The sequence below is a fragment of the Uloborus diversus genome, chromosome 9, assembly GCF_026930045.1.
Source record: "Uloborus diversus isolate 005 chromosome 9, Udiv.v.3.1, whole genome shotgun sequence".
NCBI classification, from domain to species: Eukaryota; Metazoa; Arthropoda; class Arachnida; order Araneae; family Uloboridae; genus Uloborus; species Uloborus diversus.
Window position 1 is genome coordinate 57,630,592 of NC_072739.1, and position 72,089 is coordinate 57,702,680.

A 72,089-nucleotide genomic window follows, 5' to 3' on the forward strand; every position below is an offset into this window, starting at 1 on the left:
AATAACTATCAGAAATTGGTTCAACCGTTTAAGGACTAAGATGCTACAGACAAACACACATATACACAGACACGGCAAACTTGTGACCCACATCCCCCACCCCCATTTCGGGTCGGTGTTGAAAATGATTAAGTACAGAAACAAGGGCAGATTGTTTTCTTTCCTGCATTGACACTGTGCTGGGAGGGAAACACAATTTACAGAGATTTCGGTTTTAAGTTAAAAATTTACTAAAAAAGGGAAATTTTGAAAGCAGCGCATGGGTCGCTAAAATGCTGGGGAAGAAACAAAAACAAAAATATGAGATTCTCGGTTCTGGAAGATTCTAATCCCGAGACATGCAGTATTCTTTTGAATATTCTAGGTAGAGAGTTGCCACATAGATGACAATAAACATCGATGTTCAAAGTGAAAACATCGATAGTATTGATATATCGACCCAAAATAACTATCGTTTTGAAACATCGCAGTTCTGAAAGCATAGAATTTTAAAATATTATATTCAAGCACATTGAAAGCCAACAGATATTTTTATGGGGAAAGTGAATTTACATCCTGTATTAATTAATTGAACCGTTTATTTCAAAAACCACTCAAGTGACAAACTCTAAAATTTCGAAAAAGCATTACCTTGGTATTAAAATTTTTCTATAAGAGTTACACAATGTTTTAAACTAAAAGGGATATATATTTAGGTATATTTCTTTCAATAAACAACGTTGTAATCTCTCATCTCTCATCATTGAATAATTTAATTCCTAAAATTAGCAATTTTGTCGCTTGACTGATTTTTTAACACTAAGGAAGGGAGTTATAAGTTTGACTTGTTCGTGTATCTGTTTGTAGCTCTTCCAGCACCTAAACGGATGGATTTTGAAAAAAAAAAAAAAAAAAAAAAAGTTCAGAAAAGAGAGTTGATCGAGAGTGTTGTTAGCTATGTTGCGTCTTCGGATGGCATTAATTAACGAAGACATTAATAAAAAACCTCTAAATGGTTTTTCGCGAATTTCGCAGTGAAAATATGTTTTAAAATTTTTAAATTTAGTACCAAAATGAAGAGTATTTTTTTTCTGCGTCTGATAGAATATGTTAGGAACTTCCATGTTATATAGAATTCGAATTATAACGCTTTTACAGCAGATTTTAAACCCGGCTAAGCCTTTTTTTCAGAGATTAGTAACCGAGCTCATTGTTGACCGAGAGGGAAATTAAAAGCAATCATTTAAAAATTTTATCTGTTGCCAGTTTCTATTTGTGAACAAATAAAATACCTGTAATTCATCATGGCCCCACTGAATATGGTTTCATTTGGCTTCATTGTGAAGGCAAGGTACTTCCCAATCACAGTATTACGTTAGAGGAAACCACATCCCTCGTACATCCACGTAACCATCTTCTGCGTCAAAATAAAGTCGTATGTCCCCAACCGGGGAAATATCAACATAGCACACCAGAGGATAAGGGGCAGTGCCCCAGGTTACTCAAGCAACGAACTGATATTTCCGTGGCATTACTGAGACTATTAACGTAACGCTTTCAGGTTAGGTTTGCCCCAACTATAGTGATGATTGCTCAGCGGTCGAAAATCAATAGAAATTTATCATTATTTTAAAGTTTGAACGTCATTGAATTTCTTTTGTCAAAGAATATACTATTATAATATTTTTCTTTTTAATGTTGTCCTATTATTTCTATTTCTCACTGAACATGTTTCTTCTTCCTTAAGTAACTTATAAATATTAACATGTAAAAAAAAATAAGTTTAACTGATCGCATGTGTCATTTATTATTACCCCTGGTTTAGGTCCATAATTGCAGTTGTGGGCAGAATTATAAGAACAGCAGAAAACAGCACAGAGAAAAAAAAATCTGAAAGAATTCATGAAACTTACACAAAATGCCTTTTTGTGTTCGAAATTATTGTGGAATGAAGATCATTTGAAAATACAAAACATAAATGTTTTGCCATGATTGATAAAAGAAAATATCAGTTAAAACTGGACAAAATTATAAGGACAACGAGCGTTTTGCCCTGAAAAATAATATCCCCCCCCCCTTTTTTTCCAATTACTTTTATAAGTTTTCATGTCATGGAATTTGAAGCAGGTTCTAGGAAATTTTTATCCTGGCTTTTTCGATGGGGAAGATCTTTTGGGGCGTAGGGGCCATTCATTAGTTATGTAACGGTCTACAGGGGGAGGGGTGGAAAAATCTCTGCATACCCTAACTAAGGGGGGGGGGGGGTTCAAACCCATTCGTACGTAGTATTTTTTAAAGTCGATATTTTATATTGGAAATCGTGCGATCAAGTGATCATATTTCATTTGCGTAAAGAAAAGAAGAAACGTATTAGGATAAGCTGTTTTTTATTTGTTTAACAAAGAATGAATAGTGTAAAATATAATAAAAAAATCGCACTATGTATGGCATGTTTTATTTTTAACGCATCATATGCAAAAATAAAAAATGTCTAAAAAACATTCAATCTAGATTCAAACTTTTTAGTAAATATTTATTGACACAAAAAAGAGGTTTAATTTAATAGTAGTAAATTTAATAACGACTTCTGTGATGTAGATTTGTTATTTTATTATTTTGAAAAACGAAATTGAATCTGACGTAAGAATACGGAGGGGGGGGGGGGTTGAAAAATCTTACCTACCCTTACAAGGGGGGGGGGGAGGGAGGTCAAAAATTACAAAAACCTTACGCAATTAATGAATGGCCCATTATGTTAAAAAAAAAAAAAGAGAAAAAATTGTGAAACAATTTCCTAGGAAAAAAAATCAGTTTGGATGCTTAAAAAAATATTTCAGGGGGGAGGGGGGACTTCCATGAGTTTTCCAACTTGCTCCAAATGTTCATGCTTTTGAACTTTGCACCTCTCTAGACCCTCATAAGAGCATTAATGGCAAAAATAACACCCTCTTCCTCCAAAATAATTACTATGAAACTGGCGGTATGAAAAAAAAATGGGTTGGCACCCTCTCCAAAAAGTGGCACGAGTAGGCTGAAAAGTGTTCATATTTGGATTTTTAGGGTCATTTTACCTACAAATTAGCAAGAATTATGTCAGAAGCATTTGTAAGATTTTTTTTTTTTTTTTTGCCATGTAGTGTAATTATAAAAAACCTTGCTTAAATGCTGAAATTCATCTGAAATTGAGTTCTGTTTTTGACAATGTTTTTTAAAAAATTATGCCAAGAATATCAATGATTTTGAAAAACTAACCATCCTCAAAACTTTGACACAAGAATATTTGCCATATAGACAACGCCATTTCAAAACGTAGGCTTTGAACTATAAAATTTTTTCACCATAAAAACCACCCAAGAATCTGATAATTCAAAATTTTTATCAATCAACAACTCCAAGTTGCAAGAAAATATCTCATTTTGTTCTGCAGAAATTTAAAGAATTTGGATTCTTCAAAAGCGCACCATTTTGAACGCTTCGATATGTCAATTATGAATGATGCAGGGTTACCAGGCAGGTGTTCAGGTGGGATTTCATAATGCTTTTCAGGTTTTCTTCACCATTGTCTACATCGTCAAGAAATGTCAAATAATTCATTTCTGTTCGATGGTCACAGTGTTTTCTTTTTCTACATCTTCTTTTAATCCAACCTTTTAAATCTATTCACTGGTTCCCGAGCTTTTTTGTCTCATGGCAACTTTGAAGAATTAGCATTTCCTGAGGGCATCCTGGTTAGGGTTTTCAATTCCGCATGATATTTAGCGGGATTTCCAATCCTGAAAAGAGGTTCCATGCAAACGTTTCCCAAATTTTTTTTTTCCTTTAATAAAACATATTCTTTAAAGTATCATCTGAAGTTTTAATCACCTTCCTTGTATTTCTGCAAGAAAAGCAAGAACAACTTTGTATCTCGTATGATGAACAGAAGATTTACCATTTAAGAAAACAATAAAAATAGAGTATTTTTCTGAGAATGAATTGGCATTTTCATTCGAGGTTTCAGTGTTCAAATGTTCAGCAATTGCGAAAATGCGTAAAAATTAAAAGCCTTTTCAAAAACCATCACTAAGTATTGAAACTAAGAAAAGTGGGCTTTAGAAGAAATTGAGAAAGTGTATTATAAAGGGCAAAATCTGCTGGAGTAGCCTGAATGCAATGTTGGAATATTTCTGTAAACTTAAGGAATGCGCTTAAAACTTTTAACCTACTAAAAGTGCACAATATTTTTTTCCGCAGAAGAAAGCAATGAAAAACCTTACATTTTTTTATTTATGCTCTTTAACCAGTAAAAAGTGCCTGTCAATGCCTTTGTCACCATAAAGCTAATAATATAAATGTGGGTAGAACCTTGTAAAAGTTATGTTGGATGAATTAGCTGAGAAATCTGCAATATTTGGCCCAATTCTAAAAGAGGTGACAGAAACTTGGATGAAACACTAGATGACTCGCATGACAGCGCAGTACGTTAAGCTGCTCAATGTCCCTTTAAAGTGAGAGGTAAAATTAGTGAAATTATTCAAAAACTTTTCCTGAGACTGTAACCAAATCAGCACTTACCCTCCTGGCTGTAACAAATCAAATGCACTGATGCAATAACCAACGTTCATGAAGCAACAAGGCAAGTTAAATTGTATAGAGTAATACACAAATCAAACACACATAGTTTTTGTTCAAAATTTGAAGTTCATGCGCAAAAACCTCTAACATGATCCAGAAAAGAAAAATCTATATTAGAAGGTGGCGAAGCTTATAGAGATCTTTTGCTAAATGTCCACAATTATTTAATCTCACTAAAACCAATTGCAGTGGAGCTATATCACGCGTTTTCATCAAGCCCAATATGTTTTGCGCAAAAATTTTCCCCCATCCAATACGAGTGTTGCTTTGTTAAGACACATTGGACTTTCTCTAAATACACTTTTGCGTACCAAAAGATAGTCACTAATTGAGATGTGACTTTGCAATACTCCACAATTGGTGCACGAAATTAGAGATAAAGACTAATTCATGTAACAAAAGCAGTCCATCCTAAAAGTACAACTTTTTTACATGACATAAAAATTTAGCTTTTAAAAAAATAAAATCATTCCCGCGAGATCCTGGGATCGGCACCTTACAATCCCAAAATCCCGGGGGATTGAGATTAGCAAGGGAATGGAAACTCTAATTATAATCCATCTCTATTATTTTAGATTAATCTGCCAAATAAGATCAACCTAAGGTTCATAAGGGAATATCAAGCTGACTTATGATTGATGTGGCTCTAGCTTTTGCAAATTCATTAGAAGATCCACAAAAATTTAGAAAAAAAAAGTGAATATTTAAGTTTTAATAATGTTTTTAGCAATTTAAACAAAGAAAGGAGATTTGGCTTTGTTAGGAACATGGGTCTCTAATAAGGTCAAGGGGTAACTATGCTCAAGGATTACTTCACACAGAGTTCAAGATAGAAAAGTGCAGAGTTCAAGACAGAAAAACGCCAAAAAGTACTATAAAAAAAGGAAAAAAAAAAGAGAGTAAGAGAGAAAACTTTTTATCAATATAAATTAGAAACATAATAAACCAACCTTAATAATAACAAAAACAAAACCAAAAACTCGATATGTGCTTCCATGGAAAAGAGCAAGATCAATCGTCACATTTGGGACAGCATATAACTCGTTATTTTATGGGTTTTTTTTCACTCCTACTCACTCTTTGTGCACATTTGTGCAGGGTACGCAGAACAGGATCATGTACTCTGGTGTCATATTACAAGGACACAGAAATGTTAACAAGGTGAACCACGGCCTTATTAGGCGACAATCTTTTCGAGGTTATCAAACTATGGGAAAAAGTGTGGATAAACACCAATATTTTTCTTTTTTAATTCATCAGCTGCAAAAATTGGGCTTCCAAGAACAACAAACAACTTTTTTTATACTAGTAAACTACAGTGAACCAATAAAACTTATAGTAAAAAATCAGGTTTCAGGTATCTTTGACATTAGTCTTCTATAATTACTGTTGCCTGGTAATTAAATAAAACTTGTTTTTAATGCTTTATCATCAGGTAGGTTTTGAGGATGAAGACACGTTCTTGAAAATTTTTGTAATGCTACACTAAAAGTGGGGAAGATGGCCTTATTTGACGCACCCACCTTACACGTACAGTGGCTCCCAAAAGTCTTCGTACACCTACGACTTTCAACGAAATAGTCCCCAATCCATTGGTTAGAATTAATATTTCGGAATAGGTATTTAATTATGAAATCTATGATGAATTTTTAACAAAACTACATGAAAAGTTTTTAAAAAATATTAAAACTTAATTTTTTAAAAATCAAAAACCAAAAAGTGCCGGAAATTTTATCTCACAAAAGTCTTCGTACACTTTATAAAATGTCTATATATTATTGAATAATCTAACTTTTGATTAAGTTATTAATTAGTAGAATATCATACAGTATTCATAACACCTTTTAAACGTCTGGGAATAGATTTCATTCTTTTTCTTTCTTTTTTTTTGCGTAATTTCTGAGTAAGTGTTCAACCACACTTCGAGTCTCACTGTTTCTAGCTCTATTTTCGTCTTAAAGCCCTATTTTCGTAATCTAGCCTCCAGATATCTCTAAATACGTTACATTAAGTTAAAATCTGGAGATTGAGGGAGTATTTTCTAAACTTAAGGACAATTTTCGAGGCACGAGACGCAAACGTTGAAAACCGTGTGCTTCTTATCGTTATCTTGATAAAAAACAAAGTTGTTTCCAATAACCAAATTTTTGGCTAAGAGTTCAAAATTGGTTTTTAAAATATTTAAAGGAACAGCATGATTCATTATTTCATCAAAAAATTACAAACTACCAAGTCCTGATGCTGATATGCACCCTCACACTAGAACATCTCCACCGTCTTGATAAACTGATCCAAATAAGCTCTTAAGATTAAGTTCCTAATTTTTTCTTCTACTTACAGTTATACAACAATTTAACCAAAAATGTTAAATTAATGTTTATCTGTAAATAAGACATGATTCTAAAACGAATTTAGCTTATTTATCATTGATTTTGCGACGAAAAGCGTAAGCTTTCTGTTTTACGCACGACCAAGAAAATTTCTGCGGGAAGAGGTCCCATTTATTCCAGCTAATCAGAGAACTTGGCGAACAATTTTAGGTGAAAATTAAATGTAAAATGTTTCATTTAACTCTGCAGAAACTTTTACAACACTCAAAGGTGTATTTTTCATAATTTTTTTAACTTTAAATCTCCGATCACGTTTTGTCAACTTTGCCGGTTGACCTTTTCTTACCTTGTTTTCGGTCCGATTCCTTTCTTTAAAGCATTTTATCGAGCACTTTACTATACAAACAAATAAATTAACTAATTTAGAGACATTTCAAACCAATTTACCACTACTGTGGGGAAAAAATTCAAATTTTGAATGGTGTTAGCTGTTTTTTACGAATACCAGCCTTTTTACAGTAAAAAGCACAATATTAAGGAATAAATAAACAAAAAATGAAAGCCAAATGACTTATAAGGGTCAACACAATGCAAAAATATTAATAAAACGACATATGATAATTTTAATCATGAATTTATTCGAAAATATTTGAGTGTACGATGACTTTTGTGGCGTGTTATTTCTCTGTCTCTTCGTTTTCTGACCCATTTCGGAAAAAAGATCCGTCAATATTTTGAAAAAACCAATGGGTTGTATTTAGAATGATATAGGAATGATGTGAAAAAATATTGGACTTCATATTCGAATTCAGTTTCGAGTTATTTTGGTTTTACTAAAAAATTTCAAAGTGTACGAACACTTTTGGGAGCCACTGTATATACTTTTCCTGGGGGAACCCCATCTGGTTTGTCACTGAAGTGTAGGAACGGGGTGGGGGGGGGATGTATAATGATACCATGGATGACACTTTGCGGCACCTCCCTCCCCTCTTCCCACGGCACCACCCAGTTTGGAAACCCCCTGCGCTATGAAGCACAGTAAAACCCCCCGAGTTTAAAATGCTTGTTACATTACAAAAGACAATATTTGTAAAACAATTTTTTTTTAAATGTGCAAAAAAAAAAAAACTTTTTAAATTTTTAAAATTAATTTGAATTCTGAAATTTTTAATTCAAATTATGTTTTTTGCAATCACGAGTTGCGACAGCGCCCTACTCATTGGGGGCTATTGTTTCTAGAAACAGCCCCTGTCCCCCCCCCCAAGCCTACTCCTCCTCCTAGGCGGTTACGTGTGTATAGTTGTGTGTGCTTGCAGGCGTGTGTGTATATGTAGGCACGCGTGCGTGCATGTGTAGGCTTGTGTGTGTGCGTAGACCTGTGTGTATGCACGTAGACGTGTGTGTATGTGTGTAAAGGCTTGTGTGTATGAGCGTGTGTGTGTGTGTATGAGCGCGCATGTGTGTAGGACATGGACGCCTCCGACCAGGAGAAGCGTATAGCTCAGGACCGGAGCAGCCGCGCCGAGCCGCCTGCAGAGGCTGGTGTCCCTGGTCCAAGCTGAAAAAGGAACCAGAAGCCAAGGACGGTCAAATGAAAGCAATAAGCAATCGTGATTGCTCAAAAAAAAAAAAAAAAAAAACCCATAAATTAAAGGAAGGAAAAAAAAACTAACAATAAATAAATAAATAAACAAAGTAAAAATGATTTCATATCTACTGTAAGCTAAAAGAGTTCTGGATCAAATAAACAGAATATTTAAGGTTTTGAATAAAAAAACCAGAATGTTGTTTCACTTCTATTGTTTGAATCATATCATTTTTGCTAAGCCAAATGATTAGGTGTCGCTATTTTTGTTTTTATAATGCCTAATACAGCGGCTGCGGTTTATTTGTCGATGTGAATTGTATAAATAATTAAAGGATTAACTTAAAATTCACTTACTCGCAGTTAGTAAACCACACAACACTAGATATTTAATCATTAGTTTTTTTTTATGATGAATAATTTTTTGAATGAATGAAAGACCTCCAAAGGTAAACTGAAAATTATGCAGAATTACAACTCTTCAAAACAATAATAACCTAGTTGCAATTCTTTATTGCAAAAAACTTAATTTGTCAGAAATTATGTTTGTTTTTTAAGAAATGTCTTGAATTTTATTGGAGCATTAAAGACAATTCAGGCTCCATCAAATTTTATAATAAACTCCTCATATATCGTTTACACAGAAAAATGAAATAAGTAAATTAAGTTAGTATCCCTTCAATAGAGGCAAATACACTGAGAACCCTATTCAAAGGGACTGGGACAAGAGAAAATGTGCCTTAAAGGAAGTACTACTGAGTAATTTTGGAGAAAGTATCAATTTTATTTCTTTACAAAAATTAAGAGTACAAAGTCAAAAGGTAGCAAAAGAAAGTTGGAACAACTGTTTTTCATTCCCTTCTTTCTCCCTTTAATTATTTATTTTTATTTTACCATCTCTCTCAGAAGCACAAATTTCAACTTTGCTATCTTATACTTATGAGCATAGAAAATTGAAAGCAAAAAAAGCAACTTTTTACATATTATTTTAGAAACTGTTAAAAAATTTGAAAACGTTTTCATCCCAAAACATTTCCTTACAACTAAGACAGAGGATTACAAAGGAGGGGCGATAGGGGCGACCCCCTCTCTCTTAAAGGGGCCAAATTGAAGTTCTATAACGTAAATGTAGGCCCTCTTTGAAGACATTAAGGAAAGAAATGGGGTTTGAATCTCCCTACTGGATGCTTTTTGAAATTGAAGTTTCAAAAATTCAATTTTAGACGATCTTTGGTGATGTTAGGAAAAGGAGGAGTTTGGAAGCCTTCCTCAGAGTATTTTTGAAATTTAATTCTTAAAGTCCAATTGTATACATCTCAGGTAGTGTTATTAGGGGAAGGAATGGGTTTAGTGAATTTCCTCTGGTAATTTTTCAAAACTAAAGTTTCAAATAAGCCCAATTTTAGATGACCTTTCATCATGTTAGGGGGTCGAAACATTCCCCAGAATAACATAGAAATTGAAGCTCTAAAACGTAATTTTAGAACATCCTTTTCAATGGTTAAAGAAATCAAAAGGTTCTTAAACCTCCTAGGATAAATCTACATTTTAGTTGTATTAAATAAGAATGACGTGGCACCCGCCACCCTCAAGCATGTGTAAATCAGATACGTAATAAAAGATAGGTTGAAAAATAAACCGCCCCCTCCTTGAACAATTTCTGGATCCGCCCTTGAACTAAGAAGAAATAAAACTGCTTGTAAGTTTTCCTCTATACTTTGTCTCAATATATTCATTACTTGTGTTATTTACGATGTTTGAAATGGTATTGTAAATCTAATACTTAAGCTTTAGAAGGAAAAGAAATCTTTAGAGAAAAAAATCAACCTACCCCCTTTTGCTGAGGGGGGCGGTAATGACTCCCAAACCTACTGTCAAGAGTTTCAAGATTTTTAACTGTAATAATGCAAGCAAATCATGATTTTGCCAGACTAGGAAAATGTTGAAAGAGCTTTTGCTTCTATGAGAATTTACACAAGGGATTATATTTTCCTTTTTATGCAAGTACTTATCTTTTATCGTGTTGTTTTAGATACGTGTAAAACAAGTCTTTGTGAGACATTAAAATACTGAAAAACTTAAACTAATATAAAATAGTTAAAATGGTGTCATTATCATCAGCTGTTGCATTAGCAGATTTTATAATTTCATTTCATTGAAAAATTAGTTTAAAGTGATGTAATGGTTGTTAAAAGAATGAAAAGTAGACACTTTAAAGTAGATAAGGACAACAATTTTTACTTTCCTAAAAAGTATTCAATATAATGCACAATTAGAAAATTTATAATCGAGCTCATATTTAGTTTATGTGAATATACAGCATAGAAGATCTGTTTTAAAATATGAATCAAAATTAAATGAATAAAAATAATTTCATCTCAAACTTTACACTTTACTTCTGCTGTTAAGAAACCTAGTAATTTTCAATTTCAATACTTTTACTAGAAATAAATATTCATTGTGAACTTGTGCCGTTTGAATGCTTACTTCTATTGAGTAATACATCACAAAAAATTCAATTGTTTCAAAATCTTTCATATTGTTAAATTTTTATAACTACTATCTTGTTTATACAAAAGCATCTTGGAAAAATAAATAAAATTAAAATCATGTATATATAATTTTTAATAGAATAATAATAATAAAAAAAAACAATATATATTACATAATTTCAATAATAAATATAAAAATCTTTAAGTTGTAGGATTAAGAGATAATAATCCCAGCATTCCTTGCACAGATTTCACTTGTGAATCATCACATAACTGGTCCTAGAAAAGAGAATAAAAAGAATTGATGACAACAATTGATGATTTGAATGAAAAAACAATTTTACATCAAATTTTGAGACAGAAAATTACTGAAGTATCAATGCTTTAGAGAAAAATCACTCCCCCCCCCCCTTTTTGCAAATAAAAAAAATTACAACGCTTATTTGATTTTGATAGGAGACTCCATCTGGTGGGAAACTGGGCATCAAAATTCTCTGCCACTGGCATCTGCAATTTAATGGTGGCACATGAAAGATTGGAGGCCATATCAGGGGATTGCAATAAATCTGCAAAAAGAGAGCCCCTAACATAGCCCTATTATTAAAAAATAAGATTCAGTTTAAAATATGAGGTATGATCCTCGAGTAATTGGTTTGAAACTATTAGAAGATCAAATTTTACCCCCTTTTTCTGATTTCTTCCCACTTTCATAAGCAAGAGTAGACTGACGTGTGTTCTTCCTTTCCTTACCTCTCTTTTGGATAACTCTAACTGAAAATTCCTCCATTAAATTAGCTCATTAAGGCAGTATCTTGATGTTAGTGGGAAAAGTTAACCAAATACTTTAATGTCTTTTGTACACTTCAAGTCAAATAATTCACTTTTTAAGGTTGCGATCAGATACCAAATGACCTGTTTTTAATCGCCATTTCTTTCATTTAGTCACCCTGTGGTTGGTGGTGACCACTAATTTTGCCCTTCAGTCTGGAGGACAATCTACATTTCAAGATGATCAAGTACAATTGCACACACACACACACACAAGCTAAAACAGCTTAAACATTAAATATGTTACATGAAATTTTCTTTGACATACCTGGTATCTTGTGCTAATTTTAAGTCCAGCCCAAGCAGCAAATTTCAAGTTTTCTTTTTTCTTAAGTGCAGAACACTTTGGGGATGCTGCCACATTACTTGCCGACTAAAAAGAAAATATATAAACAACATGTTAAAGGGGAAAAATCAATTTATTACACCAACTACATGAAATACATAGCAAAATAAAAATAGATTTCACAGTAAATTTGATATAAGTTTCAAGGAAACAAATGAATTGCTTTTCTAATGATTTATTGCATGAAATATTTACCAGGGATTTTAACCAAACAAAATATTTGCTTTGAATGAAGTTTTTAACAACATTCATCAATGTAGGCTTTAAAAATGTGTCATATTTAGTAGCAAGATTAATTATTAAAAAAAAATGCATATTTTAACCCGTAACATGGGAGGTGAGGAAGTAGAACACAACAGGGGACGTAAGGTCTCACAACTGCTCCATTTTCAAATTTTTTAAAAATCGTGAAATTTAGAAACATTCCTGTAATTTTTTGTAGATGTTCTTGGGACTTTTATTAGCTGGGGAAAGAAATTTTTTGAATTTTTAACTGAAATATGCCTTTTCTGAGAAAAGTTTACTAGACCCCTAAGATTTTTTGAAAAAAATCATATGCTCAAGGGTGCCTAAATGCAAAATTGTTAGGAGAAGGGGGGTTCAGATACTTTCCCCATGGTTTAGCTGGATATTTTCCCAATGGAAATCGATTTCAGGACAGATTAGTCTTAAAATTAGAAATTTTTAATAACTTATTCATTAACGACTGGAGAAGAAATGTTTTTACATTTTTGATAAAAGTACTAAAGGCAAGGATGTTTTAATTTCTAAGGGGGGGGGGGCTTGAGCCTCCCTTGCCCCCCTATATGTGCACCCTTGTATATGCTACAGTAGATAATTAACTACTTGTAATAAAAACAAATCGTTTATTTATTAATGATTTTATTTTAGTTATTTAATGTATACAAAGCATTTTAATACCAGAAAATTGGTCATATCACATTACGGGAAATTTTTGGCCGCACCTCAACTATTGGTATATAATGCCATATTTCCAGCAATAATTCAGCCCTCATTGTCCCTAGAAAATTCATTATGTAACTTTTGCAAATACTTCAAGTGACTTTCAAACTCATCTAGAATACTTTGCATCTCTTCCGCATAACGCGGATAAGATAAACAAATGCATCTCCGTGGTCCTAACGCTCAGAACCATGTCTACTACTGCCAAAAATTGTAACACTGAAGGGGAGATGAGATCTCACAGACTGCTCCTAAAGAATGCAATGAAATTTAACCAGATGCACTTCTCAAAAGATACTGATAAGCAAGGGAGGTGTTCCAAGGTCACAAAACAATAAGCTATAGCATAGCTGCCAACCTCAAGATAAAAAAAATAGGAACACTTAAGGGAAAAAATAGGAGCAATGAGGGTTAAAATAGGAGCACCAAATCGTGGCCTGTGCTAAACCTTCCTTCTGTATCGTAAGCTTCTACTAGTTCTAAGCACCATTACAATGCGTTTCTGAATTTTCATGTTAGATTTTCAACAAAACTACAACCAAGTATAAGATAAAAATATTTTACATTAAAAAAGCATCATTACGTAGGTACATATTGAAAATTAAAAAAAACATGATTATTGTTTGATTTAATAAAACTGCAACCTTTTTTAAAAATATTCCTTTATACATATCCTACATGTATTGAAAATGCATAGCATAAGAACATATTGAAGATTTAAAAAAAAAACACGATTACTTCTTATACTTGGAAGTAAAGCAACTTCATAGTAAAGGTCAAGACTTGGAAATCTTCTAAGTGGCCAGTGACCACTAGACTCCAAAAACTTAGTGGCCACCACTGTCACCAAGTTTTGAAACACAAACTGGAGGGGAGATGGGGCAGTTTTTACAACTTTCATGAAAAAAATAGATGAATAGGACTTCACATTTTAAAATAGAGTCATTCAATACTTTTTTTGTACATGGAAAATTCAAGTTAAAATAGATTTCTGATTTAGTAAAAAAAATAAATAAATAAATGAGAAGTCAGCAGGAACCTTCATTTTAGATGAAATGGTTTCAGCTTATAGCAAAGCCTCCGAGGCAATAAGGATCAAATACAGATAAAATTTCTCTTTCAAAAAAATAATTTAAAAAAAAAACATAACTTTTTGCCTTACGTTATTTTTAATAGTTTGCATTGAGACAAACAACCAATTCTGTTTTCGGAAACTTAGGCTATTAATAGTCTTGTCTACTTCCATGTTGCAAATGACCAAACATGGCAACAATGCAAAAAATTTAAGATGATAGATTTTTGAATTTGTTGCATTAAAAGTAATTATTAATAATTAATAAACCTTAAAAAAACTAAAATTTAGATGAAATACAGTTTTGAGCACATTAACATCCAAACCAATCAGGATAACATAATATTCTGAAGAAAATTTTTTTTCATTTTTCAAGAAAAAAATCAAGAATTTTCCGAAAAAAAAAAAAAAAAAGAAGCCCATTTTGCACTATTTTCAATAGTTTGCATTGCAATAAACATCTAATTCCGGTTTTGAAAACTTGGCCACTTTAAGAGTTTTGTGTACTTAAATCTCGCAAATGACCAAATAGGGTGACTAAGTCAAAAATTCAGATATAAAATTTTGAATTTGTTGCATGAAAATAATTTGAAAATAAAAAATCCCCATGAAACTACAATTTAATTGAGAATCTTTAGCACATTCGTGTCCAAAGCAATAGGGATAAGATGAAATTTTAAATAGTATACTTGTTTTCATTTCTCAATAAAATTATTTAAAATAACCAAAAAAAAAAAAAAACATTTTGTAGCACATTTTGCTGATTTTCATTAGTTTGCAGTTAAAAGAAACCCCCAATTCTGCTTTGTCTTTGAAAACGAAAGCACTTAAGCATCGTCTACTTCCATCTTCTGAATGACCAAACATGGCGGCCACGTTCTGCACGTAGCTGAAATGCTCAATGAAAAAACGATGTTCTCCGATCGATTAGCGCTCCCACTCAGTGTTTATCTTGACACTAATGCTTCCAGGGCATAAAATTGCCTCCTCTTTTGTTGAGTTTGTGCACAATTCCTACCTTCCAGGATAGGGAAATTTCTTCTTTTTCCTCAGAAATCGAAAATTGTACAAGCAAAGTCAAAAAACGGAGTTTTTTGGAATAAATCGGATTTTCGGAGTACGCAATAAAAATCGGAGAAACTCCGGGAAAAAACGGAGCACTTGGCAGCTATGCTATAGGGAAAAACCATTCAATCGGACTAAAAATGAAATAGGGGTGGTGGGATAAATTTTTGAGTGGTCTGTGAGACCGCACGTCCCGTTACAGAGTTAATACATATATTTTTTTGTTGTTATTGCAGATTGAAATACTCATTTTTAGCTTACAAAGAGAATTTCAGGTGAATTGTAACTTAAAAATCACGTTTGTATGATTATTTTAGCAGGAGTAATTCAACAGAATTAAAAAGGATCACATGACTGGTTTCTACCAATCAAACACAATAAAAATAGAGATATCAGGCTACAATGCAAAGTGAGATGATTAAGAAATCTTCTTGATTGACCAATTTCTGCAAGAATCCCTAATTTCAAACATTCCGAGAAAATTTTATTAATTTTTGATCTTATGCGCTACATAAGTACATAATTGTACCTCTAATTTTATTGTTCTTTGCTAAAAGATATTTGCCAAGGTGTTAACTTTTATAACCATCAGTGTGTATTTTTTAAATTTTATTTTCAATTTTTGTAAAACTGTTGAAACTGAAGAAGACACGAAGGTAAGTGTAAAGCAGGCCGGAAAAATTCTGACTAGATAATATTACTAATTACTACTCATGTTTTCAAATTAATTCGAGTATTATTATCACTATCCTCATTCATAAAAAAAATCTCTTTGTTATGTTTACTCCATACTGAAATCATTGTTATAATAAAAAACAAAACATAAGACTTGATTACGTACCAAAAAGAAGCCATACAAAGATCTCATGTTCCGTGGATTCAATTTGATCGACTGGGCAAAATAAGCTCTTGCTAATTCCATATTTTCAAATCCACCAATAGTAAACTGGATCTAGAAAACACAAAAGAATATTGAACCTTATAACAGCAATAACTAAGAAATAGGTAATACAATTCCCCAACAATTTTAAATTTAAAAAAAAAAAAGAGAGAGAGAGAAGAAAGAAAGAAAATTTGAATTTTTGACATCTTAAATTTCAAATTATGTTGTTTTGCTATGTGTGTGTATGTAGGCATGTGTGTGTGTGTAGGCATGTGTGTGCATAGGGAATAGACGCCCAGGAGTGGCTGGAAAACGCTCTAACCTCAGGAAGGCTGGAAAACAGTGGAGTTTTCAGAGTTTAGTTTTATGCTTATGTTAAACCTAGAATGAACTCAAAACTATTTGTAAGCATGGCGACGAAAATGTGTACTTTAAATAAATATTAAAACAACGAACTATATTTATTCTTGTTGTCATGGTAATTTGAAAAATCAGAGCAGAATCAACTTTGGTCAATTCCTAGTTGCTCAAAATAGAGCAGAACTCTTAAAATAGCATCCACTTTCACAATAATTTTTAACATGCACAAGATATACTAATTAGAACAATCATAGTCTGATAATGAAATGAACAATGTGAATGTATTTTGTTTTTAAAAGTGTGTAGGGGAAAGGAGGGCAGATGTGAACATTTTTTTTCATTTCTTTATTTTTCCAAAATACATGATCAATTTGTGAGTTTAAAAATGCTCCCAAGATTGAATAGTCTTTTCTTTGTGTCATGGAATTTTTTGAGAGTTTTTAAAAATATATTTTTTTACTTTATGGATTTTTTAAAAAATGTCTTCAGTTGTTCATATGTGCCCCTACAGGGAGGGGAAAAATGTGAACAGGCGTGAGACAATATAAACACTATTAGAATATGGGTGCTCAGAAATGCAAGGCTGCGAATAGGATTTCATTTTACAACAGCAGAGCTACTGATCCCAAAATTTATTAACAAATTCTGAATGATTAAAAAAATATCAGAAAAACTAATTAATAGTAATAATTAAAAGAAGAGAACATGCTCTGACAAACGCATACTCTATCTCAGGACATGCATCATATTTCAAAGAAAAACTCTTTAATATAAAACAGATATGAATATGCCAACTGCATTGAAAAGTGTGCAACACTGACACTGTGCATATTCAAATCGTGCAGCAATTTTAATTATTGACAGTGTGATACCATTTAGAAAGAAAGAAAAATATCAAAAAAAAAAAAAAAAAAGAAATGTAAGGAAAACATAAGAAGCACAAGATTTCAAGATATTTATACACATAAACAGGTTAGTATCACATTAAAGTCTTTGCATTAGGTTATGAGTTTAACAAGAAGCTTTTAAGACAAAACTATTTCCTTACTTCAGCATATTTTTGATGATACAAATGATTGTGAGGATTATAAAGAATAAGTTCTTCTACACAGAATGCAGCTTTGTTATAATCTTGCTCTTTCAAATACAATTCTGATAACTCCATCCATGCTTCATGATCACTCATAAACCTAGAAAAAGGAAATTTTACATGGCAGAGAAAAAATTCAGTTAAATATTTATAATATCAAAAAAAAAAAAAAAAAACACTATTTTCAATCACCATATACAGTTGTTTCTGTCAAAGAAAGTATTAAATATTTACTAAGTTAAGTACAGTAGAACCTCGATTAACAAAGGTTTCTGTTAACTGAGCCGATAATGAAGTCTTTTTTTGAGTGATCGGGCAGCTATTGGCAGAAATTCGGAACTTTTACAAAGAAAAGTAACGTACATTTTTTTAAACATGTAAATTTAATAAAATGATGAATTTTCAATTTGGAAATAAAAATATTTTCTGGATATTTGTTTTTTCTTCTTCTTTTTTTTTTAATGCATCCTTCAATATTTAATTTGGCATCATAAAAAAATTCAATTAACTTTTTAAAACTGGCTTCAAGTTACTTACCTATTTTAGTGTTTTAGCCGTAAAACATTACTTTTTATATATGTTCATTATTTAAAAAATATTCTATTGTATTTTTTGAGATCCTGAGAGTTATTATACAAACTTTCTATTAACCGAGATTTCAGACATTCGAGGCAGTAGCAGTACCATTTAGATCAGATAATCGACATTCTATTGCACTATGCATTTCCTAACATCTTGAATGCTAGGGATCAGTGACAAACTTTTCGTTCTTATTTTTGCCACAAGCGAGTCAGTAATAGCAGCAAGCAACCCAAAAGGACTGACTGGACTAAAACCAATGTTAACAGAACAGTATGTAAAACTGGCAGGGCATTTAACATATTAATAGGAAAACTTCTAATTTTTTGCCGTTAATTCAATCAACTTTTTATCAATGATACTTAAATTTACCAGAGTAGATCTTCAAAAATCCAGATTACTGTGGCAAATATCTGAATCTAAGAGCAGTAACTTACTGCTAAAAACCCAAGTTTTGCCTTCAATTCACGAGTTGAACTGCACCAAGCTGCGGACACTCACTGGTGAGGATAAATTCACTTTATCTACCAGTTTGTTGGCACTCTCAGCTTCAATGAGATGCCATCTGCTTCCAGCTTAGTTATTCACTATTTTAGACAGAGGAGTTCTAATAAGAACAAAACTGCAGTCTCAGGATGTGATAACCGGGCTGTCTGGAAAATTGTAGTTTGGCCTTAGCGTTGGCTTCGGGGCAGTGACACTGCGGTGTCATTGAAAAGATATAGTTGTTCTTAAGGCTAATCGAACATGAATGCCACATTTAGGAAGTTTTGCTGGTTCTTATTTTCCGACATCAATTTGATTTTTTTCTGTTCAAAAATTTAAGTAACAGCTGTGTTAAGATTTATTAAGAGCTTAACATTGTTAGTCTTCATAAATTTTCATATAACTCAAAAAAAAAAAGGATAACAAAGTTAAGTTTTCACAGATTATCCTTTGTTACCATTTTTCTGCTGCATACAATTTTTAATGCAGTTCTTTAATAATTTAAACAAGCATCCAATACATTAGTTCAAAAGGGTCATTGTTTTAAGCTATTCAAATCTTAGGTAACCTGGAAATTGGGAAAAACTACTACTTTAGTAGGGTTATCAGCACTTGGAATAGTTTACCGAAAGAGGTGGTAATGAGCAATGGGGTGGATAGCATTAAGAGGGCCATTGATCTTCATTGGAGACTATTAAATTGACAAGGACTAGCCCAGAGCTGGGCCTAGAGCCTGTTGTTGGTAGTCACATTTGTATTTGTGTTTGTATAAAATATATAAATACGTGTTTACACAAACATTTTCAGTGATATAAATTTACAACTGATACTTGAACCGAAAGTAAAGTAACAATCTAAATACTGTTTCAAATTTGACATTGTTGTACATGTCATACATTAAACCTGCATCATCAATTTTGTAAGAATACTTACGGTTTTGTACCTCATTTAAAACACATACAATGGAACTGATTTTCAAATAGCAATAATAAGCATAGCCAGGGGCGGATGCAGACTGCTATTCCGGGGGGGGGGGGGGGGGGGGGGGTTACACTGAAGAATGAACCCCCCCCCCCTCCCTTCCATGAATGAACTTGCAGTTTTGAGCACGAAAATTTGTGAAACAGGTGTTAATAAAAAGCACCAAATTGGCCAGAAATAAGGCATAATGTTACAAATTAATTTCACAAGCAATGAAAAGAAAAAGTATTTCAATTATTTATTTTCAAAAATAGTTAATGAACTGAAAGACTACTGAAATCATTTACATTTTAATCATTAAGTGTTTGAACATAATGGGGACACATACTATTGTCGATGGTATAAGGGGAGGGGTCATGATCCCCATGACCCTCCCTTTATATTTGCCCCTGAGCATAGCACACTCATAGTTTCATGAAAGAGTAATCTAGCTCTTGAGACTACAAATGAGGCAATGAGAAGCAAAGGGATGCAAGTGGACAATTTCACATTTCGAGTAAAACGCGTTTAAAGATTAGCTCCTAGGTAGGCTTTCATTGAAATTTTTTTCTAAATCATGCTGTATAGCAGCAACTACCAGGGCTACTAGGACCATCTCTTGCCCCAAGACAGAGGAGAGGTTCACCTACCATGTGTACTGGTTATTTCCAAATTTTTAATTTTGCTACTTACATTTCCTTGCATCTCACTGCCTCAAATGTTATCCAAGTATGTGTGTATTTTTTTTTTTTCTCGAAACATTGAAACATTAAAAAATACATAATAAAGATTCAGAAGCTTACTTTTTTAAATAATCACTTAGTTCTTTAATTGCTTCAGGAATTTTATTTTGAGCTTTCAGAACAGCAACTTTTCTTTTGTAAATCACAGAATTAGATTCATCATGCTGAAGAATAGATTCATATAGCTTCAATGCATCTTCGTAGCTAGAAAATAATTTTGATATGTACATGACATTGTTAAGTATGCTAAAAGAGATAGACTAAATGTAAAACCTATGAATTATGAAAAGTATTTACCGGTCCAGTGCTTCAAATTCCATTGCTCTTAATTTCCTGACACGTAGGCTTCCAGGAAACTGCGCATCCAGAGCTTGAAGACATTCCTAAAAAGAGATTAGAAATTTGTTAAATCTGGTTACATTTTAAAGAAAAATATTCAATAAGAAAACAGACTCTGCTATAGCAAAACTGGGATACAACTATCTCCCGGTTGTAGCGAACCTTTTAAATGGTTCCAACTAAAGCCAAACATCGTTAAAGTATTTTCAAACCTTTGTAACAATCACTAAAACCTAGAGAATCGGCAATAGAGATTTAGAAATTTCCAAAATTCTCCACTTTTCTTAACACTTGTCCCAGTTACGTTCCTTGACGATATTTCCATGGCAAAAACCAACTTTTGCAGTTATCTCTTTTTCACCAGAAGATACCGGTCCAAACCATTCCTCGCCTATTGTTCCTCTAATAAAATTGTGAACTTCACATGGATCATAGTTAAATTAGACATGCCAAAAAAAAAATCCTGTAGGGGATTAAGTTAAATTTACTGGAAAGCAACAAAAGTCTTCTTCTCAATTTCCAATTTTTTCTTTCTATATTTACTGTAGCCACTATCCGGCAGAACTGTAATTCTAAAACAGCTGTCAGTATCTTAAGCAAATTTTTTACAACAGAAACTAGATAAATAAGTTGTAGATTTGATTACAATAGTTACTGACAAAAAAAATTAATGAAAGGTACATAAAAGCTTGCAACCAAAAATAACATTTCAATTCTTGTACTATGGATAAATTAAAAGATAAATCTCTATAGTTTGTTCATTACTGAGTAAAATAGTTAAAACTAATACTTTACTTAATTTATCCTAGTCACTAATTGAAACATTGTGTAATAAGTAGCACAACTTTTCAGAAGTAATCAATAAGTTGTGAAGCCAAAAAAAAAAATGTTTTTGCATTGTTAGCATAACAGCAAATTAAAATTTGAAACTGTTTCTCATTTTTCCACTTTAATTCAAATCTTTTATAAGAAAAATATAAACTCACAGTAAAAAACAACAACAACCCAGATTGCTCTGGAAATGTAGTTGCTATGAAAACCATTAAATACAGGATAATGTTTCATTATTAAGCTTATGTATCTATGAATGAGAACTAAATTATATAATTCGAATTTTAATACTCAATTTAGTTATAACTTATTTGGATGTGAATATATATACTAAAATATTCTAAATATTATTTTATAAATTTGTGAAATAATCAATAAAACATTAAAATATATATAACCTAAAATCTTCAGTCCCAAGGTGTGTGCACTTTATAATGGTTTTCTATTGTATATAGTCAATGTTTCAGTAACACTCTTACATTTTTGTACGAAGCTCCTACAGAACAAATCTTTAGTTTTTGCATTTTTGTCCCAAAATGTTTAGAAACAGATGATTTGAAACATGGGAGACTTTTGAAATTACTATCGCTCAAGAAAACTGTAAGCAAAGAAATTATTGATTCTAAGCAAGAAGAAGTGTTTAATAAAAACATTATGCACAAACCTGGGCTATGTCCAATCTGTGACAATCTAATGCTGCTAAGCATACTTGTTCATACACCAGCCATTCTAATAATAGAACAAAAAAATCTTTTAATAATCCAGACGACAAATTTAATAAATCGTAATCAGTATAAGAATTAGGGGTGCCTATCCCCCCCCCCCAGTTCAATGGTTTAAATCCCCCCGCCCCCATTTTTCAACCTTTTTGTACTTTTTTATTTTCAGCCCTCTTCATTTTATAAATTTTTCAAAAAATATTTTAAAAATAATTTATTTGTTTACTTATTTTTAATTAATATTTTGTTAGAAAAGTTCTGCGCTACACCAATTACATACACACACACACACAATAAAGAAATAAAATAAAGTTAAAAATGAAATAAAATGAATAGTTTAAATTAAAAATGAATCAATAAATAAATTTAAATAAATAAAAATCCCCCCCCCCCATCTTGATGGCGCCAACTTGCGCCATAATCCCCCCCCCCCCCCGATAAGGATGGACTTATACAACTGCAGAAGCAGCAGCATTGTAAACTGATTATAATTTACGGAATACAAATGATGCTCTTCAATCATTCAGAATCTCTTTCCCCAACCCTTTTTCGACAGAAGTCCTCTTATAACAATGTAGCCAGCATTTACTGAAATCAATAAACTCAGATGTTGAAACATTACACATATGAAACTTTTTAGTTAAGTAGGATTCTGTTATTGTCCGTGATCTCTTTGGGGCAAAGTCTCTTCACATTTGATTTTTTTAGTTTTACGGTGGTGAAATCAGGATCAGCCTTATGATTCTGAGCCATAATTATCCCATGCCCTAGCAAGGGAAAATATTATACAATTTTATTAAAACATTGAATTGTAACAAGTGTCCATAAATATTGAACAATGGTATTCTTCTAGTTTTGACATGGATAGCTATTAGAAAAAAATGCTGTTTTAGTCTTTGCCATAATTTCAATATAACGAATCTGCTATCTATCAAAGAATGGATTAATGAAAAGTAGAATTCATTCAGTTCCTTGTAGGCTTTGACATATATAAAAAACACTGTCTTGCCTGTTTTCAAGCTACGGGTTCAAAATTGAAATACCCAGGACTGTTTTTGATTTTAAAAAAATTTAACCGCATGAAGATGTATCTTTTTTGTCTGATATATACGTAGGAACATTAAAGGAAGTCATTGACGTTATTTTTTCTTAAATAAGAAATAAAAAGATGTATCCTTTTCCAAATAAGCAATTCACCTTTCATCTCAGATTAATAAAAACAAAGAGAAAAAAAACCCCTTAAGAATAACAATTATAATTTTAGAAAACTAGGAATGACAAAGAGGGCACAGGTACTTTCATTCTTCATTAAATAATAATCATGAAATTTCAGTTTAAAAAGACTTTTTTTTTTGGTTCTTTAATGCACTACTTTTCTTTTAAATGCACCATTTACCGTACTCTTCAAAAGCATATGTCAGCAGTGGTGGCTTCATTTAACTGCTACAACAATATTAAGATGTGCAGACATCTTAATATTGTTGTAGCAGTTAAATGAAGGTACTGTAATAATCATACCAACTATGTTAAGGTAACTATGTTAAGGTACTGTAATAATCATACCAACTCTTTTTTATTGGCAGAGCATTAGGAATGTGTCATTAATGAATGAGCAGATCTAAAAGACAAATTCTTTAAAATGAATGGTGTATACGATCTCCTGAAAAAAAAATCTGTAGGGGATTAAGTTAAATATACTGGAAAGCAGCAAAAGTGTTCTTAATTTCCAAGACATTTTTTCTTTCTACATTTACTGTAGCCACTATCCGGCAGAATGGTAATTCTAAAACAGCTGTCAGTATCTTAAGCAAATTTTTTACAACAGAAACTAGATAAATAAGTTGCAGATTTGTTTACAATAGTTACTGACAGAAAAAATGAATAAAAGGTACATAAAAGCTTGCAACCAAAAATAACATTTCAATTCCTGTACTATGGATAAATTAAAAGATACATCTCTATAGTTTGTTCATTACTGAGTAAAATAGTTAAAACTAATACTTTACTTAATTTATCCTAGTCACTAATTGAAATATTGTGTAATAAGTAGCACAACTTTTCAGAAGTAATCAATAAGTTGTAAACTTGTATACGATCTCCTGAAAAATGAACCACCATTCATTTGAGCATTTGGAACATTGTACAGTATGGGACCCCAAATCTGGAAGGCTCAGGACCGCGACCTTCTGGATTTTGTATTCCGACTCAAAAAATATTGAAAACTCTTTTGTTTTGCAGTATTTGTCACGTATTTCCTGGTTTTGCTAATTTGCATGCAAAATTCTTTTATTTTGTAACAATTTGAATGAAAGTATACTTTCTTGTGCTAAAACAAAAGTCGGAGATAGTTTGCAGCGGCGTTGGTCTGCAGAAGTTGATTTTTATCATTATGCAATGTGCCGATGAATACAACAAATAAATCATATTTTTACTGGAAATGATTTCTTACTTTTGTTCAATAGGCTTCGTATTGCTTACTTATGAGAAAAAGAAAAACATATCGTAAACCAAAAGTGGATGTTAAAAGATTACTGCACAATTGCAGCAAAACATTTACTTACGCAGAACACTTGGCATAAAAAAAAATTGAAAAAAAAAAAAAAAAAAACCTGAACTGACAATAGTGTTTCCAGCAAGTAATTGCGGAACGTTAACAATTTTGAACTTTCATAACTGAAAATATTAAGAGGTAGTTTTAAAGTTCCAGATTTCGGGATTCTGAAAATGGGGTCTCATACTGTACTAATGCACTAATAGTACTGTTACCTCATGAACAGTTGAGAATACTGCAATGGAAGAAAGTGCATTTGTTCCAGTTCATTCATTTATTTTACCATGTTTTTATTAACTTGGTTTGGTTAATGTTTCTTTGGGTGGAATCTTGTGATTGATTTTTAACTAACTTCCTGATGAGCTAGAAACTGAAAATTTTGTGCACAGTTCAGAACCTAATGATGATGTAAGAAAATGAGTTTCAAAAGTTTCTAAGTGTTTAAAATCTATTTTTTATAGCTCAGTGCCTAAAAAACATCACTTGCAATTTTGTCATAACATTCCTCACTAAAAAAATATCACTGAATTCATCAATACAGAATTTTTTTCATACGTAAATACTATATCAGCCGGCCAAAAAAAAAAAAATATGTTTTTGGTGTTAGTGGTATTTTAACTAATGAAAAAAATTATTTTTTAATTAAAAACACAAAGACAAATTATTCAATATACAGTAAAACTCTTTATAACATCATCCAATGGCCCAGAATATTTAAAACACCACAGTCGAGCAAACATCAGACAAACATCATTACTGTTTAGCAAATGGAAGGATTCAACATAACAAGAGTTGTCACTGTAACCATGCACATTGCACAAGTCCAACTGCATATCTATACTAATATTATAAAGAGATTTTTGAGTACTTTTGAGTTGACCAGATTTTTGAGTATTTAAATGTTCTAGGTAATCTCCGGAACCATTGCAGCTATTTGAAAATTCTTTCAGCATATGAAAGGTGCATTGTTACTGAGTGACATAGGCATTCCATTTGCTGTGGAAATTGCAAACCATTTAGAGTTGCAAAGTGTTTATGCAACAAAATTTATTTAAACCAAAGATAACCGAAATTCGCTTCGAGCAAATTAGCTTTAAAACTCAATTAGCACAGATAGCCGTTATTAATCTGTATTTCTAAAAGTTCTAATTTTGCCTGCATTTCGGTCTATCCTTTGAGGTTTTTTCATCTATGGTAATATTAAACAGAGAGAGGGTTTACTTTGTATGTTTAAATGTTCCAGGTAATCGCCAGAACCACTGCACCTTTTCAAAAAATTCATTCATTGTATGAAAGGCACATTCTTGCAAAGTGGCACAGGCTATAAATTAGGCAATTATCTATCTATCTATCTATCTATCTATCTATCTATATATATATATATATATATATATATATATATATATATATATATATATATATATATATATTTTACTTAAGATGTTTTTTTTTTATTATCAGTTTAAGTTTTGTGTTGTGATATTCTTATACACATAAACTCATAATATAGATCATGTTATATTGAAATTAACTATGCCGAAAAGAAAATCTCAGCTTAGCAGGCATACTTTGGTGAACAGATCTGTTAGAAGAAGACGGGCTGACGAAAGTCATGAAGAGAAGCAAGGTCGTTTAGTACAAATTGTAGAGTTCTTTATTTTCGGTAGTTACTAGCAAACGGATCGCGCTCTGATGTTTGCTTGTTTTTGGTTTGTTAAAGAAAAAAGATAATTCTTGACTTGAAAATAAAATGGCACTTTTCCTATGTGTGCATTTTTCTTAGAAGAGATAAACATACTACACTGGCGCAGTCTTGACAGGATCAGACCTACATTTTTGAGAAAAAAAGGAGCTACGAGGTAGGCACCCTTTTTGCTGTTTGGGCAATATCAGTGTGATATTTTTAAAGCTTTGTAGGTTTAATTGCTTGATAGATATACAGGCTTAACAATATTTCAAGGAGTTTGAAAGGAAGAATTAAAGTTACTTGCGGAAGAGATAGGACAGATTACTATGGCAGAAATGAAAATGATAGATTTAAAAAATTTAACTTTAAGTAGTGATTGCTATAAATATGATAAGGAGTTTGTTGGAGAGTATTTAAATTCCATGGTTGCAAACAGAAAAGTGAAAGAAGAGGAAACGCGAGTAAATGCGAATGCGCAACTTGAATTAGATAAGGTTAATGCGAATCTTGAGCTAGAAAAAATACAAATAAACACAAAGTTAGAATTAGAAAGGGGAAAAAAATGCAGATAAATGAGAAGTAAGAATTAGAAAGGATGAGTCTTGAACGAGAAAAAATAAATTTAGAGTAAGCAAAATTAAATAGTCAAGCAAGGAATATGGATTTACGTCAGTTTAACTTTGAAACCTCAACTCAAGTCTCTGTGGAAAGTTTACTTCATAGCATTCGAACATTAACCATTCCTGTTCCGGCAAAACAAGAAGGTTGGAATTTATTTTTCTCCTCATAAGAGGGATCATTCAAAAGTAAACAGGTACCAGATGAATGTATAGGGGAAATTCTCTTAAATTTGCTAGACGAAAAAGGCTGAAAATATTTTAATTTATGTAAAAGATGAGGAAATAAATGATTATATAATAAACTAAAAAATATGGTTCTCGGAGAATTCAAACCAACTCATTTAATTTGCTTACAGAATTTTCAAAGAGCAAAGCGAATGCAAGGCGAGACTCATGTTCAATTCGAAAAGCGACTTGCAACTAATTTGGACCAGTATTGTAATTTAAGAAGTGTTGATGGTTTTGATTTTCTAAAAGAATTAATTGTTAGTAACAAATTATATCTCACATGCTTGATCAGAAAACCGCCATGCATTTAAACATAAAGCAGGAAGAAAATTGGTTCAAACCTATTAAAATGGGAAGAGAATGCAACATGTTCTTTGCTGCAAAGGGTAGGTTGTTCTCTGCGGTTTATTCAAATTACAATGACCGTCTTAATCAAAATAAACAACAAAATAATCCTAGACATTCCAACCACAAGTGAGACGTGAAGAAGCCAGAAAGATAGAATGTTATATCTGTGGGGAAAATCATTTCGCCCGGGATTGTGCAAAGTGGTATTCTTGATTGGAGAAAGATGATTCGGTAGTTGCTAAAGTAAGTTCAGAACATTTAAAATCGCCTTTGCACTTCAACTTTTAAAGTATTCAGTTCACAGTTTATGTTAACGGGAAAGAAGTAAATTGTATACTTGACTGGATCACATATTTTCTGACATTTGTAAGAAGGAGTTCGGGGCAATTCATTTGAGTTTGGCATTCGGAGAAAAAGTAGAGGCTAAATTAATAAAATCAGCTCTTATTCTTACTAAGGATTCTTTTTTGAATCATCCCATGGAATGCATAATTGTAACAACAGATAAACTAAATGTGCAAGCGCTTATACCACCTTCTTTATATGAGACATTATGTTTCATGAGTAAAGAATCCGAATCCTATGAGAAAAACTTACTTTCTGAGGAAACAGAGGACTTAGAACGAATGCATTCCGCAGAGAAAGAAATGGATGCAGCTCTGAGGGAAGGGGAAGAAATTAAGTGATACATATTGTGTAAAGAGGGACTCAGATGCTGTTAACTTAAACTCAAATAGAAATAAATTGAAGAATGAACAGAATAATTGAAGTTCTCTTATAAGGATTCACAATGAATTAAAGCTCAATAAAGGTAATTTCGTATTAATTGATGACTTAATTTATCATAAAGATATAATTCTTGGTGAAACAATACGCAATTAGTGTTACCGCGATGTAGAGTAGCCACGGTTTTGAAATTAACTCATGAGACAATTTTCGGGAGTCATATGGGGGTTAAGAAAACCAAAGAAAGCATAAGATATAGTTTCTATTGGACAAACATGTCTAATGAAATTGCTGATTTTGTCCAAGCATGCAATGGGTGCCAGCTTCGGAAAACAGGAGAAATTGTAGAAAGAGCTCCGACAACAACAGTTAGTCGCTCTAAGCTGTCTTTTGAAGGAGTGAACTTTGATGTCATTGGAACAATTGATTTCCCTCCATTAGACGACGAAAGTATATTTTGGGTATGATGGCTCAACATACTCGGTGGCTTGAAGTAGTTTGGCTCCGGACCCTTACAGCCAAATCTGCATGTGACGCATTGCGACAAATATTCTCAGGGACTGAAATCCCAAATATAAACATCAGTGATCAAGCCAGAAATTTAAAATCCACATTTTCTGAAAAATTCATAAAAGATTTTTGGTCTAGTTGGTTGAGTCCTAGTTTTCCAGAGCCAGGCTATCCAGCCAGTAACAGATCAGTTGGATGGTGGAATAGAGTGCAGAAAGATAAGTTTCTTCATATTGTCCGTGAAGATCGTAGAAATTGGGATCAGCAGCAGCCTTTTCTGTTATTTGACTATTATGAAGTTCTAAACACTACTACAGACGTAACAGCTTTTACACTACTCAACGACCTAGTAGTTCGAGATCCATTATACATATTCAAATCATCTCGGGCACGTGAAATATATCTTTCAACAAATATTTCTCAACCATCTATTGATTATCTCCAAGAAATGAGAACTAAAATGGAGAAAGCTTCAGAAAGCGCATCATTAACTGTAGCTCAAAAGCATAAAGCCTATGCAGCTTATTTTAGCAAAAAGTCATCTGTAAGGCATTTCAAGTTGCTGGAAAAAGTTATTTTGCTTACACCTGACAGTATTAATAAGATATACACCTGTTGGGCCGAACCAAGGGAAATAGTTGAGCACCACCCTCCTCATCCTTGTAAAGTTGAATTACGGGATGGAAGTGTGAGCCACTTTCATGTCAATGAAACACAGAAACGTAATCCTTGTGCTCTTGCAGTTGGAATCAGCTTTGAAGAATTCAAATTTGAAGAAATACACCTAACACCTAGTTTTACAACTAAAGAAATAATCAACGAAACAGATTTAATAATTTGAATAGTAAGAAGAAAGAAACTAAAATCTATATTTTATTAGCTGAAAACTGTTTAAAGTTAAACTTCTTGAAAATATATTGTGAGGTAACATTTATGTACAATTCATGCTGGTTATTAGATTGAGTTTCATAACTGATACATCAATCTTATATGAGGGGTGTAGAGTTAATTATTTTGGATAGTTACTAGTAAATGGATCAAGCAAAGCCTTTTTATGTTTTCATATCAGCTCTCTTTATTTTGTGTCAAACGCTCTGATGCTTACTTGCTTTTGGTTTGTTAAAGGAAAAAGAAAGAGAATTCTTGAGTTTAAAATAAAATGGTGCTTTTGCTATGTGTGCATTTTTCTTAGAAGAGAAACATATTACACAAATGTCTACAGCTTCTTCCTCCCGAATATCTCAAGAATCAACTTCACAATGTTCAGAGCGACTTGCAGATATTAATAATCGTATGAGAGCATCTAGAGCTCGAGAATCTACCTCAGGGTGATCAGAGAGGCTCATGAGACGAAGAACTGTTATTGGTGAGGTAAAATCAACGACACAACAGCGAAGTATTCTGGCTCTATACACAGTTTGATCTGTTTTCACATATAATTCTGGTAATAACTATGCTGAATACAAAGATATACAAATTGGAAGTATGGACAAAATTTGTAATAAATGCAAAGCTAAGAAATGGAAAGACGAAGCTCAAGGACTTTGATGCTCAGCGGGAAAAGTACATAACAGATACTCCTGAGCCGCCACAACCAATCAAGGATTTGATAATGGGTAATCATCTATTTTTGACAGAATTCGTAAATAATGCAAGACGCTACAATATCATTTTTCAAATGACTTCCTTTGGTGCGAATGAAGTTAGGGAAGGTAATTTTATGCCTACCTTTAAGGTTTATGGACAAATATATCACATGATTGGCAGTTTACTTCCACCAGAAGGAAATAATGCACAATTCTTACAAATCTACTTCCTGTATGAACAACATCAATTGAATGCACAATCACGCATTGTCCCTAATCTTAGCGTAGAGCTAATAGCATAGCTTCAGCAAACATCACACGAACAAAATAGTTATATCCGATCTATTAAGTACAACTTGGGAAAAGAATTCAGATTTATAAGAACTACAGCTAATAATCCACGCAGATCGTCGTCCAGTTGATGCACATAGAGGAAGGTATAATGCTCCAACCACCGATAAAGTTGCTGTTCTTTTAGCGAACGAAGACAAAGGACCAAGAAATATTGTATTGCAGGGTCAGGATGGACAGTTATGCAGAGTTTCAGAGTTGCATAGATCCTATGGTCCTCTGCAATACCCCCTTCTTTCCCCTAGAGGTGAAGATGGTTATTGTCTGAATATACCACAAGAAAATTCTACTTGAAATAAGACTGTCACCTGCATGCAGTTTTATGCATATAAGCTTATGATTAAGTAAAACAGCTTGAATGCATTACATCATTTTAGAAATATATTTTAACTAATATTTTGTTGCCGTGATGTCTAAGATGATTACTGAACAACTTGATTTTATCCGCCGAAATCAAACAAAACCGGATCAGAATGTGAATGCACAAAATATTGGTCAGTACATAATACTACCCTCAATCTTTACAGGCTCTCCTAGGTATTTGCACGAAAAGACACAAGATGCCATGACTTATGTGCGGAACTTTGGCCGACCTGATTTGTTTATTACATTTACGTTTAATCCCGAGTGGTTTGAAATTAAACGAGAATTATTTCCCGGACAATGATCCTACGATAGGCATGACATTGTGGCATGTGTATTTAATTTGAAATTAAAAAAACTTACGAAGCTTTTTGTAAAAAATGCCATTTTTGGAACCACAAAAGCCCATATATTTAGTATTGAATGGCAGAAGAGAGGATTACCTCATGTACATATTTTATTATGGCTTGAAGCCCAAATCAAACCTGACCAAGTCGATAGAATAATATCTGCCGAGCTGCCACACCTTCAACTAGATCCCTTATTGTTTGATATTGTGGTTAAAAACATGATCCATGGCCCGTGGGAGAACATAACATAAGTTCACCGTGCATGATCAATGGAGTTAGCTGCAAGAAATGCCCACGGAAACTTATAGCTGGTAGACGATTATCCAATTTATCCTCATAGAAGTTCTGATGATGGGGGCAATGCTGTAAAAAAGAAAATTAAATCATAAAAAGTTACTGTTAATAATGAATGGGTAGTTCTATATTCCCCTGTACTGTGTAGAAGCACACATCAATGTTGAATATTGTCAATCAGTTCAAGCAATTAAATATATCTGCAAACAAAGGATCTGATCCGGCCACTATTTCTGTTGAAAACAAACAAAACGAGATCGAAACATATTTAAATGGTCGTTACATTAGCACATCGGAAGTTGTTTGGAAAATTCTCGAATTTAACATTCATGAGAGGCATCCAACGGTAACCCATTTAGCGGTTCATCTAGAAAAGGGCCAAAGAGTGTATTTTATGGAAAATAATATTCAACAAAGAACTGAAAACCCTTCTGCAACAACACTTACGGAGTTCTTTAATTTATGTAGCACAGATGAATTCAAAGACTTTGTTATACCACGAAGTTCCTCAGTACAACATTTGGGCCAATAACACAAGTTCTCCTGAAGAAAACGAGGACAAGATGTCGAAGGGCATCCAGCAGGGTTGTCAACCTTGAGGAAACAGTTTGAGGAGCATCTGTGGTGATTTTGAGGAGCATTTTGAAATTTTGCGGTGCAGCTCGGTATTTTGCATGAAATTCAATAAAAAAACTAAAACCACTTATCTAAAATTGTTTTTCAGCTTTGATAATCATTTTAAGCACAAGCATAGAATTAAAAAAAAAACAGCTTTAACGCTTTGGCTTTGTCATGCTTGAAAATGCTCGGTTGGGAAATGTGGAGCAAAATAACTTTTTTGCGGAGCTTCGGAGTTTCTCCTTTTATAAGGAGCAACTCCGCAAATGCGGAGCGGTTGGCAACCCTGGCATAAGCATATCTTAGCTGATGCTGTACTTTTGGATTCTGCTCCTAAACAGAATTGTTTAACAATTTTGTTATTTTGTCATCCTTCAGACCTAGTTGCTTTATGGGAAACATTTAAAGAAAATCTTTGTGAAGACATATTGCTATGAGAGCGTCAGCAGAGTAACGACGAGTGTCTGCCGTTGTCAAATGATATCATAAACGAAGGTCTAATTGAAATAGAAGACAAAATTTATCAATTAAGCAAAAAGTCATTAGAAGACTTCAGTCTACCGTTGCCGCAGTGAGTAAACGAAAACGTCTCTGCTAGAACAGCAATGGTAGTACATGTCTGCAACCAACTGACTGAGTACGTTTCTTATCACTTATCAAACTTAGTACCTGAGCAGAAACTTGCTTATGACACCATAGTGAACAGCGTTGAAAATCAAGAAGGCGAATTATTTTTTATTGACGCACCCGGTGGAATGGGGAAAACCTACCTAATGAACTTAATACTGGCCGAAATTGTGGTGTCTGCTTTCGAGGATATCGTAGTTTCCCGATCTCTGATAGAACTGCGTTCGAGACTAGAACGGGGACTCGGGGTAAACGAGACTAGAGGAGTGCAGCAGAGCGTGGATGGATTTGTAAATAGAATGTGTGTTTTTTGCCTAGTGTACATAGTAAGAATAAATAGTGACGTATCCAAAATGATATTGTTTGTTGAGCACCCTAACATGAACCCACAACCAAAGCATATACACTACAGCTGGCGACGAGGATGTGTAAGCAGCTTTTTTCACAGCTTTTAGTGCAAGTGTGTAACGGTAAAGCAAAACCGAAAGTGTGGATTAGGGGATTTCCCGAAGTCAACTCAAGGTAAAGCTTATTTAATTTTTATTCTTAAAGGATGGAGAAGCTTGTAGAACAACTCATCAAGCAAAATGAAGCTTTGATGGCTGCATTGCAAGAGAAATCAGAGCACTAACAAGATAGAATATCAGTGTCATTTGAGAAATTCGATGAAAACACTGAAAATTTTGATTCGTTCATCGAACAGTTTGAAGCTTTTTTGGACTATCAAAATGTTCCAGAGGCAAAACGTGGGAAAGTTCTGATTTCTACCTTGAATGCGAGATTGTATAATTTGTTAAAAAATTTGCTCTCTCCGGATAATCCTTCGGATAAAAATTTTGCTGAACTTAAACAGGTTCTTAAAGATCATTTGAATCCAAAAGCTTTAATAATACCTAGTCGGCATATGTTTATTAATAGAAAACAACAGGAAGGGGGAATCAATAAGTAATTACATTGCTCAATTACGCTCGTTAGCAATTCCGTGTGATTATAAGGAAAATATGTTAAACACGATGTTAAGAGATGTTTTCGTTAGCGGTCTACGAGATCGTAACATCTTAGATTGATTATTTCAGGAAGATGATATAGATTTAGAGAAAACATTAAAAATAGCCTTGTCAATGGAAAAAGCTGTTAAGGGTGCAAATGAGATTATTGGGACATCCGCAGAAATGAAAGTACTTAAAACTAGGAAAAAAGGGTTTAAAACGCAGAAACAAAACTTTGTAGCTAAAAATAATAAAAACAAAAATGAAACTTGCTCCCGTTGCCTGGGGACGGATCACAATAAAAATAATTGTAGATTTTTGTCTAGTGAATGCCTTTTTTGCAGAAAAATCGGACACATTGCAAAGGCGTGTTTCGCGGCAAAGAAAAATCGGCAGGTTCAGCAGAAAAAAGTAGATGCAAACGTTGATCCTGAGTTACAAAATGTAGTTCCTATTTATAGATTTAGTTCTAAAAATAATGTGTTAAGTGAGGTAGAACCGAAAAGACCGCCAATAATGGTTCAAGTTAAAATTGAGAACAAAACTATTAACATGGAACTTGACACAGGAGGAACAGTTTCTGTAATGTGCATTAAGGAATTTAGAAAAATTTCAAATAAAGAGATTCAGCCCACAAATTTAGTGTTTAAAACATATAGAGGTGATAAACTAGTACCTTTAGGTTACATCACAGTCAAAGTGGAATACCAAAGCCAAAAATCGGATTTGAATTTATACATTGTGAAGGAAAATTTGGATACAATTTTCGGCCAGGAATGGCTGTATAAAATCAATCTTGATTGGAGTGCCATTAAAACGTTAAAAACTTCTAACGAATTGAGTTTAAAAAAATTGCTGGAAGAGTATAAGGAAATTTTTGATGCCAAATTAGGTGAAATAAATAATCTCATTAGGTAAAGCTGAATTTAAAACCTAATACTCAACCTATATTTTGTAGGTCAAGACCCGTACCTTTCGCGTTAAAAAATAGAGTTGAATCGGAAATCAATCGGCTTGAGAAGGAGGGTATCATTGAAAAGGTTGATACTTCAGAATGGGCAACACCAGTTGTGCCCATTGTTAAAACAGATGGTTCCATTAGGCTTTGCGCCGACTACTCTGTAACACTTAACCCTAATTTGGAAGTACCACAACACCCGTTGCCAAAACTGGAAGAAATATTTACATGTCTTAATGGGGGTGAACATTTATCGAAACTGGATTTTAGCATGCATATTTGCAGATGAGGGTGCATTCGGAGAGCCAACATTTATTAACCCTAAATACCCATAAGGGGTTATACGTTTGCAAACGGTTGATGTATGGGCTAAATTCTGCCCCTGCCATTTGGCAACGTTATGTTGAGGGATTATTTCTTGGTATTGAGGGGATAAAAATATTCATGGACGATGTTAGAGTAACTGGTTCGGATGACCAGTCACATTTAAAAGCATTGGAAACATTCTTTAAGAAATGCAAACAACACGGTTTAAAATTGAACTTGGCTAAAAGCAAGTTTTTTCAAGATGAAATTAAATTCCTTGGCCACAAAATTGATGCCCAAGGACTGCATAAAACCGATGAAAACATTTCGGCAATTATGAACGCCCCAACTCCAAAAAACGTCCAAGACGTTAAAGAGTTTTTTGGGCTTGGTTAATTTTTATGGTAAATTTTGTCCAAATTTGGCAACATTGGCTTATCCCTTAAACAACTTGACAAAAAAGAAGGTCAAATTGAATTGGTCGAAAAATTGCCAAAATGCTTTTGAAAAAATTAAACAGGTAATATGTTCAAATAGAATATTAATGCATTATGATCCCACCTTACCGTTAACTCTGGATACGGATGCCTCTCCTGAGGGTCTTGGAGCGGTGCTCTCCCATGTTTTGTCCGATGGAACTGAAAGGCCAATAGCATTTGCATCGAGGACACTTACTGCCACGGAGCAGAAATATGCCCAGATTGACAAGGAAGCTCTCTCAATAGTTTGGGCAGTAAAAAGTTTTATCTTTATCTAAAAGGAAGACGGTTCACCTTGGTGACAGACCATAAGCCCTTGGTGGCAATATTCAATTCAAAAAGTGGACTTCCTATCCTCACAGCTACTCGACTGTTGCATTATGCGCTGATATTACAGGCATATCAGTTCGATATAAAGTATAGAAACACTAAAGAACACGGTAATGCCGACTGTCTTTTGCGTCTACCTCTTAAGTCCAAAGATTTGAAAATTAAGGATGATGTAGATATCTTCCAACTCACTCAAATAGAAATGTTACCAATCACCACAAAAGAGATAGCTAAAGAAACGTGTGCGGATGAAGAATTAAGTACTCTTCTTTCGAAATTAAAGTTGGGTGAAAGTCTAAAAGGTAGGGAAGCCGAATATACCTTACAAGATGACTGTATTCTAAATGGACAGAGGGTAGTTATTCCAAAGAAGTTCAGATCTAAGATTCTCGATGAGTTACATCAAGGCCATTTAGGAATCGTTAAAATGAAGGCCATCGCTAGATCCTATGTCTTTTGGAAGGGAATAGATGACAATATTGAAAACGCCACAAAAAACTGTCCCGATTGTATTAAATTTAAATCAGACCCAGTAAAGGCAAAGGTTCATCATTGGGAATATCCGAGTGCTCCATGGGAGCGCATTCATGTTGATTTTGCTGGCTCTATTTTTGAACGAATGTTCTTTATAATAGTAGACGCACATTCGAAAAGGAAAGAGGTCTTTCCCTTGAAGTCAGCAAACTCTTTCAAAACAATTGAATGCCTTAGAGACTGCTTTTCCAGATACGGCCTGCCTGTCGCTATGGTGAGTGACAATGGTCCTCAATTCACATCTAGCGAATTTGAAATATTTGCGAGGAACAATGGAATTAAGCACAGGACGTGCGCGCCATTTAAGCCTTCAAGTAACGGGCAAGCTGAGCGGTACGTTTATACTGTTCAACAAGCTCTAAGAGCCATGCCGAGTCATCCTGGAAACATTAATCAAAAACTTAGCACATTCCTAATGAATTATAGGAAAGCACCTTATTTGACAACCTTGCAAAGTCCAGCCATGCTTTTCCTAAAGAGAGAAATTAGAACTAGGATTGATCTAGTTCGTCCCAATCTGAAGCAAAGAGTTGAAGATCGTATCCGAAAGGATTCATACCATTTCAAGGACAGAAGTTTTGAGATAGGGGACAGAGTCGCTATTCGTGATTACCGATCCGCAAATTGCCGATGGAAAATTGGCACAGTGATAAACAAGGACGGTGTGCTGCATTACACTATCGATGTGCAAGGAACATTGATACGCCGCCATATTGACCAAATGAGAGCAGTAGGGAGTGAGGTACAGTCTTCTCCAGTGATTTATGAACCGTAGGTAGCAGCTACTTCGAAGGATGTGAATCCAGAACCGCGGTCTGTGGTCAATGACTTTAGTAAAGAAACTGAAGTTTCGCCGACTACACCTGCTAGACCTGGAACGTTGGTGGTGTCCAGAAACACAATCCCAACACCACCGGTGAATTAGGACTTGGACTCACACCAACCTGAACTGAAGACATCTACACGAATCCGCAAGACTCCCCACAGATTAAATCTCTAAATAAGTGGGGAGGGATGTGGTGTCTGCTTTTGAGGATATCGGAGTTTCCCGATCTCTGATAGAACTGCGTTCGAGACTAGAACGGGGACTCGGGGTAAACGAGACTAGAGGAGTGCGGCAGAGCGTGGATGGATTTGTAAATAGAATGTGTGTTTGTTGCCTAGTGTACATAGTAAGAATAAACAGTGATGTATCCATAATGATATTGTTTGTTGAGCACCCTAACATGAACCCACAACCAAAGCATATACACTACAGAAATTTGTTCCTCTGGCAGGCTGGCACTTGCGATTGCCGGAATTGCCGCAACTTTACTTAGTGGTAGAAAAACTGCTCATTCCACATTCAAATTGCCATTGAATGTCTCCATCTATAAAGAGTGCTTGTGTTCAATAAGAAAAAATGGACCATTGGGCAAACTTCTACAGGAGGTTTGTCTCATAATGTGGGATGAATGCACAATGAGCCACTGCTCACATATAGAAGTCGTAGGCAGAACCCTGAAAGACCTAAGAAGTTCAGACAAAATTATGGAAGGTGTCACCTTCGTGTTTGCCGGTGACTTTCATCAAACTCTTCTTCTGGTACCTAGAGGAACCCTTGCAGACATACTTAAAGCCTGCTTAAAGTCTTCTTCTTTGTCGAGTTCCATGCAGTCAATCACCTTAAGAATAAATATGAGAGTCCATTTAGAAGGTGGTGATGTGCACTTCTCGAGCCTTCTATTGCAAGTTGGTGAAGGGAAAATACCTGAACAAGATGGTCTCATCAAACTAGATGAGCTGGGAAAATCCGTCTGGAATTTAAATGATTTTATCATCTCAATGTTTACCCTGAAAATGAACATCTTCATCTTAAAGATTAAACGTGGATATGCGAGAGGGCTATAGTTTCACCAAGAAATTCCTCTGTTGATGAAATTAATGAAATAATATTAGAAAGAATACCAGGGGATAAAAAGTATATAAATCCATTGATACCGTTGTAGATATAGAAGACACTGTGCATTATCCACACGAATTCCTTCAGGTACAGATGTGATATACCGCCCCCATTTGGCGACATCCGATTTTTTGCACAAAATTGAAATATTTTTCTCGTTAATGAGCAATAAATTTTTAAGCATGGCATCCCTGGTGAAACTAACCTGCGGTTGGCAACGCGAAGGCAAACTTGTTCGAACTTGTTTACTTGGGTTCTTGGTTTTACGCAGGAGAGATACGTGTTGTTTTGTGCAATATACCTTACAGGAATGCTTATTTTGTGTTAGTTTAGATTCAGTAGTTGTGTTTTGAAGTAAAAACATTAGAAAATGCCAGTTTCTTCAAACTTGAAGGTTAATTAAAAGTTAACTCCAACGTGGTGTGTATCTGTAACACGCCATTGTCAGATGATGTTTTGTTTTGGACTGAGTGTGAGGATTTATACCATAAAAAGGTAAGTTCTTTATTTTAGAATTCACATAAAAATTCTCACTTCGGAAATTCTTTGTTTTTTACAAATCCTTGAGGGGTTCTTGTAGCTTTTAACTTTATTTTTACTGTATGTTAATTAATTTTACAAAAATAGTTCGGTTATTTTGTTCTAAAAGTTAATTCTTATCGATGCCACGAATTATTTAGACATTAACATGCCTCCTTTAGGTACTGAATTTTATGTTAACAATTGAAAGTTCTTTCGGTTGTACTCTTAAAAATGCTGAATTTTATTAATAAATCTGCACAATAATGGTGCATATTTCACACTTAAAACTGTGTCATTATTGTACACTGAACGGAAGGAGCCACCCTTGGGTGTACATACACATGAATATGCATAATATACATAAATATACATAATTGTGACCATACTCCGACTGTAATGTATATTAACAGTCGGAGGGATAACGACCTGGCGAGCCAGAGGTCTCATAGTACTTTCGTAATGAGACCGAGGCAGGGCCGGCGAGCCGAGGTCTCATTACGAAAGTACTATGAGACCGAGGGCTCCTATCCCGGAGAAATGATGAAAAAACAATTAATGCATTAATTTCGACTTGTAATTAATACAATAATTTATTTCATTGTATTTTAATATGTTTACAAAAAACCCCGGCCCTGTACATTTTTGACGCATATATTCGTGATGTTTTTTGTTGTGCTTTTATGTTGTTTTTATATACATTGTGTTCTGAAGTGCTTTGATCATGTTTTTTTATCTGATTTTTTCCTGTTGGCGCTAAAAAAGCATCGCTAAGAACGATGTATGACATATGTCGTCATACATCGTTTTCTTGGCGACGCTTTCTTGGCGCCAACAGGAAAAAGTCGCCAAGGGTGGGGTATATCACATCAGTTCCTTCCTTCATTCCCTCAATCCTTCAGGACTCCCTCCTCAAACTATAAAAATAAAAGTCGGCATTCCAATAATTTTATTGCGAAACCTTAATCTACCCAATCTGTGCAATGGAACTAGACTTCAAGTCAAATCGCTACGGAATAATGTAATTGAAACCATCATTCTTACAGGACCAGTAGCAGGTCAGTTGGTTTATATTCCTTTCATCTCCATGATTCCAACAGATTATCTGTTTCAATTTAAGAGATTAGTTTCCAATAAAAATTTCTTTTGCCATCACCATCAACAAATCCCAAGGTCAAACGTACAAATATATTGGAATTGATTTATGTGATGATTGCTTTACTCATGGGTAATTATATGTCGGTCTCTCTAGATATCTAAGTGTAGAGAATCAATTTATTGTAAAATCTCATAAAAACTAAACAAAGAATGTGGTGTACCATGAAGTTTTAAACTAAATTATATCTACAAAATCTAGGCTAAAATTATAAAGAGCGGATTGTGTATATTTATATGTTTCAGGCAATCATCGGAACTATTGCACCTATTTGAAAAACTATTTCGCTATATGAAAAGTACATTCCTGCAGAGTAACATAGGCTATAATTTTTGCATATATGTATCTATACTAATTTTTAAAATTAAAAATTTCTCTTGGCTTCAATTTAATGATTTTACTGTTCTTTTTATACATATGTAAAACTACACACTATTGCTCTGCAATGGATACATGTGCAAAAAAGAAAAAAATATATAATTCAGTGTAAGAACTGATACGACTTAACATGAATGTGTTTGAGGTTGAGAGAGCACCAAATAGCCTTTGACATTGAAAACCACTCAGTGGTACATTATGTTTATGCCTCAAAATTTATCCACATAAATTATAAATGAGATTTTTCTCAAGCAAATTAAAGTTTTTGGATTAAAGTATTATGTTGTGTACAATGATGTTTTTGTTTTAAATAAACAGTATCAGATAATATTTATTTGGGATCCCGAACAAGGTCGGGGTGGGCCGCTAGTTCATAAATAAATATACAGAAGAAAAAAGTTTCTTACTTTCATCACCAAGCTTGTGTACATAATTTACTAAGACATCTTGCCATATTTCAACTATTTCTTCAGAAGATCTCAAATTGTCATCTCTCCACTGCCTCAAAGTATCACGGGCTTCTGCAATATAATTAATTACTTATAGTATGTATTACTGAACATATAGACTTGATGATAATTTAATCGAAAAGCAAAATCTATGCCAATTGACAATACAGAAATTTTACTTCACACAACAGCTGTTCCAAAGTCAACTGCAGGTCCGGAGCTACAGTAGAAGACCACTATAACGCCGACCTATATAACGCAATTCTCTATAAACCACACTACTTTTCAGAAGTAAACAATAGGTTTTGAAGTCTAAGAAATCCCTCTGTTTTGCTTTGCAAACATAAAAATTATTAGGCAAATTAAATTTGGAGACAGTTTTTCATCTTTCCATCTTAATTCCTTGATGATAATTTAATCGAAAAGCAAAATCTATGCCAATTGACAATACAGAAATTTTACTTCACACAACAGCTGTTCCAAAGTCAACTGCAGGTCCGGAGCTATAAATTTTGGGCCCCCTGCAACAAAATATGTTTTGGCTCCAGAGGCCGGCAGTGTATATTTACTACATTAACAAGTTTTAATGCTTTTTTTTTTCAATTTCTTGGGCCGTTGGGCCAATGGCGTAGCGAGTTTCTGCCGCCTGGGACGGTTCCTCTATTTGCCGCCCTTTCAGTAAGACACATCTAATACATTAAACCATCGAAAATTATTGAACAAGTTGAAAACTTCATTTAATAAAGAAAAGGGAAACAAATTTCATCCGTATTCTTCCTACAAAAAAAAAAAAGAGGGGTGGGGGACGCTAGACACCTATCTCGGAGAAATGTTCTAAATGTACGTCAAAATTGCAGTTAAGTTCAGGGGGATGGAGTTCTCTCCTGAATCTTCATCAAAACTGAAGTCAGTTTTAGCTTTAGGTGACGTTACAAAGTCAGGGTCTTTTCTCAAATATTTTCCAAAATTTACGTTTTAAGAATACAATTTAAGTCTCTTAGTAGACGTTAAGGGAATGAGGAAATTTCAGGGGCTCACTACAAAATATTTCAACATTGAGCACTGAGAAGTGCAGTTGTAGTTACAACAAAACCTTACATTTCAAAGGGTTTCTTTTTCTTTGCCTCCAGTATAAGATTTAAAGTATGATTCCCTTATTTATATATTTTTTTACACATCAAAGGTGCTGACTCGCCGCCTCTAAATATGCAGCAATTGGCGGAGTGAACCCTCCTAGTTATGCCAATGCGTTGGGCCATTTAAGGACGTGGAATCCCCTGCGCTGCAGGATCTGTGGGTATGCATTTCCGGGTATGGTTAAGTGATAAGCAAATGACAAAACAATGCTGTTTCCCTCAGAACAAAAAAGGGGTCAGGATGCTTCCAGATGAAAGAGCACTTTAATTCAATTTAGAAGCCATTTTTGAACAGAAATTTTGTTATAGAAAGTGTAGTAGAATCTTTTTAACAGTACATCTTTTTTTAGTCCATTAAAACCAGAAAATTCAGATTTAAATTCAGATGTCCTCCTAAAAAAGCCTGGGGAAACATTAAACAAAAAATGCATCTTAACATTCAAACACAGCAATTTTAAAACATGAAACATTAATGAAGTAAAATTCAACACACATACATGATGAACAAAAGCAAAACTATGGGTTTTAATTTTATTAATTAGTCTTTAATTTATTTATTAAAAACATCATACTGAATGTAATTTCATGTGAAAAACTGTTAAGAATTCGTAAAAATATAACTTCACTTAAAAAAATATTTAGAACAAGCGAGAAAAGCCAGAGTTAAAAAACATCCATGTTGGCAAAAATCTTGAAAATACAAGAGAAATGCTCAACTACTTGTAAATCAGGACTGATTAATAATCATATTTGATTATTACCAATATTATAGTTGTTAAACAAAACATTTCCAATATTCTAACTTTCTAATCTTTTGGTTTTGGTAAAATCTTTTAGTTCCTTCTTAAAACCACTTGTTCTGTTCAAAACCAATTTCAGACCAACAAAAACCCCAACCAATGGATAAAACTGCATTTTATCCATGCCCAATAACACAAAGAGATAAAGATTATCTGATTTAATGAAAAACTGAATTTAGAACATTACATTAAACTTCTTGCAAAATATAGTCTTTTCTTTATACGCCAAAAATTCGCTTTAATATAAAAAATTATTTCTTTTCTTTCTGCCATAACATTTTAAGTCCATTCCACAGAAAATGGTAATTTTTTCCCACGTGTGATGCTTCATATATTTCATTTAAAATATTTATTTAAGAGGGGGCAATGAACAAAATATTTTTTGTTTAAGAAATCACAAACATATCTATGACTTATTGAGCAAAAAGTTTCATTATTACTTTTTGAAATTATTTTTAAAAAAATGAATATATAGGAACATCATGTGCAGGACAAATAAAACTGTTTTCAGTGAAATAGCCATAGCTATAATTATTTTTCAACAGTTTATATTATTATTATTCAACGAATGAGACATGTCTTCTTTACGTTGAAACCCAAGCCGTCAAAACCGACAATTTGTTTCACCATTGCTATTTTAATAAAGCAAAAATATTAAGTAATGCATATAACAAACAACAGATTGACTTTGGATGCCCCACAAGTGACACATGCAAATGAATTAAATTTTAAATAACAGAGTTTTAAAAATACTGCGTCAGGAGTATTTTTGCATCAAATGCAAAGATCGAAAAATGAGCATACTCCTGTTTGATGAAAATACTAAGATCCAGTGGTTGGAAGTAACGCGCTACAAGTAGCCACGCTACTGTAGTTGCTACATTTTTTTGTAATTTGTAGTGTAGCGCACTACTTTTTAAAAAAAGTAGAGTAGCGAGTAGTTCGCTACAAAAAAAAGTAGTTTGTAGCGATTTCTGAAAACTACTTCTAAATAAAGTTAAAAAAAAAAAAAAAACGTAATTTCAAACAATTTAACTAGTTTAAATCTTACGCGAGTAAAACTTGCATCAATCAGACTCACAAGACTCTGAAAAATACGAGTTGACATCAGACATATTTTGACGCCACACGTTCTATCTGTTTAACACCATTAGTTTGTTTAGCATCGAAATCAGGGTTTCCGCTATGGTCGCATTTTTCGCATAATGCGAAAACACCTTCTGAATTGCGAAAATAAAGCAATGCATTTTCGCTTTTTTGCTCAGATAAAAAATAAATTAATTTTTAAAAAAAAAGAAGAAATCTATGATCCTAAAGAGGAAGCATGTATGGCGATAATCAACTTAATCTTTTAAAATCTTAGCTAAGATGTTTAAACTATAATTAAGTTCAATAACTATTAGTCTTATCTAGCATTATGTCCCCCCAATAACTGCTTTATTAGGAGGAGGAGACTGCAACGTTCTAAACACCAATCGTGTTTTCTTTCTTTATTTTATGTTTTAAAAAAATAGCTGTTGTACTTATTTCTTCAAAGATGTCACAGATGAAATATGAATTTTATTTTCAACTGGAGATGAAACACACTTATGCATATATAAATATATGAGAATTTGTAACATTTTAGCATTTTGCCGACATTTTCCCCTCAATTTTAGCTTTTATGCTAAAGAATTTTTGAACCCAGCTTAAACCCTGATCGAAATGTACATATTTCCCCAATATTTGCCTTGAGAAGAGCATGTCTTAGAAAAAAAAGAATAAGCGATAACTGCTAAGTGGTACCACGTTTGTGTTTTCTGTCAGCAGAGATTGTAACGTAGATGAACATTTTAGACGTCAATAACATTATTGTACCAATATCCTCCTAATATGGAAGCTACTGTAAATGTTATGTAAGAGGATGATATTGAACTGCCTTGGCCGGCTTACAAACTCAGCTAACGTGAGGTATGAGTACCAAAACTTCTCGCACAGGTTGAAATTTCCCTTTGTGGAAAAGGGTATCGATACGATTTTTTTGAACATACCAATTATTTTAGACATTTGAAAACATCCTTCAAAATGTTTTAACCCATTTCTTAACTTCCTATTACCGAATTTAAACATAGAGAACTGAAATTTTACTGTATTTAAATAAAAGCTGTTATTGAATAAAAATATGGTTAGAATGCAAAAAAAATCAATGGGAGAGCATGGCATAAAATTAAACAGACAGTAGACATACTATGCAGCAATAATAAAATAATGTACTACAATAATACTGTAAAGTAGATACAGTTATTATATTCGACGCACTTTTTAGTTGTTCAAGCATATCGAAAATCTTTAAATGTCTTTAGCTGTCTGAAACTTTTTATTTTTACTTCCATTTTAAAAATTTAGATTCACAGCCCGCTTATATGAACTTCATATTTAAAATGAAAAAGTTGTGGAATGGCGATTTGCAAATTAACAAAGCGATGTTTCAAATAGTACAGTGCCGGGTACTTTTACTTTCAGTGATGGTAAAGGGAATTTACGAAACTTATATTTAGTACCCAATAAAAAAGGTGATACCAAAGTCTTGCGATTCCCTTCCGAAAACTTTCGCGTTGCGGGATGAGCAAATTCGCGTAAACTCGAAAATTCGTTACTCGAGAAAAGCTCTCTATTTAGCCATTTTGCGTAAGTCGGAGCGCGAGTCTACTGCAGTTCAAAACTGCACATTGAAGTAAAGTAAGCGTTCTTAGTTTCGCTTCATATTTCGGGTATTTATTAATATTTGATTATAAATATTGGCACTGTTTTTGATATTTTCATTATTTCTTTATTTTTTACTAATTGAGTGTTAATGTATCAACGAACTAAAAGTCAATTATTAAATATTGTAACTTTTTGAGGTTCTTTCAGTGAAATTGAAAAATGCTTTTATTTCATTTTATCAGTAGCGTAAGAAAGGAGATGGTGTCCAGGTCCCGACCACTAGCTTGAAATTCAAAATCAATTAACTAGTTCCTACAAAATATAAGCTCTTATTAAATTAACTCCTATAATGAAAATTAAATTTTTTCTCCTTAGTTTAAAAGATGTTTTTCATCATCTAAATCCATTTTATGTACATATATGTACGTCTTTCTTTGCACTTCTTGAACGAAATATTCACTGTCAGGAAAGGATTAAAAACTTGAAGGTGGAAGTCCTTCAACTTTTTCAATCCTTTCTCGCAGCGAATATTCGTAAAAAATGTTTGGAGTGACAAATTGGCTCAGTAAAGGAATGAAAGAATAAATAATTTTTAGTAATATTCCATGTTGAAATGAGCCAATTTATTAATCTAAACCACTTTTTGAATTTTTTTGTTCAATCCTCAAACGGTGTGTATGTGTATTCTATTCATTTATTTATTTTTTAAAAAGTAGCGAAGTAGCGACTACTTTTCAAAAGTAGTTTGTAGTTGCTACATTTTGAAAAATATAGTTGTAGTTAACTACATTTGTAATAAAGTAGTTGTAGTTCACTACAAAAATAAAGTAGTTTTTCCAACCACTGCTAAGATCTATATCAAAATGTGGGTGAAATTATCGCATATCAGATTGTGCCACACGGGATGGTGGAACGGTCCTGTATTAAGAGTTAATGAGTTTCAAAGATTTACAGCATGCAACTAAAAAGACCAAACTGAACAACTTCAAAGTGGAGTGAATCAGTAACTAGACAATTTAATGCAGGGGTTCTCAAGCTGGGTGCCGTAAGTAGAGGTTAGAGGTGCCGTGAAGTGTCAGTGGTATCAATATATATACTAAGATGAGTGCGTCAAATAATGCCCGGTTGACCAGTAAGGAAATCCTCCATTTTTTGATACAGTAAACGAAAATTCACTGGATCCTCTTTCAGTGTCATCAGAAAGCCTAACTGATGATAAAGCATTTTCAAGAAGCCATTTTCAACTATAAGGCAAGAGTGTAGCAAAAGTTGTTGTAAAAGAGTGATGCTAAACCAACTGATCTTATTATATGGTAAACTTTGCTTCTACATGGTTCCCTAAAATTTAATTAGAATGAAAAAAGTTTTATACTGTTCTTTAAACCTAAATTATATAGTCGACGAATTCAAAAAGAAAAATGTTGTTGTGTGCTGTCATTTTTTCCCCCCGAGATTTGATAACTTAGAAAAGTAGATAGTAGTGTGATTAGGATCATGGTTTGCTTTATTAGTACTCCGGTGTCCTTATCAAGTAAGAACAGAACATTTGGGAGAAAGATATAATCATGTGATGCATTTGCTGCACATATAGGCACAGGTTTTGGAAACCCTCTTGAAAATAAAAGACTTATTGGTTATTTACATAATAGAGATGGACTAGGGTGCCATGAAAAAATTCTAAGTCTTCAAATGGTGCCGCGAGTCAAAAACGTTTGAGAACCCCTGCATTTAATGAATATTACAATAAAACTACTGGTCCTACTACTCACGAGGGGATAGTGTGAACTTGTTTTCCAGGGAAAAAATTTGAATCAAGGTTCACAGCAAGTCCGCTAAATCCGATAGTGGGTGTCTAATATTTCTTAACTTTGACGTTTTTAAGAAATAAGCGATCGAAATAGAGCATATCATAATAAATTTCAAGGGTGTAAGTCATGGTAATTAGTTATGCAACATTTAGAAGACTCCGGTAGTAATTCTCTCAAATGGCGTTTTAGTTCTCAATTCCAAAAATAATTCCGTGCCCACATATGAAGCAGCCCTAATTTATTTCACATATTTAAAAGACGCATGAAAAATTTTCGGATCTGGTCCAATACACCAACACTTACGCCATTAAAATATGCCATTATATGCTATGGTTCAATTATGTATAACTCAAAAGCGGGAAATAGAAAAATAAGAAACCCACTGTTGGCTCAAACAACAAAATATGTAAAAGAACCATGTTTCTTTTTTTTTTCTAGGGAAAAACAAGTCTTTACCGTCCTCTCGTCAGCAAATACCAATGCACCTCTCGTATTGAGACAATTCTTTGAAGTTGCGAGAAAACTATGTCATACGAACTTGAAACAAGTAGGTTTTTTGAAGAACACATGAAAAATTATAAGTTTAATAGTTCATCATTTTTATTTACTCATCCTAAATTTGGAAATACACATTACAGACGAGCAAGTTAGTTGAAAAAATTTATCAATACAAAATATGAGATTCTAAAACAAATAACAAACCAACTTAAAAGTTGCATTTTAAAAACAAGAATATTCATTAGTAAAAAGTTAGAAAAAAGGAATAAAATCAATGCTTTTAATTACTTTGCCAGTGCATATTCAACATTGTTTTATTAAAAGCGGAAGTTGCGAGACATCAGAAATCAGGCAGTCAGGCCGTGGCTATTGCGCCGGCATCCCGGCGTAATAGGTCCTGAGCTATTGCGCCGGGAAAGATCTGAGGCGTCCATTTTCTCAACGCACGAGTCTGGTATCCCTACCAACTATTACACCGGAAAATTCCCGGTGCAATGCCTAGCAGAGCTTTTGAGCCCAGGGGCGGACTGGCAGTGGCGTAGCCGGGCGGGGGGGGGGGTCCAGGGGTCCGGAGCCCCTCCGAAATGACTAAGTGTAAATATATGATAGCAGAAAAATTGCACTGTGGTAGTAAAAAAATGGAAGAAAAAAAATATGCATGTATGTTTATCTTGTACAATGTAAAACATACAAAAAAAAAAAAAAAACTTGAAGGGAAAATTGATAAAGTAAAATGGGCGGGAGGACGGGGGGCGAAATGAGGGAGCGCTGTAAGACGTTGAGCTTTTTTGCAATGATTCTCAATTTTTCGCTAGTGTGCGAAAATATGCCTTTCTGCAGTCTCCAAAACATTGATTTCCCGTGTATCATTGAAGTAGGCACAAATTCTGAGAAAATACTTGTTTAAAATTTTAACAAAAGCACTTCTCCTTTGTTTAGTTCCCTCCAAATTTCTGAGAGAGAGAGAGAGAGAGTATGCGCGTGTGTGTATGTATCTAATTTGAATTCTGACATTTTGAATTCAAATTATGTTTTTCGCAATCAGGAATTGCGACAGTACATATTCATTGGGGGCTATTTTTCCTAGAAACTGCTCCTGCCCCTCCTCCTGGTCGGTTACGTGTGTGTATGTACGTGTATGTATGTAGACGTGTGTGTATGAGAGAGAGAGGAGTGTGTGTACGTGTGTGTGTGCATGTAGGACACGGATGCCATCGCCCTGGAGGAGGGGATTCCGGTGGACAGTGCTGCTTGTGGAAGCCCAGGACCAGAGCAGCAGCTCCTGCATGGGCCGGTGGACGGCGGTACTGCAGAGGCCCCTTGTCCAAAAAGGAACCGGACATCAAGGACGGTCAAATAAAAGCAAGAAGCAATCGTGATAATAAAAAAAAATAAAAAGGTTTTCCGCTATGACTATAAGTTATTCACTAAAGTACTGCACCGCAAATGGTAAATTTACACACGTTTCACTATTGCATTTATGTGCGCTTAAAAATAGAAACTAGTTTTCATAAGCTTCATGTAGATTTAAACTTTATTTAGAGCCAGAACGTTTTCCAGATTGTCAGGAAAAATTGAGTACCAGTTTTTAATACCAATCGAAATACTTGTAAAGTTTAAAAAGAAAAACGTGAAGCCCGTACCACATATAATTGGTGCAAGTCATACAATTGGTGCTGTTAGGGGTGCCCCTCCCCTAAATATCGCGAAGACACCTCCAAAATCAAGAGCCCCCTTGAAAAGAGAAAAATCCCCTTCTAAAAATACGTCCCCCTAAAGGGCAAACTCGAAGTGCGCACCGAGCAGCCCTAAAACAGGGTTGGCAAAAGAGAAAAGTTATCGCCAAGCATGAACTGCGCTCTTTCCTTCCGCCGAATGTCGAACGATCTCAATTTCACCGGAGTTGACATCTCTGTCGCTTTATCAGTAAAAGTTTTGTTGGCAAAAAGAAATGAAACATAAGTGGACTTTATTTTTAGCTCGTTATCTTGCAATACATGCACATAGGATGTCATCTTAATTTTGAAAAAAAAAAAAAAAAAACATTCATGTATATCGCTTCTGTAAAAAATAATTGACTTTTATTGCTCTTTTTCCACATTTTACATATTGTTTACATTGATTTTCAAAAAGCTTTCGATAAGGTACCGCATGTTGCTCTACTTAGCAAATTAGCTGATATAGGAAAAGGAGGGAAAACTTTCATTTGGGTAAAAAATTGGCTGACCGGAAGGAAACAAAGAGTAGTTGTAAGGGGAAATTATTCTAATTGGAGTGAGGTTTTAAGCGGGGTTCCTCAAGGATCAGTGTTAGGGCCTGTTTTGTTCATTGTCTTTATGAACGATATTCACAAAAAATATTTCTGGGAACATGAATTGTTTTGCTGATGATGTCAAAGTTATGGGGACTGTAGAAAATGAAGAACAAGCAAATCAGCTGCAAGAGGATCTGGATCATATTACGGAGTGGGCTGATAAATGGGGTATGGCTCTTAATGTTGGGAAATGTCAAGTGCTACATTTAGGGCATGGAAATAAGTGTACAAGTTATTATTTGCAAGGTTCAGTCATTAGTCAGGCAGACAAAGTTACTGATCTGGGGGTCCTAATAAGTCAGGATTTAAAGTTCAGCCAACAGTGCAGCATTGCTAGCAACAAAGCCAATAAGATCCTTGGGTTTATCAATAGATCTATTTCAAATAAATCTAAAGAAGTTCTTCTGCCCTTATATAGAAGTTTGGTAAGACCCCATTTGGAGTATGCTGTTCAGTTTTGGTCTCCTTATCTTAAGAAAGACATTAATGTATTGGAAAGGGTTCAAAGGCGAGCTACAAGGCTAATAAGTGGACTTTCCCACTTAGATTATGATTCCAGGCTTAGAAGGCTAAAAATGTACAGCCTTGAGCAAAGAAGAGACCGAGGGGACATGATTCAGCTGTTTAAATTTATTAAAACGAAAGATGTTACGGGGCTAAAGTTTAGCACTGAAAACAGGACAAGGGGTCATTGTTTTAAGCTATTTAAATCTCAGGCTAACATGGATATTAGGAAAAATTATTATTTTAGCAGGGTAGTGGAACCTTGGAACAGCTTACCGGAAGAGGTGGTAATGAGCAAAGGAGTAGACAGTTTTAAGAGGGCCATTGATCTTCACTGGGGATTGTAAATTGACTAGGACCAGTCTAGCTGGGCCCAGAGCCTGTTGCTGGTAGTCACTTTTGTATTTGTATTTGTATTTCTTGATTTCGTTTATTTAATTTGACATTTTTTGAAAAATTTTGGAATTTGCAAACATTACAGAAATAAAGCTTTGTATTGTGAGTTAAAGCGTTAATTAAAAGTTTAGTTTTAATTAAAATTTAAAGCGGTAAAATAATAATTTTACCGCTATTTGTATGCTGTACATATAAAACATAACAATTTTCACCTAACATCACTGATGCGTTTTCTTTAACAATTAACAAATTGTACCTATGACTTGTGACCTATGTCAGATGTTCTGCTTGTTTAAGGGGAAGGATGAGTCTGAGAAGGATTTCATTTGCACAAATTGTGTTGAACTCTCAGCAATCAGAGTTAGGATGCTTACTTTGGAGGGTGAGTTAGCATTAGGCTGTAGGCGTGTAGATGGGGTAAACACTCCAGAGGGAAATGGGGAAGTTAGCAAAAAGGAGGTTGGCATTAGCTGTGTGTTAGATAGTGGGAATATTCCAGAATTAAAGGAGGAAGTTAGTAAAAAGGATGTGGGAATTAGCTGTGTGTTAGATAGTGGGAAAATTCTAGAGGTAAAGGGGAAAGTTATTGCTGAGGCGACTGACTGGGAAACAAAGGGTATAATTTTGGGAGATTCAATGGTGCGTGAGGTGGGAAACTCAATAGGCAGAGTTAGACGTAAGGTGGCTAGATGTTGTTTGCCAGGGGCTCGGGTGAGAGATGTAAATAGGGTTGCTGAAAAGAAGGGGGTATTTAATAAAGAGGATGTAGTTACTTTGTGGGTGGGAACTAACGATGTAGGCCATAGTAACAATGATGAGTTTACAAAGGAATGGGATTCCCTGTTGGACAAAGCAATGGTTTTCACTTTGAAAAAATTATTGTCGATAAGATTTGTTTTCATTTTCACGTGAAAGTTAAAAAGTGTTTGGCGGAGAAATTCAGAGTTTTTTATGTTTCTACATAAAAATATGCGCAGATGATTTTATTCATAAGTACATTTACTCATTTGTTTTTTAAAAGAAATTTGGCGACAGGGGAAAAACAAACGATTTTTCTTTCTTTCTTTCTTTTTCTTTTTTTTTTGTTTCCATAATATATTTATTTTAATGTTGCCGTAACGATGCCGTTTTTATGCATTTATATGTATTAACGACAAAAAGAGTAAAAATGTGCGATAGCATATGCACATATGCATAAACGTATAATCCGTATTTCAAGTTTCGAATTATGACGAAGTAAAAAAAAAAAAAAACCACGAATATTACATATGTAGGTTTATGTGTCTAATATTTTACTGTAGGTAACAATAATGTGTGATTAATTAAAATTTACTCATACAAGTAGGGAAAATTTCCAAGTACACCAGAGTGTTACTTAATTGCCGTTGCGCACGGAAATTTCAATTTTGCATATAATACGTGCATTTTTCTACGGAGCATTGTCGTATATTGTAATTATTAGTACCAGATTTTGCTTACTATCAGTACATAATTGGTATTTTAAGTTTAGTTTACAATAATTTGTAAGAGAATGAGAGAATGATGAGTCACAGTTATCGTAGTCATTGTCAGATAAATAATATTTTGAATATTTGTTCTTTAATCTTTAACGATGTTTGTTTATAGAAGACTTTCTCTGTTTTAGAAAATGTCTTATGCAAGAGTTATTAATAACAATCCTTACACATATATTCTTTTAGCTTCTAATATCATGAAATTGTTGAAACAAACATTTATTAAATTTTCTTATTCAAAAATTATATGTATGCTTGTAGTGTCATATCAGTTTTGTCTTCCTTTATTTTTTAGCTTAATTTGCAATTTCATTGATCTTTCTCCACAAAACAAAAACACCATTAGAATCATTCGTTTTTTCAGCAATTCAAGAATATAACTGTAGGTATCAATTTAATTTTAAATTTATGACTTTTATAAGTAAAAGAAATAAGAGAAACGTAATACACTCCTACGAGATTTTATCTTTAAAATATCTCTTTCTTCAAACTGTCTCGCCAAAGTATTTAAATTTATAAGTAATTTATAAATAAACATAAACAAACATTTTTTTTATACTTTAAAGTAGCAAAATTATTTAAACGAGTTTTAAAAATCTTGTATTTTGGCTGAACTTATTCTCAAATCATATTGGCAACTTTTTTTCTGTCCAAGTCATTCGGTCAAGAAATCCTCGCCAAACAGGGAAAGGGTTACAAAAACGTTCCATGCAGATTTAAGCTCCGACGGGGGAAAACCAATTTTCTGCTTCGTGTCGATGTATTTTTGCTCACCCCCTGTCTATCACAGGAAAATAACCAATTTAGTTTTAAAAATGAACTTTTCATTAATAAACAAAGCATGATCGAAGATTCTTCAAAGGATTGTCTTTAGACATTAGACATGGCATTGTAGTAAGACCTTTTTTTTTAAAGCTAAAGTGAATTTTATAAGTCGTTTCTTTTCGGTTAAAATTAATTAGCAAATAGTATTTATGAATAAAATAATGATTGATAGAAAAATTTACTTTTATGATATTTACTGTTGCGACATTTAAAGCAGAGGTTATTGTTTTCTATCGAGCAGTTTTCATTTTCTTTCCTTCTTCTTTTTCTACTCTTCTTTTTTTTTGGGGGGGGGGGGGGGAGCGAAAGGGTGTGGCGGTGTCAAAATCGACAAGAGGCCCGCCTTGGCTCTCGGCTGCCTTGTATGTAGTATATACGCCCATGTTTTTCCCTTCAAACCTTACAAGTATTTTTATTCACTGTTCATTACTATTAAAAGTTTACATCCACAAATTTTCCACTCAATATGAAAGAAATTTTGGATCTGTATCCGACTTTTGAACTTTTGATGTAAACTTTTAATAGGGAAGTTGCAACCTATTAAATGTTCATATTTTGACTATTGGATATTGTTAATTGACCCTCAAAACTAAAAAATTCACCATCGCCGAATTTTAAAGCACCGTGATTGATTTTTGATGAATTTTTAAAAATACACGTGCAAAAGTGCGCTTTTTTGAAACGTCACGAGCTTATGTCACAGGGCACTAATGGGCAGCTTTCCGCCGAAGATCCCTTGTTTTCGCTACGGACATTTTGAGCACGCTGATATTTTTATTTTTTAGAAATTCAATAATCCTTTTGAACACACTATGGGGGCCGGATTCGTTAAAGCACAATCTAATAATCTTCCTCAAGTAACATCAATGATGGTATTCGAATATTTCCGAGAGGATGAGAGGTTTAATGCTCCAGAAACGCGAGGAATTTTAATGCAAGGAGGTAAGCCTTACGTTTCGTCTTCGAAGCCAACTGCACGTTCTTCGGCTTCTCCCGCGGCGGAAGAGCGCATGACGTCACTTCCTGTGCCATTTGACGTCACAATCGCTTGAAATTTAAAAATTAATTTAAAAAAAACTACTTATCGTATCGCAAATTTTTTTTCACCTATGATGTTCATACATATTACTTATCATATAAAAATAAAATTGAAAAATCGAAAACTTCCCTATCGGATTAAAAATTAGATTGCCTTGAATTTTTACAAGGCTTTAAAATAAAATGTTTTCTTTTATTTCGTGCGATTTTAAAAGCATGGTAAGTTGAAAATTTCTTTATTTTAATGATTATTTTATGGTTTTGGTATTGTGCGTTGCGTTCGATACCTAATATAATGGAAAGACTGACAGAAATGGTGTAGTTGCCAATTATAAATTTCAGTTAAGAATATTACTAACTGAGCAAAATTAAGTTAACAATCAATAGCATTGTAACCCTAAAGACATTTGGTTTTTCTTACATTTTTGTGCACGATCATACGTGCCCACAGAAAATTTTTAATATTTACATATAAATATACAGGCAGGTAATAAAATAGTTCGAGATGTTTAGAGCCGTCCAGCGAGTGACTTAATGTGCACATACATTGTCAAATTTTATGTGCGTAACAACAATAATAATAATAAAATCCCCACGAAGCACTCAGAGTTTTTCGGCTGTCATACGTGAAAGAAAGGTATCAACCGACATGGGTTAAAGTCTTCTTCAACACTACATAAACTTTAATAAGGGACCACATGCGAAGTAAAATGACCACAACCTCTGAATTTTCCCATTCGGAACCCCTATTTCGATTGCTTAGGGTCAACCAAACGTAACTCAAACTGCGAGTGGGTGTAATTACATTTGCTTGACTCATTTTTTACTTAATAAATGAGTATCTGATACTAAAAGCAGCCTAGGTACTTCTAACTTTTATTGCATTTCGACGAGAAAAAAAATATTAGCGAGAGATAATTCAGGGATCGCCACTGGCTGTTAAATTTCAGTTCATTTCTTCAGTAAAAATAACGGAAGCTAATCGCTACAATATATCAACTTTAACAAATCAGTCAACAATTTGCCGGTTTCGTGAAAGATACCCGTAAAGAATTAGTTATTATTTTTTCCCAACTTGGAAAAAAGTAAGCAAGTATTATTTTAAAAATGAGAGCAAGGGAGCACAGAATAATTAATATTCTTAGCTGACTAAGTTTGACATTTGACTTTCAACAACCAAATGTGGAGTACGAATAAAAATTTCTTTTTATCTGACGGAATAGGAAATGTAGCTGAAAATATTTTCTTTTGCCTGCAAGATGAAGATTGCCTTAAAGTGTAGCCGTACTGAATTAAACTGCAGCCCATTAAATAAAAACTCCATCGAGCATATATTTAAAATTTGTATGAGAGCAATAACTTTTTATCAACCGTCATTATTCGTCTAGATAATCTTACCTTATGATTTGTAATTTATCATCCGAGTTAAATCGTATATCCCTCTCTCATGCGACGGCTAGTTTCTTGTGTCAGTGACTTTTTTTTTTCTGTTTTAAGGCATTTCCATAGATACCGATGAGTTCATAACAAGGAGGAAACTGCAGATTCTGGGTGCTCATTCCAAACTATTCTCGTTTCGACTTCGAGATTTCCCGTCACGTGATCGATGTTGTCGAAAAAATCTCGCAACGTTGAATTCTAAACAGCTCGCAGCTGTCTTTCGAAGAGGCGCCGATTTTTTCGATTAGTTTGGTCGGCCAGGAGGTACACGTGACTTCTTCCAACCAATGTCCTTTCAGCGCAGCTAGTTTTGTTTTGTTTAATCCTCGCACGGAAAAGCGCGAACTTTGACGACTGGCACGCTAATGGCTACTCTTCAAAGAATACGTTTTACGTTACAAAGAATCACACCGAAATAATTTTAGATTTTCTTGAACCAAATGCAGTTGTTCTTAAAAATTAATTCTCCGAGAATTTTACAAAATAGTACACAAAGGAAAAATGGCCGAGCGCTCCGGTGTAAAAAGCTTAGTCGAATGGCAAAAAGTAAGTCATATTTTTTGCATATTTCAATATTACAGTGTCTAAAACAAAAATCGAAGTGGTGAAAACAGCCACTACATAAATGTGATAAAAATTAACCGTAAATTTTGTTGATTTACCATATAACACCATCTATATTAGTAAGAACGTCTTATATGAAATATATTTTTCCCAAGAAACTATAATCGAAATAATAATAACTTAAAAAAAATAATGATACTTAAAAAAAAAATCTTAACCGTCATAAATGCAGACGAAAAAATATAAATAGTTCGTAATCGTGGATTGAATATTATGTTGTTGCGGTGTCTAATGAAGTGCAGAGTGCGAAAGGTTTAGAGGCATCCAAAAGTCTTAATGAAAAAATCTGCTATTTCATATCGAATAAAAAAACACTAAAATGCAGGGGGGGGGGGGGTTAGGGCATGGCGCTGACTGCGCCATTGAAATTTTTAAAGGGGCTTGAGGGGTATTTTTTATTTGGGGGGGGGGGGGCTCTTGGGAGGGGGCAGTCTTCCGGATATCATGGAAAATCAAATTTTAGAAACAATTCCCCAGAAATTACCAGCCTTTCTACTGTTTTGCAATTAGTTAATCAATATCAAATTTCAATAAAGAAAAATAAATTTTATTACAAATTGAATTCAATTGAAATTGAATATTGACTGTAGGTAATAAATAAAGAATTTAGGAAAAAAAGGGGGGAGGAGGATTTTATAGCAAAAGAAAAAAAATTTACCTACGTCAGTGGCGTACCCAACATGGGTGACACCCGAGGCGGTAATTTGTGATGTCACCCCCCCCCCCCCTAAAACGCAAAAAGAAGGGATTGTATATTCTGTGTAAATTTGAAATTCATACAATTTTCAGAAACAACTAGTATTTTTGTGGAAAAACTAAATTTTAAGTGGGATAATGTACAAAAGAAAAATAAAATTTATAAACGCTTTTTACATAAAATTTGCCCTAGACGCATTTGTGCAGGACGTCGAGCGGTCAAAAAAATAAGAGGGAGTAGGAAATTCCTAGCCCCTTAATTATTTCAAATGCATTATATCTTGAAAATTTGGAGTGCCCCCGATTCCCCCCCCCCCGTTACCTTAGTTCCTAAATGATGGGTTAGGTTACAAGAAAGTGGAATCAATGGAAGTTATCAACCTCAGCCGAATGCATTTTCATTCACAAACTAAAATTTTTTACATTGAAAAAGAAGCTCTTAACACGTGTCTTCCGAAACACGTGTCTGCAATTTAATTCGGATGTTTGTACATTATAATGTTGTTATTAGTTGAATTAAGCATTTTAAGCTTTGAAAACTTGTTGTAAAGCGAAAAATGTTGCATATATACCCATTTTATGTTTGCAGTTATAACCCCCCCCCCCCGTCCCCTGCACCATTTTTGGGGTTGGCCACATCCTAATTGTTTTCTTCGTGCCAATACCTATCAGAAAAACCAACTGCCGTAATTTTATCACAAAAATTCCACAGACAACCACTTTTCCCCTTCCCCCCTCACTATGTTCTAGGTTCCTAACATTCTAATTTGTTTTCTGCTTGCCAATACCTTTCAGAAAAACTAACTCCCGTTTTTGTGTCACAAAAGTTTAACGGAAAACCACTTGCCCTCGCGCGGTTTTAACCCCCCTACCTCCCCTTCACAATGTTCAAGGTTTGTAACATTCTAATTTGTTTTCTGCTTGCCAATACCTTTCAGAAAAAATAACTCCCGTTTTTGTGTCACAAAAATTTATCGGAAAACCACTTGCCCCCCCAACGCAGTTTTAACCCCCCTCCCTCCCCTTCACTATGTTCAAGGTTCGTAACAGTGTAATTTGTTTTCTGCTTGCCAATACCTTTCAGAAAAACTAACTCCCATTTTTGTGTCACAAAAATTTAACGGAAAACCACTTGCCCCCACCCGTGCAGTTTTAATCCCCCCTTGCCCCCCCGTGCAGTTTTAATCCCCCCCTTGCCCCCTGAATCATCTCCAAGTTTGGCAACATCCAAATTCGTTTTCCTCGAGCCAATACCTTTCAGAAAGACAAACTCCCAAATTGTATCACAAAAATCGCACTATCTCACCTACTTTAGGGCAGTCGAGATTTCGCTCCGCAAATAAGCGCCCGAAAAGTCACTTTTTCCCTTCTTTTGGCGATTGGAATTGCTACTTGCGAGAATTTCCTTCCGAGACTGCTTTTTTCCCTATAGCGCCATCTAGTGAGGCGATCAGAACTAATCTCGCAAGGTGAATTTCGAGCTTGGAATAAGCGCCCTGGAAGTCAAAACGGGGCTGTTTGTATAGTGCATGTAATTCTGCCTCAGTCCTGGCTTAGGGGCGTTAGAGTATTACTTACATTGGTGTTAAGCGTTATTCACTGCTTTGAATTAAGACAATTGCTATGACATCTATCAATGAAACAATAATCAATCATGATTGCTCAAAATGCATTTAAATGTAACAATTTTAACTAATTAAACTCTGTATTCGCCCTCGTTATGTAGTATTTCACTTTTTTAAAATTAAAATACACTGTTTGGAATTGCGCATGTCGAATTTTTTGAAGCGTAATTAACGATTTTCAATGCGTGGAGTAGACTCCATCATTCAAAGACGGATTTACGTCGCAATACATTTTTGGAGGTTACTTTGACAATCACAGAACTTTATAAAACGTAAAGCATTTACCATGCGCACTCTTGAATCCCTTTCGGGGGCTACAGTCGTGGTGCTGTCTCGGAATTGTGATTTGGAAAATCTACCACGGAAAGCACTAGTTAATTATTTGCAGTAAATAAACCAACGTTTTAAAACGTTTTGAAAGTTTTATGTGAGAAAAATATTGCGCTAAGCACAGTTCTATCGATTCATGGTTTAAAATATAATCTTCATGTGTACGTGCTATTACTGTATTATTTTATGAGGAGAACTCATCTCAGGTAAATTCGTAAAAATTTAATCCTGCTTCTACCAGTAAATAGAACAGCGTTGATTCAATAATTGTTATTTGCTCGTTGCGCCGCCTCTGACTCAACGGAGTAATAACTTCCTACTCTTGTTCTCGTCTCTGCCTTAACCAATGCGAGGCTGAGTAAGAACCAAGCTCGAAATTCACCTTCCGCAAGGAGGATTGAAGGAAGGGGAGACGCCCAAAGCCGCGAAGCGAGTGCGAGCACTTGTCGCCACGGACAGAGGCAGAGGTGGGAAAGGGTAGAGGGAAGGGGAAAAGTGCTCTGAACTAAGCGATGAAATTCAATGTAGAGTACTAGGGGAAAGGTTTAGAAAGAGAGAGAAATGTGTTTCATTTCCGTAATATTTGTTGTTTTAATGTGAAATATGCTTTATCATGTATAACAATGTAATAAGCTATAAATTTAACGTTTTTTTTCCTTTAATTTGTATTCGTTTTTTTTTTTTTTTATTTGGGATGTAGTTATTCATTTCCGACCGTTACAACACGCTTTCAGAAGCTTAAATGCACTTAATTTACGAAAAAGTATGTCTAAAATAGTGCTCATTAAAAATTAGATTGTCTGTATATAGTGTATGAACATAAAAGCGTGGATTTGTTTTTTCATAAGTTTTGAACATTGCTTGAAAGAACTACAGAATGCAAAAATCACAGAAAATATCTTTATTATGCACAGTAAAATAAATGCATGACAAAACAAAATGCATGTGTGAAAGTTATGAACTTTAAATTTTAAAACAGTAGTCAAAACAAAACCACTTCTCTCTAATAACACACCACAGATTAAAACATTTCTGAATTTTAACATTTATGCAATACTTGGAGGAACTATTTTGATTTTTCTAGTTACTGCATGATACATTAAATCATTACCTCTTCTGTCTTTTCTCCAATACCTTTTACCTATTAAAATAACTTATTTTTTCTGTACTTAAGGTGTACAATTGTTCCTAGCGTCTTTAATGTTGAATGTGATTTGAGTAATGCATTTGCATACAAATTGCTTATCTTTTCATACCTAATATTATTTATAAAAAAAATACTGATGAAAGGAATTATATATATATATATATTTCATATTTTTTAAGACATCATGTATTTTCATAAATGTAACATAAGTAATACCAAAAATTCTTGCAGTGTTTAAAAAACCAAAAAGAAAAAAAAAACTTTTTTTTTTTAAATTTTTTCAAATGAAAAAAAAATAATAATAAAAAAAATAAATAAATAAATAAAATTTAAATGAAATAAATAAATCACAAATCCTTGCAATTGTACCCCAGGAAAATTATCAATAAACTCAATTTGTCTCAAATTTCAATTTATGTTTGTTTCAAACCTTTTAACACCAAAATGCTCAGGTTAAAAAAGAATTAATTTATAGAGATCAAACACTCAGCTAATAGTATAAAAGTTAAGTTTGTTTTGATCATCCTGTATCTTAATTTCATGCTATTTTTAAAAAATATCTCACTTATCAAATAAATTATGAATAATAAATTTTACGAGCTAAATAAAAAATCTCTTTTCACTCTCTCTCAGGCACTCTCGCCTGCTAGCACACTTGAGCAATTACAGTACTTTTTTCTGTTAGCACAATTTAATTTTAAGAATTAATTATTTAATAGATCACGTTAATTACTTAACAGCAATAACATAAATTATTTCAAAAGTCACATATTTATGATGTCACATATTATGATATTACCTATGAAAAGATATCCCTGGAATTTTTCTTTCTGGGTTGTTCGTACAGCCGTACGCTGCACAAGCAGGCATTTTTGATTAATAGATAGTAAAGATTCACCATAACATTTGTTTATTTAGAACCATAGACTAATAATAAGAGTAGACCGAGCTATGGCAACCCTTTTGCTGCTCATAAACCAAACCATGTGACTGGTGGATATCCTCGCAACAGCGGGCGTTAATCGTAGCAGACGATCAACGCCAGCGCGAAATAAAATAAATAGAATTTATGGAACACGGAAGAATGATCTTTTATGCAATCCGATTTGTAAATTTGTTATTCTAAGTTGTAAATATTTTGTTAATATAGTGAGTTTTTCGTTTAGATAGTATTGTGCATTTTCTTTAGTCAATTTCAATAACTCTCTAAGGAATAAAAGATGCAAGCGACCAAGAAGAATCAGCAAACGGTAAGATTTTTACCTACGGTTTCAATTTAAGATACCGATTAGTACTTTTTGCGTTAACGCAAAACGTTTACGCCATTTCGTTCACGCCAACGCTGACAGCTCCAACTGAAATAAAAGTTACCGAAAACTGATCAAAAACTATTACTAATGTCAAAATAATGCATAACTAAAAGAAAAACAGTTCAATCTCTGCATCTGGAAGTTTTTTTTTAATGAAAGCACATTGTCTTAAAATACATGTCGAATGCCAAACTATAGATAATGCTGCCATCTAGCAACCATGCTGCCAAAGTCTTCGCCAAGCCCTTCCACTAGTCACATGATACATCTATGAACCAATTTTCTTCATCAGCAAGAATGAGAAAGCTCGGTCTACTCTTATTATTAGTCTATGTTTAGAACTCTTTTGCTCGCGTCAGTTCCTATTCCTATTCCTATTCGATGAGCCATCTAGCTCATATTTTTAAAGAGGACTGCGTGCTTAAGCGCCTAGCCTCTGTTCTTTAAAGTTCTTATTTGCGTCAAAAGGTGGAGCTTTAAGGTGACGGAGGAGACACAACAAACAAAAAAAAAAGTCAAACAAAAAAGGACAAAATCGCGGACGGAACGCCGTCCATCGATAAAAGTTGCGAATCCAGAAAATCAGTTGTCAAATGAGAAAATTCAGGAGGGATAATGTTAAGCAAATTGTTTCTTGCCCTGCGAAAATTACTGCATTGTTGAATACGATGACTAACTGTATTTGTCACTTTGCAGTGAGAACACATTGGTGATGATTCAATTTTCATACGAAAAAGTTTTTCTTGAGTAATGTAGCAATCGGTGATTAGTCTGTTTAGCAGAATTTCTTCTCTTCTATTTCGGCATTTGATTTTATTCTTGAGGGGAAGCTGTCTGTCCTTGAATTTTAGAAAATACTTGCTTTCTTTCCACTATGCTTTCTCTTTCATTTTTTAAGTCAGTTTTGATTTTGTTTTGACAGTCTTTCCACGTGGAGCATTGAATTTTTGGGGTATAGTCCTGGCTTGTTGCTTCTTTTGCTAGTAGGTCGGCTTGTTCATTTAGTTGAATTCCAGTATGACTGGGGACCCATACGACTTTGATATTATTTTTGTCTGCTAAAATATTTAGGATGTTTCTAGTTGCCGTAATTGAATTGTCTTCTTTTCTCTTTTTGTTTTGAATTGCTTTAATTACGCTTAAGCTGTCTGTTAATATAATGGTTGATTTCATGTTGCTTATTAGGAATTTAGCTAGATAGTAGATAGCTGTTAATTCGGCTGTAAAGATAGAACATATGTCTGGAATTTTTATCTTCCTTATGATTTCATTGCTGTGTTTTACAATTCCGAAACCTACTTTGTTGTTCATTTTCGATCCATCCGTAGCGAAAATATCTGCATTAGTATTGTCTTGCATATAATCGTTGAAAACTTGTTTCATTACTTCTCTATTTTTGTTGTATTGTAAGAATTCATCTTTTACAACAAACTCCAGTTGAGATTCGTGCCAGGGCGGTATATTTTGACTGGAAAAAAAATTATATTGCTCATCAATCAGGTTTTTATTATATTCTTTTACATAGTTGATAGCTTCGTTTACTAAGTCGTTTTTCGAGTTAATAAATTGTCGATTATAGATAAACTTATTATTGTTATTATTTTTAAAATATTGCTTTAACATATATTTTATTAAATTCCATTTTACTCTCACTTCATATTCGTCAATTTCTGTCATTCGTCTAATGGTGTCATTAGGAGCAAAGGAATTTAGCTTTAAAATAGTTCTAATAGTTTTGTTTTCCAGGACATTAAATTTTCTTCTATTGCTTTTTGTGTCTTTGGTTCTGACTATACTTCCATAATTGATCTGTGGGATTATGATTTGCTTCATAATCGATATTAAATTATTATTATTCATTCCAGTATTCTGATTACTTAAAATTCTGAGGACATTGATGCTTTTGGTAACTTTTTTTTCAATAAGCTCCGTGTGTTTCTTCCATTTCATATTGTTGTCTATGATTAGGCCCAGAATTTTATGATGCGTTTTCCATGGAATGTTGGTGTCATGAATTTGGATCGAGAAAGTTGGTTTAATTTTGCCAGGAGACATATTTAATACTGCACATTTATCAGGAGAAAATTCTAGCCCATTTCTCTTTGCCCATTTCGAGATCTTGTTAATCGTGTTTAAGACTAATTCTATCGCCGAATCATTATTTTCGTGATGAATTACACATGAGATATCATCTGCATAGGAAAACAGGTTGCAAAAGTTATTTTGAATATCCACAAGATCGATCAAAAAGCAATTGAATAAAAATGGTGAAATAATAGAGCCTTGAGGAAGACCTTGTTTATACATTTTTTCTTCGGAAAATTGGTTTCGCCATTTAACGCAAAAAGATCTTTGTGTAAAAAAATCTTTAATCCAATTGATGATTTTCTCATCCAAGTTTGTTTTGTATAGTTTGTTAATTAGGATGTTGTATTGAATATTGTCATAAGCTCCCTTGATATCAAGCGAGATGAGATAAGTGAAATGTTTTCCCTCCCGGGCATTGGAGATCGTATTAGCCATTTTAAATAGGCAATCTTCTGTCCCTCTTTCTTTTTTGAAGCCATAAATAAAATTGGGGAAAATTTTAAATTTTTCTTCCCACCAGATTAGTCGTTCTAAAATCATCTTTTCCATAAGTTTACAAGTACTTTGTGTCAATGCGATCGGCCTATAATTGCCTACAAAGTTGCTGTTCTTGTTTGGCTTTTTGATGGGAATTATTGTGGAAATTTTCCAGAGCGCCGGAACTACACATGTTTTTAAACTTTTATTGAAGATTCGTAAAAGGACAATTTTACCTTCATCAGGCAAATTTTTTAACATTTTATTAGACACATTGTCAGAGCCAGGAGATGTGTTTTTAAGGGTCTTAATTGCTGTATTAAATTCATTCTTTGTAAACGGTTGCGATAAATTACATCTGTTTTTATCTTTTTTATTGATGATGGTTGAATTGAAAGAGTTGTTAGTTTTAGAGAAAAAGTATTCTGCGAAAATATCAGCTTGCTTTTTTCCATCTAATATGTTGATGCCATTATCTTCCAGAACTAAATTGCTGTCAATTCTCTCTCTTTGTATGCCATTTTTTAGTTTGTTGACTGATTTGTAGATGTCCTTCGTATTTTTTAAGTTTTTATTGATTTTAGCCCAGAATTTCATTTTAGCCTTTTTAATAGCCCGTCTGAAAACCGCCAACTTAAATTTATATTGAATCCAGTCTTCTAAAGATTGACTGTGAGTTGCTTTGTTAAAAGCTTGGTTTTTTTCCCTTTTTTTCGTGGAACAATTGAAATCCCACCATTTTTGATTCTGTGTGTTATCTTCGTAGATAATGGTTTTGGAGTTATCTTCAGAACATTTATAAATAATACTATTAAAATTATTAAGGATATTGGAGTTTTCCATATTGTCATCATTGAAATTATTTTCATTAGAAATTTCTGTTGCTATTTGCGATTTCGTTTTTTCCCAGTTAGTATACCTCTTTTTAACAACTTTCTTAATTTTGTTCTCTATATGTTTTAGCAAGATAGGGAAATGATCACTGCTTCCTGATTCGCTGCCATACATGATGTTGTAATTCAACATTAAATTATTACTCATACAAATAATGTCCAGAATACCTTCTCTTTTTCCTCTATTATGACGGGTTGGAGTTTTGTCGTTAATTATGCAAAACTCGTTATCAGAAAACCAGTTGTGAATTTTGTGGGCTGTAAGGTGGCTAACAGAGTCGCCAATTGATATATGCCTTGCATTAAAGTCGCCAGCATATATTTGGTTTTTATCTTTAATTTTATTTAACAAAACAATGGTATCATCTTTGATAGGCCCCGGTGGTCGGTAACAATTAATAATCTGTATAATTTTATTATTAATACTGACTTTAACACTATTAATTTCTATGTCATTCTCTCCTGTATTAATTTTAATTTCATATGAAGGAATTGATTTTTTAACATATATACATAAACCCCCTCCTCTCCTGGGAGGAACTCTCTCTTTAGAGTAGTAATTATAATTGCATAATAAAGGAATTTTATCATCTTCGCACCAGGTCTCCTGGATACAAATTACATCCGGCTTGGACCAAGAAATGAAAAGTTTTAACGTGTCAATGTTTTTACAGATACTCCTGCAATTCCAGCAAAACAAGAAAAAAGGCATCACAAACACACACACAAAAAGGGGGAAAAAACCCCGAAAACAGCACAATTAAGTGGAGATATCCGCAGGCGGAGTATCTCCTGGCACCACTGTCATGTCCATAGGGTACCCTAATAAGATATCTTCACACTCGCTACGAGGGGTACAATATCCCTCCTCGGATAAAAAGTCATTTATTTTTATTAGTTCTTCATGCAAACTTTTATTTTCCTTTTCTAGGACATCTGATTGGGTCAAGTTTGTCTCTTTATTGTTAATTAATTTCATCCTATTAATTTCCAATTTTAAATTAAGGATCTCTTGCTTCAGAATTTTTATGTCATTATCTTTTTCTTCTATTTTTTTTAGTAATAAATTTATTTGAGTATCTTTTCCTTCCTTTAGGGGACTGTTTGGTATTTTGCTCGGTGACTGTGAGCAAGTGGCATTCGCATAGGTTTTATTGATGATAGTGTTAGTTGTTTGTGTATTTCCTGATCTTTTATTCAGGGAGGGACATTTGATGTCTGTCGCTTGATGATCACCTTGACAGCGGAAACAAATAGGTTTTTTGCCGCATGCTGTATGGCTGTCTCCACAGTCTGGGCATTTAATTTCCCCTTTACAGAATTTTTCAGGGTGTCCCACTTTTAAGCATTTATGGCATATTCGAGGTCTGTCTATGAATTTACTAATTCTGTACCTTACTCTGCCGATATTCAAATGTTCCCTGTTACTTTTTCCTATCTCTTTGATGAGAATGACAGGAATTGGCTCTTTTGTTCCCTTTTTAGTAAATCTACAAATTTGGGACACATTTATATTTTCTTCTTTTAGTTTTATAGCAATGTAGTCGAGCTTTATGTCTACGTCAACATTTTTAATAATATATTTTGTACAAATATAATCTTCTATCACCCTTTTATTAACCTGAACATCTAAAAAGGTTTTAAGTTTTATTGTTTTTTCCAATGTTTCCTGATTATTTGTTGTCAGAATGATATTTCCATTACGGGAAAAGACAACCGAGTCTCCTTTATTTGTGAATTTGTCAAGTTCCTTGTGAAACTTTAAGCCTTTATTTGAGGGGATTTGACCTTCAATTCCAGAAATGGCTAATTTTATATTTTGGCATCCATTTTTTAATGCTAGCTTAAATATTTCTGAGTCAGATAGGCAATTTTGATATACTAAATGGTCATGCTTACGAATTTTATCACAAGCCAGACTTTCTTCGTTATCAGATTCTTTACTTTTCCGCTTTTTATTTGTCATTTGGATATAAGCATAATAACCAACAAATAAAAAAGAATAACCACCACGAGAAAAAACCAAAAAAAAGAAGGTACAATACTTGAGTCTTCAAAATAATGTCCCACCGGAACGGAAGCAAAACACGAGTCAAATGACTCCAAAGAAAAAGTAATAATGGAGGTAAAATATACAACTAAACTATTCTTACTATACATATGTTATCCTTTTTTATTCTGTAAATCTTTCAATAGGAATGATTTTCATTCGATTGAGACGTAAGAAGGACGGAGAAGGTAGAGGGGCAAAAATGTGGAGAGACTGTATTGGGAACGGAAAGCAACTATAGATGGCGCTATAACTAGGATAAAATGGAAACCAGCTTGTCTACTACAATGTTCTGCTACGGTATGAAGCTAGCAATTAATCGTTACATTTCTACTTGTTTTTAGTGATATTCTTTTTTTTTTTTTTTTTTTTTTTTGACTTATCTCGGGCATGTTTAGCAATGCTAAACAACCCCCATGAATCCAAATATCTGCAAAAAATCCAAGAACAGCAATGGGTCACTAAGGACCTCGTCCTTCGTAAAACCCAAACAAGATAGAATGTGCTCAATAGTGATATTCTTGCCGTGCTTTCATACTTTGTGCTTGGTTAGTGAAGATATGGTTATTCTTAAGGCATCAATTATTTATAAACTGTAGATTTATTGGTTTTCTTTTCCTATTTCGGTTTGTAGTATTGGTATTTGTTGCACTTCTTGGCTCTTTACAGTTTACAATCATTTCACATTTTTTTCCATTTCTAACTTTAACTTTGATCTATTGTCTACTACCTTCCCTGTGTCACTGTTGGTGCTTACTTCTACACAGGAAGAGTGCATATTATTATTTGCACTGATTGATCTAATTGTTTTCGTGCCGATAAAAACCAAGTTACCATTAAAATGTAGCTCGAATATAGTGGCGTACTGGGTCGAAAATGTGTACCGGGAAAAACACCTGACCGGCGCTTTGTCCTATTTTCGTAATTCTCTCCCCCCTCCCTTTACCAAGCTCAACTAATAAATTAAACTTGGCGAACTTCCTATTAGAGGAGTAGATGATCTTCAACGCCCTGGGGCAACTGAAGCTTTTTGGTCCCCTTCCGTTCGTCGAAATGAGAGAAAGCTTTCTTTTTTTACTTCCTTCAAGGATGTTAAAGAGAAATGTTCTGGGGATGGGAGGTTTCGAAGTTCGAACTCCCAAAAAATTAAACTTTTGACGAGTTTTATAAATTATTAAATTTGTGAGAGGATTCGCGTGGACAGGGGAAGGAGAATCTCTCCCACAAAGATTTTAAAAATGAAGATATTTAAAATCTTTATTATGTAAACGAAGTTTCAGACGTTTATAAATGATGTGGTTTCCAGGGCTGTCGAGAAGTCAAAAAAGTTGGGGGTGTACAGGGGTTTATACAGAGACAGTTTTTTCGCTTTGAAAAATGCAATATTTAGCATTTATGAGAATGCTGTTCAATTTGACCAATTTTCAACCGCATGTAACTGCTAAAATAAAAAATATTAAGCCAAAATATTTTAGATGCTTTTATACAGGCATAAAAGGAACCTCTATAGCAAATTTCATAAAAATCTGTTAACATGTGGCCGCCACTTTTTTGCTCATTTCATATGCAATTACCTAGGTTTGAGTGTATATTTTCTTTCTTTAAATTCTTAGAAAAATAACTTAGCTTCTAATTCAATGATTAATGAGCAACAAGCTAAGCCGCTTTATTGTTTATTATGGAGGAAGGGGGTGAGGAATAAGAAACGTTGTTATTAGAAGATTGTTTGTTACATTCACTCCTCTGAGCTATATTGAAAATTCTGAAAGAGCTTTATATTATATTTAGTCCCAAAACATAATAATATTTTATAACTAAAGTATGAAAAATATGAATTTTCTTTAAATATTCCATTTTACAGCTTAGTTACAACAAATATTTTTAAAATTCATCATTCTTAGCATATATCTTTCAGGTGAATGAACTTTTTACATTATATAAAAGTTTCCGAAAAGATCCTCTCTTCATTTTTTTTTCACTCAAAAACGCAGTAGAAAATGTATTTTACAGATTACTCATGAATTCTTTAAATAAAAGGGAAAAAAACTGTTTAAAATAATTATTTTTAACATAATTGAAAACGTAAAAATATTTCCAATAAAGACAAAATCATGCTCAATAACATTTATTCAACTAAACTTCTACATTTTTATCAATAACATCTTAATTTCGTAATTATTTTTTAAACACTTCGCATTTCCAAACTCAAAAATATTAGTTGAAAACAGCATCATAGATGAGCTTAATTAATTCCGCAATAATTTTGAAGATTTTATCCTCTTCTCGCTCGTTCACGAGCTCTTTGACATAGTTGCTAGCCATGTCTATAAACTGGGCTTTCTGGGATATAAGCATGCTCTTGTAGTTTTTTCTAACAACGTCCTCCAAGAAAGTAGTACTGATTCCAGACACATTCAAGCCGGAGAAATCAACATCTAATCCATCCAAGTCGACGTCAAAGTCAATGTCATCCAACTTTATAATGGATTCTTTAAAGCTTGCTGATACATTAAGGAATCCCGCAGCATGTGACAAATTAGCAGCTGCTTCTCCCTCCATTGGAAGAGGTATGGTGGGCATCATGGCTAATATAACTGAGCCAATGATGTTGAAATCAAGTGCAACGTCACTTAGATTCATTTTGGCGTATAAAGACAATTTCTCGCCAGAGCAGCTTTCATTTTTGTAACCTTTTTGGACAGATAATTCCAGAAATTTAAAGTTGGTCAAGCCGTAGACAATAATCTGAAATAAAAACAAAATTTGCCTTTAAGATTGCTACTTTCAAGTGTGACATGAGTATTTTATATTAAAATTTATTGAAAGGAATGTTTAACACTTAAAAAGAATTGCTCTTTTTCTACATGTTATACAGTCAATCTCAAATAGAATAAATGACGTTTTTGAGACTGAAGTCAACCATTTTTTTGCTAAAGTAAATGTTGTAAAACAGTAATAAGCGCCGACAGCAAACAATAAAACTGGCCACATATTCAGTAAAGGCAACGAAAGATAGTGATATTGAATTTTGTGTTCCCACGAGAAATTGAGCTCAGGAAATAGGAAAAAGAAATTAGCAAACTAAATAATAACAAGATAAACATGCACAAACAAAATCAGAAATTGGTAAAATAAAAGTAGATTTTTTTTTCTATAATTCATTTCCTCGCTTGAGTTATTGACTTGAAAGGATCTTGATCAATTAATATCCAAATAATTCTTTAACCCCAAAATTGCTATGTTTTCCCTTTTGTTTGCAATTTTTTTCTAGTTACCTTAAGTTAAACACTTAGCTAATTGTAGTATGTATTTTATAAATATTTTACTTCATTAAGTAACCTAATCATTCATTTAGAGTACTCCGGCTATTTTACAATAATTTCTTGAGTATCTCTGAAATTTAAAATACATTTTTTGGTCATTCGAAGGAATAAGAGAAAAGAAATTTTACTTCTCTACCACAGTTAGCTCGCTGCGCCCTTTTGCAAAGCTCTTTTGCTGACACTTTTCTCAAACATTAATTTGCTAGTAGACTATTCAATATTTAAATTTGTGAGATAACGAAGATGTGGCCACTTTTCAGCACTGCAGATGGAATTCCGTCTTTAGAAACAGTTGACGGACAGATTTCCGCCCTAATGGAAGTTTAAAGGAAAATAAATATTAAATTCAAAGACGGAAATCCGTCCAAAAATTTCATCAAATTTTCCATATTTTTATTTCAAATTTTAGTATTACAGTCGAGTCCCGACTTACGCGAGGGATGCGTTCCAAGACTCCTCGCGTAAGTCGAAATTTCGCGTTATGGAAAAATATGTGTATACAATTTTTTTAGAAGCATACCAAATACTTTTAGACACTTATAAACACTCTCAAAATGCTTTAAAGCATTCCCCAATTATACACTGAGGTTTCTTACTTAAAAAACTGAACTGTTACTGTATTTAAAAAATAAAAAAACTGTTTTCTTCAAGATGAAATACAAAGATGCACAAAATGAATGATCAATGGAGGGAAAGATATAAAATAAAACAACACGGGTATGCACAGTATGTTGCAATAATAAAATACTGCACTATGATAGTTCTGTACAGTTACAGTAGATACAGTAAGATATTTATGAGTACGCATGGAAGATTCACTATTTATTGTAGTTGTTCAAGGATCTCGAGAATGTTACTTTTTTTTAAATCAGAAACTTTCTTTTTATTCACCTCTTCACAAAGTTTAGATGAATGTGCCACTAAGTACCATTACATTTCATCATCTTTAACGTTTCGAATAAAAAAAAATAAATAAATGAAGGATGCTAAGTAACCAACAACGCTATGCGTCGTGGGAACTTTTGCTGTAAGTGATGCTTAAAGTTATGTAATAACATTCACGAAATCAATATTTAGTGGCTAATAACGACGCCGATACTTCCTTCTAAAAATTCGTGTTACGGACGAAAAATTCGCGTTAGTTCTAAAATTCGTTACTCGGGGAAAAATTCGCGTTATAGCCATTTCGCGTAAGTCGAATCGCGTTGTAGCGGGAGTCGACTGTATATCTCTTTCGAATGCTGTCAAATTTTCTGAAAGTTTTGCTAAGGAGTAACGAAAAATGTTTTTGGATTCATCAATCTGTTGCTGTAGCAAATGTTTAAAATTTTTTGAGTTGGTGTTCTTTTTTCAAAGGAAATTATTTCCCTAAATATCAGTTTGGGAACCTGATTAGTAGTTCCCT

General features: G+C 33.6%; 1 protein-coding gene across 1 annotated transcript; it reads right to left on the minus strand.

The window, feature by feature from the left end:
• Positions 1-11,115: 11,115 nt before the first annotated feature.
• On the minus strand, positions 11,116-48,462 carry LOC129229368 (ER membrane protein complex subunit 2-like). The gene is made up of 9 exons (XM_054863660.1): positions 48,379-48,462; positions 41,122-41,235; positions 22,210-22,274; positions 20,673-20,758; positions 20,436-20,579; positions 17,566-17,707; positions 16,116-16,226; positions 12,097-12,201; positions 11,116-11,279 (listed from the first exon to the last, which is right to left on the minus strand). The coding sequence occupies exons 1-9, from the start codon at positions 48,398-48,400 to the stop codon at positions 11,202-11,204; spliced, it is 867 nt and encodes a 288-aa protein (XP_054719635.1). The 5' UTR covers positions 48,401-48,462; the 3' UTR covers positions 11,116-11,201.
• Positions 48,463-72,089: the final 23,627 nt, after the last annotated feature.

Coding starts and splice junctions, on each gene's coding strand:
- LOC129229368 (XM_054863660.1), bottom strand. CDS start 48,400: ATGTTGAATATGCACTGGCAAA. Junction 20,759..22,209: donor ACAGATTGGACATAGCCCAG/GTTTGTGCATAA, acceptor ATCTCTTTTTAG/GAATGTCTTCAAGCTCTGGA. Junction 17,708..20,435: donor CTAAGTGATTATTTAAAAAA/GTAAGCTTCTGA, acceptor TCCTTTTTCTAG/GTTTATGAGTGATCATGAAG.